The sequence below is a fragment of the Nicotiana tabacum genome, chromosome 19 (genome assembly GCF_000715075.1).
Source record: "Nicotiana tabacum cultivar K326 chromosome 19, ASM71507v2, whole genome shotgun sequence".
In the NCBI taxonomy this organism is placed as follows: Eukaryota; Viridiplantae; Streptophyta; class Magnoliopsida; order Solanales; family Solanaceae; genus Nicotiana; species Nicotiana tabacum.
The window spans coordinates 129,472,826-129,544,914 of NC_134098.1; the positions used below are offsets into that span (position 1 = coordinate 129,472,826).

A 72,089-nucleotide genomic window follows, 5' to 3' on the forward strand; every position below is an offset into this window, starting at 1 on the left:
TTTTCCTCCAAACATGGGATCCTCCTCTAAATTGCACCACAATTGGCATCTCCTTCTTACAGTATTTGTTCCACATGTAATTTGACCACAATGATTTACTGGTACTAAACCTCAACCATAATTTAGCAAACAATGATTTGGAAATATCAAATAAAGATTTTATCCCTATTCCTCCTTCCTCCTTGGGTAGACACATATTCAGCCACTTGCTCCAGTGTCTGCTTCTGCCTTCTTCCTTAGTTCTCCAAAGGAATCTTGAAAAAGTCTTATGTAAATGATCAAGAACATTATTATGAGGGTCCACTACTGATAGAATATGAGTAGGTAAACTCTGAAGCACACTAGTTATGAGAGTAGCTTTTCCTCCAAACGATAAAAATTTCCCTTTCCAAGAGTGAAGCTTTGCTTTCACCTTCTTAATTAGATAATTGTAGTAATCTTTCCTTCTCTTGGTATAGAAAATTGGGCACCCAAGGTAAATGAAAGGGAAATTACCTTTTGTAAAACCTGTCACAGTACCAACTAACTCCAATATGGTCTTTGATACCTTTTCGTGCATGTAGTAGGAGCTCTTTATTCTGTTAATCATCTGGCCAGATGTTTGTTCATATTGTGTTAATAATTCCAACACTTTTCCTAAAGAGTAATGATCAGATGATGTGAAAATTATAGTGTCATCAGCATAAGCCAAGTGGTTTAATGGATCTGTCCACTTTGGCATTCCAAATCCTATAAACCTCTTATCTTCAAACAATTTGTTCAGAGATCTGGATAGCACTTCTACAGATAGAATAAAAATTGAAGGAGATAATGGATCTCCTTGTTTTACTCCTCTGCTGGACCTGAAGAACCCTGATGCTTGACCATTGATTAGTACTGAATACCAGTTATTCGCCAATAAGTTCCATACCATATTGATAAAGTGCTCACAAAATTCCATTTTCCTCAACATATGCATTAAATATTTTCAAGACACCCTGTCGTATGCCTTAGCCATATCTAGCTTGATTGCCACATTAGCAGGCTTTCCCCTTAATCTGATGCCAGTCACAATTTTTTGAGTAAGGAAGATGTTTTCAAATATGCTCCTTCCTTTCACAAAACCAGACTGGTTGGGAGAGATTAGTGATGGTAGTATCTTCTCCAACTTGTCATGTAACACCTTTGATATGATCTTGTTGATGAAGTTGCTAAGACTTATTGGTCTTAGGTCAGAAAATGTCTGTACTTGTTGTATCTTAGGCAGTAGCACCAAGTTTGTATGTGTTATAGATTTAGGCAATGATGCCCCTGTATAGAATTACTGCAACATATTGTAGATGTCTGTTCCTATAGTATCCCAACATTGTTTATAGAACAATCCAGTGAAGCCATCTAGACTGCTTGCACTATCCCCACTCATTGCAAACACTGTACTCTTGATTTCCTCTATCGTTGGAAATCTGCACAGCTCTAAATTATGGTCAATACTTACCATAGTAGGGATATTGTTAAGCAACTCAAAGCTTGTAGTCTCCCTTTCTTGAGTGAACTGATGCTGGAAGAATTCCATTGCACCTTTAGCAACACCATCTTGTGTTTCGAGCCAAGCACCATCAGTATTTTGGATTCTTTTGAGCTGTAGCTTCTGTCTCTTTCCATTGACATGATTGTGAAAATAATTTGTGTTTCTGTCACCTTCAGCAAACCAATTCTTGCCTGAATTTTGTTTCTAATACTGTTCTTCAATGCTTAGATACCTTTTCAATTCTTCTTGAGCATGTTGTAGTACAATTCTGTTCTCTGTTATTGGCTCCTCTTCAAACAACATTTCTTTAATCCGAACAATATCTTCCCTAATAGCCAGTGGCTTGAAGATATCTCCAAATGTTATTTTGCTCCAATACGAAAGTGCTGGTTTAACTCTCTTCAGCTTCTGTTTGAACATTAGAAAAGGATCTCCAACAAAGTCTGCCACCCAATTCTGCTGTACCACCTCCTTGAAAGAATCATGTGTTGTCCAGAAATTTATAAACTTAAATGATTTAACAAAATGCATTGCATCTTCCCCACAAATCATCAATAAAGATGCGTGGTCAGATCCAGTCCTTATGAGGTGCTCCACCTCGATTGTGGGAAAGAGAGAGTTGAACTGTTGGTTGACAAAAATTCGATCCAGTCCCTTGAATATGCATTCTAAATTTGATCTACCATTCCACCATGTAAAAGGACTCCCTTTGTATCCAGTGTCAAATAAACCACATGAATTAACACATAATACGAAATCTTCATATTCTGGTGGATATACTGGCTGGCCTCCTATTTTCTCTTCTTCAGAAAGAATGACATTAAATTTCTCGCCGACCATCCAAGGTAACTCCATATCTGAAGCAAGGTAGTATAGATTATCCCACAGTTCTAATCTCTCCATTGATGAGCACTTTGCATATACAAACGTCATCATGATGTATTTACCAATATCTTGGTGAAATATTTTGATTGTTATTTGCTGCTCAGTATCAATCAATAACTTCCACTCTACCACAACATCAATAAATAACCATATCTTTCCATTAATATTTGAAATTACATTTTCCATGCCCAGCCTTCTCCTGTACTTCTGAATTAACCCTTGTTTTTGAAAAGGCTCCATAAGAGCTACAATGAAAAATCCATGTTGCTTTTGCATGTTGATGACTCTTTGAAAGGTCTGTTGTGTCTTAACAGACCTTATGTTCCATGTGGGTGTTTTGATCATCATCTAGTTGTTGAGGCTGCCCGCTTAGGCAAGATTCTTAATAGTGGTAGGCTATCATTAGCCTGTGTTTTCTTCGTGCCTTTCTTTCCATTTCTTGATGCGATTCTAGGTGACAAATCACCTTCCCTGGCAACAACTTTTAAATTTCCAATAGTAGATTCATCATCATTTTCATCTTTTAATTGTTGTTTTTCCACCAAGGCCTGATGAACCTCCATTGGGAGCTCTTTGTGGGTGATGATATCATGTAGTACCTGATTTGGAGATATTAAAGGGACATTGAGTTGTATCTGCATAGGGGATCCAGTTGGTGAAGCACAAGCAATCTGAGTAGCATTAGTAGTTGTTGAAGCCATCTTTACTATTACAAGTCTCATGTGATTATTCATCTTGTCATTTTCCTCAACACCTACTGCTTATGACCTCACTGTATCTGTTGAAATTTCTAAGTCAACATCAGCACCCTGGGTTGTATACTTAACTCTAATCAAATCTGTTGCAGCAGTAGATAGAATCTGTCGTGTATCATAGTTGTGGTACTGCTCTATCACTGTATTGGTCATTTGAGCTTCAATTGTTAGAGCTTTGTTTGGTGCTGAATTATACTCAATCTCCTGTACTTAAACCCTCCAGTTTTGTGTAGTATCTCTGGTGGATGTAGGTGATGCCTCAAAAGTCTGCGATGGAATGTCATGGCTTGAGTGGTTGAGAGTAACATTCATGACTTCTTTGTGTTCGCCAAAACTCCTTTGAACCCAGTCAATTGTGTTCTCCTTTATAGCTGAAATTTTTGTCCCAGATTCAGCAGTAGTATTGTTCATAGTATGATTGTCATTATATCTGAGCTGCTCTGACTGCTGATTCACAGAATTGACTATGGCATCCACCTTATTTTTGGTATGTATGTCTGTTTGTTCCCCTCTTTGCTGCATTTGATGTTGATTCTTATTATGGTGTTGTTGCTTTGCATTTGAACCACTAATCCCAAAGCATTTAACTTCTGTTGCTAGAACACTAGAAGGATATTGTTGTATGGTATTGGCATCAGCAGTCTCCTTCACAGCATGAGGTATACTCCCAGCATTTTGAATCCCAGATTTATCAACATTAGTTATCAACTGATTGTCCATCTATCCAGTATTAACTGCAGCATCTGTAGCTTCATAATTGGGGATAGGGTCATTCACAATTTCCAGTGCTACTGGAGTAACTGATTATAGCTTATTAGTTAATAACTTGTCTGGTTTGGTTCCTTGTGCCTGTAGTACTTGTTGAGAGTGATTTTTCAGATTCTGCTGCTTGCTTTTTTTATTAACAGCCTTGAAGGTTTTTTTCTTTTGAGTATTCCATTGATCTTTGGAATGGGTATCCCTAGTCATTGGCTGAACAATTGTTGTCTGTTTCATTTTTTGTTGTTGTTCAATATTGTGGTCTTGAACCCCCATTTTTTGCTTGGAAAATGGATTGTTGTTTTGGACTTGTAAACTTTGTTCCTGCTGCTGTTGTAGGGTAGTTGTATCTGTGTTCCCATTTGTATTTTGGTTCTTATGTTTTTTTGAGGATTCTGCAGAGGCTTTATGTTTTTGTTCCTCTTCTTTTTTCCTAGCAGAACGATAATATTCCTCATGTCCTAGGTGTCTACTGTATAAGCAATAAGTAGGAAGGTCTTCATACTCAACTTCCAACCACTGCCCATCTCCATTGACATCCTGCATATCATCAAACCCCAGCCATACATGATGAGGTCTATATTGAGATACATCTACCTGCATCTTCACTTTTGCAACACTTCCTCTGGTTTTTTGCATTGATGCAAGATCTAGGTGGAGTACCTTACCAATAGGAGATAACAAAATAGATAGGACCTCCCTGTAGTAGAAATGCCATGGTAGTTCTGGTATTACTATCCAAATAGGTACAATGGGAGTATCTTCGTTCGGGTTGAAGTTTGGAATCCAAGCTTGTAATTCCATTCTTTGTCCTTGAATGTACATGAAATTTTTTGTTCAGATGGTTGTGTGATCATACTCATTATCTAGGTCAATGTACACTGTCCTTGCATTGAAGTGGGTTATTTTAACTCCCCTCCCCCCCCCAGCTCAGTTTGAGCTATGAAGCTTCTCCTAATTTGTTCCATTCGAGGCATGATGTTTAGGAATTTCCCGACAATAGTATATTGGCATCTGGTGGCTAGAGTTACCATATAATCTTTCCTGGTAAAGATTACAGCTGGTTGGCCCTGTTTGGTAGTTATTCTTGGAGGTGTGAATTCTATTGGTGTTATCTCTGCAACATGCCTTGCCCTCAATTTTGTAGCTAAGGAATGTGTTATAGTAGGAGGTGGAGGGGCAGGGTAGTTGGCTTATTTATTTGGCTGGGCAGTAGGATCTCTAGAATAATAGGTGGGGTTGGGTGCTTGAAGATTGGAAAGAGCAGTTGTTGTGTTGGTATGAGTCTGGGCACTATGGATAATAGTTGTATGTTTTTTAACATTCTGTGGGTGTGTTGGTTTATCAGAATTGGTTGTTATATTTTTGTTGATTTGAGCAGGTGCATGATTGTATGTTTGAGTGTTCTGTTTTTCTAGATGATTGGCTTCTGATGCAGAGGAGTTATTGTTGACATTGTTCTGTTGGTGGTGTGTAGCCAGTGTTTGTTTGTGTGGAGCTGGTTGTTTATCAAAATTAGTGGATATTTTAGGACAGGTTAGCGATGTTGGTATTTGAGTGATATGGTTCTGTAATATAGGATTGTCATTGGCATGTGTAGCAGTAGGTGCACTCTTATTTGTTCCAGTTTGCTCACATATTGTGAGGACAGTGGTGTTAGTCTCATCTCCATGAGCTGAAAGGTGCGCAACAATTCTGTCTGAAGGTGCCAGCTGAAGAGTTTGATGGACTGCATCTAATTGATTAACAAGAGTTGGTTTAATTACTTATCCTCAGCAGTAGGTAACTGCTCAATTGATCTTTGGACATCAAGTATTGCTTTTACAGTATTGTCTATTAGCTGCACTGATGATGATAAGGACTTTGATGGATCACCATTATTCGCAATATGTGACTGTACATTTATTAGTTGTGGCGTTTCAGCATAATGTTGAGGATATTTTCCATCCAATTGGAGTGTAACTGGACTGGCAGTACTGATTGCGGCATTTAGTCGAACACCTTTGATGCTCGGATTTATAGAACTCGTTTTTTGATTTATTGTGGGGTGTTGGTCCACAAAATGTTGTTTTGATTGCTCAAAAGAGATCTTCACACCTGCAGAAACAATTTCACCTTGATTTTGTTTTAACTGGATATCTTTTTCGTGTTCGTGAGTCTGTGTGGGATTGTTAGCGAATTTGATACTTGCGGAGCTGTCAATTCTGACATTGAGATGTTCCACGAATTTGTTAGAATGTAGGATTTGATCTGGAGAAGACTCTCCACCGCTTGTACCTAGTCAAATCATGCCAGTACTGACTTGGTAAGTGTTTGAAGATTCCATGTGATTTTGAGCTATAGTAAACCCATCACGTTTTTGTAATTCTGCAGCTACTCGGTTGGAATTATGATTTGAAACCAACTGGGGTTTGTTCTCTTTGTATACGGGATAATGTGGTATAGGTCTGGGGGAATTTCACCGCCGGACAACGGCTCAGATGCCATGAAGGCTTGAAATGTGTACTATAGCTCTCAGTCGCTTCAAGGTTTAGCACGGGAGTCTGAAATCGAAATTAGGTAAGCCGATTACAATTTCATTTTGAGCCTTTGTTTTGTTTTTTGAAACATATAATTTAATACAAGTGTCAAAACCAAAAGTGGAAATAAATATAACAACCTCCCAAGACTGGTAATACTGAGTCATGAACTCTAACTGAATACATGGAATGATCTTGAGGACCGAATGTACAATATTGTTCGAATAAGAAATTAACTATACAATAAAAATGGAAAGACTCCAAGGGACTGCGACGACCAAGCAACTCTACCTTAAGTCCTTGCGATCACACACTAACTTTGTCCGAGTCCTATATCTCCAATACATAGCTCTGCACAAAAATGTGCAGAACTGTAGTATCAGTACACCACGGTCGGTACCTATTAAGTAGCAAGACTAACCTCAGTGGAATAGTGACGAAGTACAGTCAAGACACTTATTAGTCTAATAACCTGTGCAATATACTATACAAAGATAATAGAAAACAAATAGCAATGATAGCATCAATAATCAACTAGTGATGTAAACAGTAAGACAACAAGAACCCATAATTATTGCTCAGACAAATAACTGTCACGACCAGCATTCTCACCCGTCGTGATGGCACCTATCTGAATACTTGGCAAGCTGACATCATTAATAACCTATAATATCTTTTAAATGCGGAAAACATCATAATTAAGTTTAAGAGAAAATCCTACAATTACTAGGTAAAACATATTCCCGAAACCCGGTATCACTGAGTTCCTGAGCATCTATACATTACAAATCTGGAAAACACGATCTATAATAGTCTAAGACCAAATACAGTAAAAAGAGATAGGGAAAAAGAGACAAGGTCTACGAAACACGGCAGCTACCTCTGAATCGTCGGAAAATCAACCGGACGAAAGAATCAACATCCACTATCTCCGGGATCACCTGGATCTGCACACGAAGTGCAGGGTGTAGTATGAGTACAACCAACTCAGTAAGTAACAACAATAAATAAGAACTGAAAGTAGTGACGAACTTCACAGCTAAGTCCAAATATAGTAATTTTCAACATAAAAGGGTAGTCATGCTCTCAAATTCAACATTTAAAATTTCACAATAATTTCATATCAACTTTGACTGAAATAGAAGAAAAAGTCTTTTAAATGTTTTTCCAAAATAGTCATATATGACAGCTGAAATGCAGCAACAATGAAATCAATGCATCCTCTCAGAGTAACAGTCAATCAGTCCTCCCATTCACTCCAACCTCACAGTCACTATTTCCTCACATTCATTCATTCCTCATAGTCACTCATTCCTCACAATCACTCAGCACTCAGCACTCAGCACTCTCACTCACATTCGCACTTAATAGGTACATGCGCTCACTAGGAGTGTGTACAGACTCCGGAGGGGCTCCTTCAACCCAAGCGCTACATCAAAACAACCATGGAATATAACAATGAAACATGCTGCGGCATGAAGCCCGATCCTATAAATATCCTCACAATTAGGCCCTCGGCCTCACTCAGTAATAAACCTCTCCAGTCTCTCGCGCTCAAGATGTCATGAAAATCAGCCCCAAAATGATAATATGATGCGTCAATAAATAACAACAGAGACTGAGATATGATATGAAATGAATGAACATGACTCAGTGTGAAATTACAATTTGAACATATAATTCAACCACAGAAATGACCCCAGTGGGTACCAATAATAATTGCATATGTCTAAGCATGATTTTTAATACGAGTCTCAGTTCAAATTTCTCTAACACGTAGAGAATGTACGGATATCAACAAATTATTCAACTATACAGTTCCATGAAATTTGACCAAGTCACAATTCCTACGGTGCACGCCCACACACCCGTCACCTAGCATGTGCGTCACCTCAAACCGAATCACATAACACATAATCCAGGGTTTCATACCCTCAGGACCAAATTTAGAACTGTTACTTACCTCTAACCGTGTAATTCTTTATTCTGCTATGCCCTTACCATGAGAATTGGTCTCTGAAAGCCTCGTATCTAGCCACAATTAATTCGATTCAGTCAATACTAATTATTGTAATTAATTCCATAAGGAAATACAAATTTTTCCAATAAAAATCCGAAATTAACTCAAAAATCGACTGTGGGACCCACGTCTCGGAACCCAATAAAAGTTACAAAATATGAACGCCCATCCAACCACGAGTCCAACCATATAAATTTCATCAAATTCTGACAGCAACTCAACCCTCAAATCTTTAATTGAAGTCTTTGAAGATTTCTACCATTTTCAACTCAATCTTTACCCATTTGAACTCAACAATCTTTCCATAAACCTTATTGATACGTATAAATAATACTCTTACACCCAAGAATCATACTCTTAATCATCCATCTTTACCCCAAAAATCGAAAATGAAGAATTGGGGGAAGAAATTCTTACCTCTTTGAAGCCCTAGCAAGATAGAACAAGAATTGATGGACAAATGGCTTGGTCATCACTTTCTCTCTCTAAGATGCTCTCACCTCTCTCTAAAATATCAGATGAAACCCTTCAAAATGACCCCTAATAGTATTTTATATGAATGGGGTCGGGTTTACAAAACCAGAAAAATGAAGCCCCGGAACAGAATATGGGGTTGCATATCGGCCGCACAATTTGTGCCCAAATATTGAAGTTACCTGCCTGGGTTTGCGGTCACTATGCGGCCCGCGGACCTGTTGTGAGGTCGCATAATAAACCGCAGAACAATTTTGTGGTCGCATAGTCGACCACAGAATGGCATCCAAATCTACCCCTTTCCTGCCTCACTTTGCGGCCATTATGTGGTCCGCAAAGTGATTATGCGGTCGCGTAATGGACCGTAGAAATGCATTTCTCTGCCAATTAGTTTCCTTTACCCCTCAAATCAGTGTTCAACCCAAAATGTTCGAGCCACGGCATCACAAAATCTTAATTTCCTTAGCAAATATTCTCTGGGGACACATAAGTCAACATTCGGTCAACCTTTTCAACTTAAATTCTAAACCTTGGAACTAGGTATTCCAAATCATTCCAAAATCTCACCAGACAACCAATTACCCCCGACAAGTCACATAACAAATGTAAAGCATAAATTGAGTAATAAATGGGGGAACGGGGTTGTAATACTCAACACGGTCGGCCGGGTCTTTACATTCTCCCCCTCTTAAACAAACGTTCGTCCTCAAACAAGTTTAGAATTATACCTAGAGTCTCAAATAGGTGTGGATATTTGCTCTATATCTCCCGCTCAGTCTCCCAAGTAGCTTCTCCGACTGGCTGGGGTCTCCACTGCACTTTCACTGAAGCTATGTTCTTTGATCTCAACTTTCAAACCTGTCAGTCTAAAATGGCCACCGACTCTACATCATAAGTCAAATTACCATCCAACTGCACTGTACTGAAATCCAAAACATGAGACGGATTCCCGACATACTTCTGTAGCATAGATACATGAAACACTGGATGAATATTCGATAGACTAGGCGGCAATGCAAGTTCATATGCCACATCTCCAATCTTCTTAAGTATTTCAAAAGGCCCAATATACCAAAGGCTCAACTTTCCCTTCTTCCTGAATCTCAACACACCTTTCATGGGTGAAATTTTGAGCAGAACCTTCTCCCCAACCATGAAAGCGACATCACGGACCTTCCTGTTGGCATAACTCTTTTGTCTAGACTGTGCCGTGCGAAGCCGTTCCTGAATCACTTTAACCTTCTCTAATGCACCTTGAACCAAGTCAGAACCCAATAGCCTAGTCTCACCCGGCTCAAACCAACCCACCAGAGACCGGCACCATCTCCCATATAAAGCCTCATACGGAGCCATCTGAATACTCGACCGGTAGCTGTTATTGTAAGCAAACTCTGCGAGTGGCAGAAATTGATCCCAAGAAACCCCAAAATCGATGACACAAGCGCGTAGCATATCCTCCAATATTTGAATAGTGCGCTCGTACTGTCCGTCCGTTTGAGGGTAAAATGATGTACTCAACTGAACCTGTGTGCCCAATTCTTAGTGCGTTGCTCTCCAAAACTGTGATGTAAACTGCGTGTCCCGGTCCGAAATGATGGACACGGGCACCCCGTGTAGGCGAAGAATCTCTCGGACATAAATCTCAACCAACCACTCTGAAGAATAAGTAGTACCAACTGGAATGAAATGTGCGGACTTGGTCAACTGATCTACAATCACCCAAACAACATCAAACTTCCTCAAAGTCCATGGGAGCCTAACTACAAAGTCCACGGTAATACGCTCCCACTTTCACTTTGAAATTTCAAATCTCTAAAGAAATCCTCCCGGTCTCTGATGCTCGTATTTCACCTGTTGACAATTTAAACACCGAGCTACAAACCCAACTATATCTTTCTTCATTCGCATCCACTAATAGTGATGCCTCAAATCCTGATACATCTTTGCGGCACCTGGATGAATGGAGTACCGCGAACTGTGAGCTTCCTGGAGAATCAACTCACGCAAACCTTCTACATTAGGTACACATAGCCTGCCCTACATCCGTAATACACTGTCATCTCCAATAGTGACTTCCTTGGCATCATCGTGATGAACTGTGTCCTTAAGGACAAGCAGATGAGGGTCATCATACAGACGCTCTCTAATACGATCATAAAGAGAAGACTGAGAAACCACACAAGCCAAAACTCGATGCGGCTCGGAAACATCCAATCTAGCAAACTGGTTGGCCAAGGCCAGAACATCCAAGGCTAAAGGCATCTCTGCTAACGGTAAGTATGCTAAGCTGCCCAAACTCTCCGCATTATGACTCAAGGCATCATCCACCACATTGGCCTTTCTGGGATGATAGAAAATGGTGATATCATAATCCTTAAGCAACTTTAACCACCTTCGATGCCGCAAATTAATATCCTTCTATTTAAACAGATGTTGTAGACTCCGGTGATCGGTATAAACCTCACAATAGACACCGTACAAGTAATACTGCCAAATTTTCAAGGCATGAACAATAGATGCTAACTCAAGGTCATGGACTGGATAATTCTTCTCATGTACCTTTAACTTTCTGGGCGCATTGGCAATCAGCCTACCGTCTTGCATCAGTACTGTGCCGAGACCAACACGTGATGTGTCACAATACACAGTATAAGACCCTGAACATGTAGGCAACACCAATACTAGAACTGTAGTCAAAGCTGTCTTGAGCTTCTGAAAGCTTTCTTCATATTTATTCGACCACCTGAACAGAGCACCTTTCTGGGTCAATTTAGTCATAGGCGATGTAATAGACGAGAAACCCTCCATGAAACGACGATAATAACTAGCCAAGCCGAGAAAACTCTGAATCTCGGTTACTAAAGATGGTCTGGGTCAACTCTGAACTGCCTCTATCTTCTTTGGATCCGCCTTAATCCCTTCACTGGACACAATGTGTTCTAAGAATGCCACCGAACTAAGCCAGAACTCATACTTAGAGAATTTGGCATATAGTTTCTCCTCTCTAAGCCTCTGCAATACAATACCCAAGTGTTGTGCATGCTCCTCCTGGCTACGTGAGTACACCAGGATATCATCAATAAATACCACGATAAATGAATCAAGATATGGCTGGAATACGTTACTCATCAGGTGCATAAATGCTGATGGAGCATTGGTTAGCCCAAATGACATCACAAGAAATTCATAGTAACCATAACGAGTCCTGAATGTCGTCTTTTGAATATCCAAATCCCAAATTTTCAACTGGTGATACCCCGATCTCAAATCGATTTTGGAGAACACCCTCGCTCCCTAAAACTGGTCAAATAAGTCATCAACACCCTCGCTCCCTCGCTCCCTGTAATCGATGCACATCTGTATAGTACTATCTTTCTTTTTCACAAACAAAACCGGTGCACCCCAAGGTGACACACTAGGCCTAATAAACCCCTTTGCAAGGAGTTCCTGAAGTTGCTCTTTTAATTCTTTCAATTCAACTAGTGCCATACGATACGGAGGAATAGAAATGTGATGTGGTCCAAACACCAAGTCAATACCGAAATCAATATCCCTGTCGGGTGGCATACCCGGCATGTCTGCAAGAAATACATCCGGAAAGTCTCGCACTACCGGTACTGAATCAATAGTAGGGGTATTTGCATCAACATTTCTCACAAAGACCAAATATGACAAACACCCCTTCCCTACCATACGTTGGGCAACTTCAAATAAGAAATTACCCTACTAGGAACATAATCTAGAGACACTCTCCATTCGACCTTTGGCAACCCCGGCATTGCCAACATCACAGTTTTTGCGTGACAGTCCAGAATAGCATGACATGGAGACAACCAATCCATACCAAGGATTACATCAAAATCAACCATACTGAGCAATAAGAGATCAACTCTAATCTCTAGTTCCCCAATAGTTACCACACACGACCGATACACACGGTCCACGATAATAGTATCGCCTACCGGTGTAGATACACGAACAGGTGAAACTAAGGACTCACAGGGCATATCCAGATAATGAGTAAAGTATGATGACACATATGAATAAGTAGAATCAGGGTAAAATAATATAGAAGCCTCACTATGGCACACTAAGACAATACCTATGATCACTGCATCTAAAGCAACATCATCTGGGCTGGCAGGGAAAGCAAATAATTGGGCGTGACTACCACCTGATCGGCCTCCCCCCTCTTGGGCGGACCCTAACTGCCTGACCCCCCACCCCGAGCTGGCTGGGTAGGTGGCGTAGTAACTGGTGCTGAAGTCGAAGTCTGACTCCACTACTTCACTAGACCTCCCGGGCGACAAGGACACTGCCTCCACATATGCCCAAACTTCCCACACTCAAAGCAGCTCCCTGGTACTGGTGGTGGTGCTGACTGAATCGGGCCCCAAGAACAAGAATAACTGCTAGAAGCACCCGATGCAAATGAACCCTTGAACTGAAGGGGCACGGGATGAACTCTGGACTGGAAGGGCACCGAGAGATGGCTGATCCTGATGAGAACTGTATGGACCATGGCTGGATGATGCACTAGTGTGAGGATGACCCGTCTGAGCGTGTCTGTAAGGACGACCCTTTACCGTGGTAAAACTGACCCCCCGAAGTAACACCGATAAAATCACCTGGTCCACGAGGCCTCTTGGCCTCCCTCTCTCCGCGCTCTTGGCTACGGACCATCTCTATCTGCCGAGCAATGTCAACTACCTCATCAAAAGTAGCACCCGATACTCTCTCCCGAGTCATAAGTAACCACAGCTGATATGTGAGGCTATCAATGAACCTCCTAATCCTCTCCCTATCAGTGGGAACCAACCAAACTGTGTTACGAGCCAATTCAGAAAATCTCATCTCGTACTGCGTCACAGACATGCCATCCTGATGTAACTGCTCAAACTGTCTACGCAGCTCCTCCCTGCGTGACTGCAGCACAAATTTCTCCAAAAAGAGAACGGATAATTCCTTCCATGTAAGTGGAACTACACCGATCGGCCTACGCCTCTCATAAGCCTCCCAACATCTGAAGGCAGCCCGATCTCATAAATATCCTCACAATTAGACCCTCGACCTCACTCAGTCATCAACCTCTCCAGTCTCTCGGGCTCAAGATGTCATGCAAATCGGCCCCAAAATGATAGTATGATGCATCAATAAATAGAAACAGAGACTGAGATATGATATGAAATGAATCAACATAACTGAGTGTGAAATTACAATTTGAACATATAATTCAACCATAGAAATGACCCCACTGGGTACCAATAATAACAGCATATGTCTAAGCATGATTTTTAATACGAGTCTGAGCTCAATTTTTCTCTAACACGTAGAGAATGTATGGATATCAACAAATTATTCAACTATACAGTTCCATGGAATTTGACCAAGTCACAATTCCTATGGTGCACGCCCACACGCCCGTCACCTAGCATGCGCGTCACCTCAAAACCAATCACATAACACATAATCCAGGGTTTCATACCCTCAGGACCAAATTTAGAACTGTTACTTACCTCAAGCAATGTAATTCTTTATTCCGCTATGCCCTTGCCACGAGAATTGGTCTCCGAAAGCCTCGTATCTAGCCACAATTAATTCGATTCAATCAATACCAATTATTGTAATTAATTCCATAAGGAAATACAAATTTTTCCAATACAAATCCAAAATTAACTCAAACATCGCCCATCAGGCCCACATCTCGAAACCTGAAAAAGTTACAAAATATGAACGCTCATCCAATCACTAGTCCAACCATACAAATTTCACCAAATTTCGATATCAACTCGACCCTCAAATCTTCAATTAAAGTGTTTGAAGATTTCTACCATTTTCAACCCAATCTTTACCTATTTGAACTTAACAATCTTTCCATAAACCTTACTGATACGTATAAATAATACTTTTACACACAAGAATCATAATCTTAATCACCCATCTTTACCACAAAAATCAAAATTGAAGAATTGGGACAAACGGCTTGGTCTTCACTTTCTCTCTCTAAGATGCTCTCACCTCTCTCTAAAATATCAGATGAAACCCTTCAAAATGACCCCTAATAATGTTTTATAAGAATGGGGTCGGGTTTATAAAACCAGATAAATGAAGCCCCGAAACAGAATATGGGGTCGTATATGAGACCGCAGAATGTATATACGGTCCGCATATCGGCCTCACAATTTGTGCCCAAAACCTGAAGTTGCCTGCCTGGGTTTGCGGTCACTATGCGGCCCGCATACATGTTCTGCGATCGCATAATGAACCACAGAATAGTTCTGCGGTCTCATAGTCGACCGCAGAATAGCATCCAAAACTGCCCCTTTCCTGCCTCACTATGCGGCCATTATGCGGTCCGCAAAGTGATTCTGCGGTCGCGTAAGGGACCGCAGAAACGCATTTCTCTGCCAAAAAATTTCCTTTACCCCTCACAGCATTGTTCCACCCAAATAATCCGAGCCGCCGCACAACAAAATCTTAATTTTTGTAGCAAAAATTCTCTGGGGTCGTTACACATAAGTCAACATTTAATCAACCTTTTCAACTTAAATTCTAAACCTTGGAACTAGGTGTTCCAAATCATTCCAAAACCTCATCGGACCCAGACCAATTACCCCTGGCAAGTCACGTAATAAATGTAAAACATAAATTGAGTAGTAAATGGGGGAACGAGGTTGTAATACTCAAAAGGACCAGTCGGGTCGTTACAATAACGAAAACAAATACAACCAATAATCAAGTCCTTCAAAATATACATCTTTAGAGTATAATCCTTCCAATAAATATATTTCGAATATACTTTCTTCAAATAAATATCTTTCAAATATAATTTTTTTAAATTAATATCTTTCGAATATAATTATTTCAGATACTATTTTGAATAAAATTCTTCCAAATAAATATTTTGAATATAATTCTTTCAAATAAAAGTCACCATGTGACACCTCATTTTATAATCACAAAATACAGATCTCATGCTACTTTCATATCTTACGTAACACCGGTCTTAGCCCACTTTCATATTTCCACGGTACCTCGTACCCATATTTCTATCACAACCGCACGGACAACTCACGTGCCAATAATAAAATTATCATATTTTCCCCGGCACCTCGTGCCCACGTTTCATATCACATCTCCACGGACAATTCACGTGCCAAGAATATAAATCGCCCGGTAATAGCCACAAGCTCACAATTTCAACATGAATCAGACTATTATCAAATTTACCGAAATAATAAGACAAGTTGCAAAAGAGATAAAATAAACACAAGGAAAATCACAAGATCACATGAAAATCACCAACACAATAATCCCACATCATCACGTATCATCTCTCACAATAGCCACCCTTATCTCTCCTATAGCCACCTGTATCACTCCATAATAATAGCCACCCGTATCACTCCGCCCTGACAATATCAGTTGCCACTCTTATTGCTCTTATACCCACCCTTATCACTCTTATAACCGCCTTTATCACTTCACCCAGACAATATCCCAGCACACATAACAACAGTGAAATGCCACCCTTATACCCACATAATATCAACAGTGGAATGCCACCCTTATATCCTTATAATAATAACTCAAATTACACAACAATTTACACGGAATATTATCACGACAATATAACAAAATCAATTGATATCACAAATTGCCCAATGGCCACAACCAATTCCAAAGATATAACAAAATCAATTAATTTACATCAAATAGCTCAAGGCTCCACACAATGTATATAAAATCTCAAAACAACAACAGAGATGGAAAAATAACTCAGCATAGGACAACACCTTCTTTAATCCAAGTTTTTGATAAATATATTAACGCCTCTTTTTAAAATTATTTAATTAATTAATTACAGATGGAAAATCAATAATGAAATTAATTCCAAAAAATATCAAATCAACAAACACACGGAATTCACATAAAAATCCAAGTGACAGTAACACCAAATTATCATATAAAATACATATTCGACAAACAAGGAATGGGGCATGACAATTCAAGGATTTACTAAGTTCCAATAATTTTTCAATTTAATACCTAAGGGCGTCTAAGAATTTCAACCGATATAATTTGCACATATAAACCAAGTATGTACTCGTCACCTTGCGTACACGGCTTTAAATCACACAATTTACACATAAGACTCAATGCCTATGAGGTAATTTCTCCCACTCAAGGTTAGGCAAGATACTTACCTTTTGAAGTTATGTTGATATTCAAAAATAGCCTTCTTGCTTCAATTAACCTCCGGACAACTCAAATCTATCCAAATTAATTTATAACTTCATTAAAATTCAATGAAAACAATTCCAGATAATAAAATGTCAACTTAAAATTTTATTCTAAAAAGTCAATACGGGTCCCGCCTCTCGGAACCCGATAGAATTTTACAAAATCCGAACATCCATTCCGATACGAGTTCAACCATACCAATTTTATCAAATTCCAATAACAAATCGACCTCCAAATCCTCAATTTAAGGTATAGAAAATTTCTACTATTTTCAACTCAATTCACTAATTTCATGATAAAAACAACAATAGATTCATGTATTTTAACCAAAATCGAGTTAGGAATTCTTACCCCTAATGTTTTCCTTGAAAAACTCTCAAACAATCGCCTCACCCGAGTTTCCTTCATCCTAAAATGGAAGAATGAGACGAAGTTTCATTTTTGGACTTTATTCTGTTGCCCAGAGGTTTGTTCTTCGCGTTAGCGACCCTCCCCTCGCGTTCGCGATGAACAAATTTCTCAACTGCCATTTAAAACCTCTTCCCCGACAGCCTCTAGTAGAATGGTCATAACTTTTTGTACAAAGCTCCAAATGACAAATGGTTTAACTTTAGTAAAGGTATACATCAAGGATACAACTTTCATGTTTTGAGAATTTCCCAATTCTTTATCGATTGCGAGATATAAGCTTCCAAAATCAGCCCCGTGCAACAGAAATTTCTTCTTCGCAATTTCCAAACTCTTCCCGGACAGCGTGCAGTGTATCCATCATAACTTTTTGTACAAAACTCCAAATTCCAAATGGTTTGATTTTTTGAAAACTAAATACAAAGGGTTACAACTTTCGTTTTTAGATCATCCCCAAATTCCTTATGTATTGCAAGATATAAGCTTCTGAAGTCGGGTGACGAACAACAGGATTTCCTTCTTTGCGAACGTGAAGAACAAAATCCCATAAGCCATATCCTTCTTCGCGAACGCGAGACACCTTGCGAATGCGAAGAACAACACAGACATCAAAAAATCAGCATACAAAGTAGCCCAAAATGATCCGGCACATACCCGAAACACACCCAAGGCCCTCGCGACCCCAACCAAATATACCAACAAGTCCTAATACACGATACGAACTTAGTCGAGGCATCAAATGACATCAAACAACACCAAAACTATAAATCACACTCGAATCAAACTTATGAGTTTATGAAATTTTCAAATTCTATAACTTGTACCAAAACATATCAAATCAATCCGAAATGACCCCAAATTTTGTACACAAGTCATAAATGACGTAATGGAGTTGTTCCAATTTCCAGAATCGAAATCCGACCTCGTTATCAAAAATTCAACCTTTGGTTTAACTTTCCAAAAATTTTCTACTTTTCAACTTTCGCCAAAATGCGTCAAATTGTCCTTCGGACTTCCAAATCTAAATCTATATTCGGACGTACGCCGAAGTCATAAACCCCCATACGAAGCTATTGACATCATCAAAATTCCATTCCGGAGCCGTTTGCTGAAAAGTCAACTCTGCGGTAAACTATTTTTCATTTTAGCTTCTAAAATAAGAATTGTTCTTTCAATTTAATTCTGAATCTTTCGAAAAACCAAACTCGACCGCACACGTAAGTCATAAAATAAATTACGAAGTTGCTCGGGACTTTAAGTTGCTGAACGGAACATTAATTCTTACAACGCCAAGTCGGGTCGTTACATGTTGGGGTCACCAATACATATCTCCAACCTTCTTTGCAGACCCATATTTGCATTGTGGTGGAACAATTAAATCATATATCATATTCATATTTCTAGATGAAAATTATTTGGTTCATGACCCTAAGCCAATTGTGATAGGGAGAAGATAGCATAACTTGGCTAGATGCGTACAATTGTTGTTGTATAGTAGTATTAAATAATACATCACATACTAAACGTTTTGGGAGTTTTGTTATAACCAATGGTTTTAGCTATAATTGGAAGCATACTTTCTGCTAAACCAACTTTGATTTAAACCAGCATTATCAAGATAAATTATAATAATTTATATTCAGGAGCTGTGCTCTAATAATTTGAGCAAGCAACCTTGCAAAAACCAAACTGCAAGTTGATAACAAATGCACATGTGACCATAGAATGGATGCATCTATTAAAATCATATTATAGTAAACGGTCCACATGGCAGGTGACTAGGCCTATATATTTATCACCTTTTATTAGTTCCAGAAATTAAGGGATTCAATCTCAACCTTAATTGGTATATCATGAAAATACACAACACAAGAGAATTTTTGAAGAATCTTCTATTTCTTCAATATATGCCAAGTGAATTCTCAATTAATTTTTGCATCATAATTGAACCGTGATAGCCAACCGGTCATACCAACTAATATTTGTTTCTATAAACCTGTAGTTTACTTGTGGCTTGTGATTGCATCATCATGCTTATACTTGTGTAGTACAAATAGAAGAAAAGTCAGGTAACCTTTCATATTTACCCGGTATGATTATAGTAATATAAAGATATTCAATATTCTTTTCATTTATAGTCTCAATATGCCAACTACTTTGTCTAATACATTTGAAATTCAAAATGTTTATTTTGAGACTTACTACAATATCAATGTCATGAACAATTTCATTCATCCGGATAGTAACAAATTAGTTCTTCTGGAGCTCTCAATTGATCTTCTACTGTCACGACCCGAAACTCTCACCTTCGGACCGTGATGACGCCTAATATTTCACTTGCTAGGTAAGCCAATGTTAGAATAATATTAGCCAGTTTTAAATAATTTTTAAATTTATTAATAACAAAGAAACAAATGCGGAAGTAAGGTATGAAATATAGTGAATAATCCATAAAAATAATGGTGTCTAAATACCATCCCAGAATTGGTATCATAAGTGCACGACCTTCTAAAACAATACAAATAAAGGTCTGAATAAAATAAAGTTATCTGAAAGCAATTACACCACTAAAATAAGATAGACGGTGACTTCAGAACTGCGGACGATGTACAGTTATACCTCAAGTCTCCTCTGAGTAGCTGAAATCCGAGCAAGTCTATGGTACGCCGCTGGGACCAACTCCGAAATCTGCACAAGAAGTGCAGAGTGTAGTATCAGTACAACCGACCCCATGTATTGGTAAGTGATGAGCCTAACCTCGATGAAGTAGTGACAAGGCTAAGGCAGGTCACTTACATTAACATGTACGCAATATTAGTAACAACAACAATAATAGAAGTAAATCAAGTAACTCAAATTTTAATAGTTGAAGCCAACTCAGCAGTCATAACCAATTATTATTTCTACCAATTTCCGTTGCAGCGTGCAAACTGCTCCCACAATATATTCATTTTCAAACTTTTAATAAGTCTGTTGCGGCGTGCAACCCGATCCTCCAATATGAACTTTTAATAAGTCTATTGTGGCGTGCAACCCGATCCTCCAATATTGACTTCTTAATAAGTCTGTTGCGGTGAACAATCCAATCCTCCAATATTGACTTCTTAATAAGTCTGTTGCAGCGTGCAACCCGATCCTCCAATATTGATTCATTTCAATCAATTCTGTTGCGGCGTACAACCCGATCCTCCAATATATTCATTTACCAATTCTCATAGAAGAAATTGCCCCAATAAATGCAACAATTAATTTAAAATTTTAAGACAACAAGCATTGAATAATTATAATTTAATTATGAAACAAACAATGACAAATAGCAATTTATTATAGAAATCAGGGAGAAAATAGGCAGTTTAATGTTTAATATGTTAAACGTCAAGTAGCAATTAATGCACATAATTCAAATAAGCATGTAGCAATTATTACAGGAATTCAAAAATTAATATTTGACAAAGAATAGGAGAGAAATAGTTATTATAACAATTAATTCATGTATCAAAACAAATATAGGATTTTTAAATAATTATGCAAATAATTAATTTGACGACGTATAGACAGTCGTCACCTAGCTATACATCGTTCACATGCATTTCACATAACAAATAATTTAAGGGTTCTATTCTCTTAAGTCAAGGTAAACCACGTCACTTACCTCTCTTTGCAAATTCCAATCAATTACTCGACCACAACTTTTCCTTTTAAATTTATCTCCAAAAGCTTCAAATCTATTCACAAACAATTCGATATACTCAATACGAATCATAAGAATTAATTCCATATGAATTTACTAATATTCCGGATAAAATCCGAAATTCACTTTAAAAATTGATAGTGGGACTCACATCTCAAATCTCGGAAAAACTTATGAAATCCGAACACCCATTCCGAGATGAGTCCAACCATATAAAATTTATCAAATTCTGATGTCAAATGGACCTTCAAATCTTAAATTTTTATTTTTAGAAGATTTTGATAAAAATAAGATTTTTCTCCCAAAATTTCACAGATTCATGATATAAATGAGTATGGAGTCATGAAATATAATCAATATAGGATAAGTAATACTTACCTCTAATGTTTTCCCGTAAAAATCGCCCAAGAATCGCCTTACCCGAGCTCAAAAATGGAAAAGGGTTGAAAAGGGGACGAATCCCATTTTCCAGAACTTAAATTCTGTTTCTTGGATTTTTACCCTTCGCGAACGCGGTCGGTGCCTCTCGTTCGCGAAGCACAAATTTGGGTTGTCTAATTTTACCCTTCATGAATGCGAGGGCTATCTCGCGAACGTGAAGCTTGCATGGCTTGGCATTCGCGAACGCGAAGGCAAATTGTCTGGCCAGCCCCTTTCCCTTCGCGAACGCGAGGCTTCGATCGCGAACGCAAAGCTTTGCACCTCAACCCTTCGCGAACGCGTTTCCTCTGTCGCGAATGCGAAGCACAAACCGTGCCTGTCTAATTTACTCTTCGCGTTCACGAGAGTAACTTCGCGAACGCGAAGAAGAACACACCAGAAACCTAAAGTCTACAGAAAACCAGATTTCCTAAGTCCAAAATTATCCCGTAGCCCATCCGAAACTCACCCGAGCCTTAGAGGCTCCAAACCAAACATGCACATAAGTCCTAAAATATCATACGAACTTGCTCGCATGATCAAATCACCAAAATAATACCTAGAACTATGAATTGAACACCAAATCGAATGAAATTTTCAAGAAAACTTCAAAACTAATATTTTCACAACCGGACATCCGAATCACGTCAAATCAACTTCGATTCTTACCAAATTCGGCAGACAAGTCATAAATATTATAGTGGACCTATACCGGACTCTGAAACTAAAATACGGACCCGGTGTCAATAAATCCAACACCAGTAATTTCTTAAAAAGCATTAAGCTTTCAAGCTTTTAAGTTCTTATCAAAATTCCATATCTTGGGTTAGGGACCTCGAAATTTGATTCCGGGCATACTCCCAAGTCCCAAATCACGATACCGACCTTCCGAAACTGTCAAAATACTGATCCAAGTCCGCTTGCTCAAAATGTTGACCAAAGTCAACTCAGTTGAGTTTTTAAAGCTCTATCTCACATTTTAATCCATTTTTCACATAAAAACTTTTTGAAAAATTTTACGGACTGCGCATGCAAGTCGAGAAATGATAAATAGTGCTTTTGAGGTCTTAGAATATAAAATTAATTATTAAATTTAAAGATAACATTTAGGGTTATCACATCTACTGCAATATCTTTTGTTACACCATCCATATAGTGAATGTCTCTTTCACAGAGAAAATCATATCATAATAAATTTTCATGGTTAAAATCATCATAAGCAAAATTATTTATTGCTTTAATTTTACCTTTAATAACTTTTATAAGGCATGCCAAAATATTTTGGCGTATCACATGTACACGACCAATGACATAGTCATGTAACCACACAATAATATTTATTCTCTTTATTTCACTCAAATCTTCTTTAGAGGTGAGTTATGTGGTATTCATCCAATCATGCATTACATGTCTTTATTCATTACTTTTATCACATATTGCCACATTCACCTTTAGGAATCGGTCTGCATTCTCAATGCTTATCACAAGTCACATTCTCTTCAAGGAATGGATCATAATCAGCGGCGTGCTTTATTATTTTTCATACCAATTTGATGGTAAACATTGCCTTCACATTTTGAAGGACTATTTTGAGAACCCTTATTGTTCTCCTTTTATAATCATAGTGATGATTATTATTATTTTGATCTTTGGAACGCCCACGTTCATTGGTCAACCACTTGTCTTCATTTAGACTTATTATTTGCCGCTACCACATTCACTTCAAGAATAGAGCAAATCAAATGGGACAATCTTCATACCTTTTTATGAAAAATATATTATTTTTCTTTAATCATTATTATGTCATCAATATGCCATCAACTCTTACCCATATAAGGGCATGTTAGACCATAATGAGTTGGGGCTCAAACCCAACTCTTATAATCACGGTGCATCGGGACTCACACCCAACGCCTTACCCTCATGGTGCATTGGGACTTGAGTCCACCGTCTTATCCTTATATAACATTTATCACAAATTGTTTGATTCACTTCAGGGAATGTAACATAATTTTACATAGCCATAAATTCAAACTTAAGAAAGTTCAACATATTAAACACTATGATAAAAATAAGTGAATTAAAAATGATAAGGAATATTATCAAAGATAATTTTGGTATAGTAAATACTCATGTACTAATATACTATGTGTAAACTTATCAAAACATATTATTTAGATATAGTACTATATATCATTAAATACCATTTCATTAACCATAAATTAATCCAAAGTGTAATGAGATATATTCTATTCCATAAAATAAGAAAGCTTAATCATTGTTACTAGCATATTCTGTATTTTCACAAAATATGTCCCAATAGACTAGCTATATATAAACCTTGATGATATTACCTTATCTAAGTATTAGTTAATGCACACTACATCTAGTAGTAGATTAAATAAATAATTTTTAAATTATTGGTTCATACATATGAAAAATAGTAATGACTATTGTAATCAACACATAGCATTTCGTGCAAATAAAAAGCCATGAAAACCAAATGACACATGCATATGACTAGTAATTTTGAACATAACTAAAAAGAATTAAAAATATCCAGCAAGCTAAGTCATCTCACTATTCTTGCAAAAGTGAAACTGTTCATGTCTTAATTGGAAAGAAATTGACTTACTCTTTTAGGAAGGAGATAATACCTTATAGAAATAGATATCTCAATTGGTAAGAGTATCGTGTTGATAACGTATTATGAAATAAAAGCAATTTAGTAAAACATGAACAAGAAATAGAGATAGAGAGAAGGAAGGAAGAGATTTTCTTCTTCAATTGTGTGTATTTTCGTATCTATTATAAGGCCATTATATAGGCATGAAAAGTGAAGAAAATTATGTCATTGAATATGTCATTAAGCATTTTGAGATGAAGATCATGGCGGAAGATAATGGAGGAAGAGTAGACATCCACCATAATTTGATTTTTCTTATAACACATGTTTCATAATACTACTTTTTATTAGATATCCTTTCATGATTTGCGATCCTTTTTATTTTGATGTTTTTTGGAGTAGCAACTTTTTTAAAATTAATTAACATTAATGCAAAATAATTAAAATCTGGTGTATTTGTCTTTTCTAATATCATATTTTGTACTTCTAAAAAAATTAAATTTAGTAATATCGTAAAGTTAAAGGGAGGAGGTCTTCAAAATAAATCTAAAACAAAAACTTGCATGAAATTCAATCCACACAGAGCCGTAGTTTCTTTTGGGTTAAACAAAAAGAAGTTTTCAATAACGATCAGTTTTAGCCCTCACCAAAAGACCAAAAGTGCCAAGTTGCCGAATTATTTGTCATTGTTTTTAGTGGCGGCTAATCTATTTGTGGCAAGTTTCTTCATCATAGAAGTTGATTTATTATTAGCTCTTATGGAAGGTAAATAAATGTGTTGGAAACTAAATTTAAGGTAGGCCGCCACTGGAATAGGCGACATATACTCTTACTTTTGGCGCATAACTGGTTGCCACAAATGGTCACTGAAAACTCCTGCAGCGTTACCATAGAGAGTGAAGATTTATTCCTAGTCATATGTGATGCTGATTAGGGCGGTTCTAAACCGAATCGAAATCATTAATCGACCCGAATCGAACCGATGGCTTATCGACTTATTGATATCGGATTATCGGGATAATGGATGGTGAACGGATTGAGATTTTATAATTAACGGCTTAACGGTTTGAGGGCAGATTACTCAATTTTCTTATTGGGTAAACTATTAACCCGTTAAGAATTTTTATATTTATACTTTTACCCCTATGTATATAAAGTAGTATTGAAACCCCTAAATGGCTAAATTCCTAATTTCTATTTTCTAATTCTCAATTGTCTGTAGCTACCAGAGGCAGAGAAGTAGTTGTCTCGTCTCTCTCTTGAACTGAGACCTGAGAAGTCTAAAAATCAAAATCTCAATGATTAATACATGTATGTTTGTATGAGTAGTTTTGATGGTATTAAAAATTTGGTTAATACGTGTATAACAATATGAGTAGTTTTGAAGACTCTTCAATTAAAAAATACAATTTGGTTAGATCTTAGATGATATTAAAAATTTGGAATTGATTGAATGATTGTTCAAAAAATTTCTATTTGATTTAGCCGATAAGCCGCCCGATAATTGTTAATCTGATACCAATCCGCTTGTTGTCTTATTGGATGGCTAGCGGATTACTATATTTATAATCCGATAACCGTTAAGCCGAACCGTTAAGCGTAATTATCCCCGAAAAGCACCCCTAAATTGCTGATATCAACCTTCGTTGTACAACTACTACTACTTGATTTGCTATCAAGGACAGTCAACCTATGTTAACAATTACGTCAATAATCGCACTTTTTAATTAAATCCTTCTTTCTTTGAATCAATAAGCACAACAAAAATAAAGTACTTACTTAAATAACACTTGCTTACTGTATCTTTTTCAAAAATTTATACAAAAATGGCAAATAATTGAGTGCTAATCTATTGTTTTCAGAAACGCCTCATTTTTTTTAATCATAAGCATGCATGCTAATAATAACGTAGAGCAAAATATCACAAATTGGTACTATAAACTGGTGTATGAATCGGAGAACATAACCACAACAAATGATAAATATAAACTTTTGCTAAAACAAACAGTAAAAAAGTTCCTCCTTTAGTACATCAAATACAAAGATCAAGGAAAACCATTCCGTAGGACTAGATCCTGAATTTTATTTATGATTTCTTAAATTCCAAAAACAAGCATAAATAATATCATAGTATTATTTGGCTTTTACCAAAATTTAGTTGTTGTCCCACCAGAATTGTGATTGAAGATAATTGATCACTTTCTTATCAACTTGGAATGCTTTGGCGAGGACATCGTCATTAATTGGTGGATCTGAGCCAAAAACTGCATTAGCAATAGTGATAACTCCTGGATTTTGACTGCTGAGTCCAGCAAATGCAACAGCCGTCGTCTTTCCAATGTTAAACTGAAAATGAATGAGACCTATTGGAAAAACGAACACATCTCCAGGTTTTAGAATCTTTGTAAAGAGTTTGTTCTTCATATTTGGTCCGGGATTTGAAAGGACAAAACCGACATAGAGAGTACCCTCGAGTACAACAAGAATCTCAGCTGCTCTAGGGTGAGTATGAGGTGGGTTGAGACCATATGGTGCATAATCAATACGAACTAATGAAATGCCTAGAGTGTTAAGTCCAGGTAAGTTCCCGACGTTCACAGCAGTTACAGCTGATCCAACTTGATTTGAAGTATTTCCAGGTATGTTTAGGCCTGATTTGAAGAAGTCATCAGCATTGACAACCTTTGGATCCTTGCATATTTTTCCATTCACGAAAACTGCGTAAAAATCATTATTAGAAAGTGAAAATAACAACAAGTACAAGTGAAAAACAAATAATCAAATTCGTAGTTCGATAATTTACCAGCAGCCATAGAGTCGTTAACAGCAACACAAAAATCTTGTAAAGGACTAGGATCATATGCATGGCTTATTGAAGAGACAATAGCCAAAATGCCAATGGTTAATACAAACAACTTGAGAGCCATTGCAAATTAGAGAAAACTCTGTATATATATTGAAACACTTTGTTTATCTGCAAGAAATATGATTAGAGAGGTGTGCCTATTTATAGATGAAAATTTGTTTGAATCAGTATTCAAACTTCCCCTAAACAAAGTGTGGAATAGGCTTCTGCATTATCAAGTAAACAATGGTGAATTTTCAAACATTTGTGTCGTGATGTTCCGTCAACAACTATAACGACTAAATCTTAAATTTTCTTATAACGTACAAACAGTTAGCAACTACTACTATAAGAGACTATCATATTTTTCGTGGACTTAATTAAAGCAGTTAAATCCTCCAGATCATTATAGAAAAAGAAAGGAAACGATTAGGAAGGGAAGTTGAGATATGATAGAAACTTTCCAACTATAGAAATACTCAGATACGGAGATATCTAGAAGCTACACTTCCATATTAATTTCTATAGTAGTAGACGTAGAAACACTCACAAATTTGCTCAATACACAGGGGAAATTAGAAATTAAAACTTGCACATTGTATTAGTAGTAATAAGAAATTGGTTAATTAGTATGGTACATTTTGAACTGGTAAATAAATGTGAATTATTTGAACTGATAAAATGTTATTCCCATTCCTTACAGACTAGTAAAATGGTTCCGCCAACAAGTAACAATGACACCCCTCCCTTTTGCTCATACTACTCCCATTTCAATTAAGCATATGTAAACTATTGAAAGATTTAAAGCATAATAATACCTTCTCTTTTCTAAATTCTTACTTTGCAACTCTTGTAATAATACTGACCATTTCCATTAAGTCTAGGGAAAGTAAGATTTAGTCTCTGTAGTTGTTGACGAAGGGTTCACGATTTTGGTTTATTAGAAACTAATCATGGAAGACTTGGTAATTAAGAAGCCTAATTCATTATTTATTTTGGGGAGTTTTATTGGCCTTAAATGCCTATAATTAAAGTACTTATTTCATGATTTTCAATTGGGGTTTTCTAATTTCTTTGTTTGTAATTATTGTTCTTTATATACAGTTTTCGTTAATGAAAAAATTTACAAGGACCCAAAACTTGTCACGGCTGATGACTTCTTCAGACCAGGTTTAAACAAGCCTGGAAATACATCAAATAATCAAATTGGATCAGCTCAGTATAACTGCTGTAAACGTCAACAATTTAACTGGACTTAATACTCTAGACATTTCTTTAGCTCGTATTGATTTTGCACGACGGGGTCTTAATCCACCTCATACGCATCCTAGAGGAACTGAGGTTCTTGTTGTTCTTAAGGGAAGAACAAGCTCTTCAGCAAGATTTACACCGGAGATGTTAGGTCTTTTATATATATATATATATATATATATATATATATATATATATATATATATATATATCCATTTTTAAAAAGTTAAGACTAATGTCATTGCAGTGGCTGGTCTCAGTAGCCAAAATCCAGGAGTTATCACTATTGCAAATGTAGTATTTGGGTCAGATCGATCCACCAATTAACAATTATGTCCTCGCCAAAGCATTCCAAGTTCACCAAAAAGTTATTGATTATCTTCAACAGTGGCGGAGCCACATTCAATTAAGGGTGTCAATTGATATCGCTTCGCTGAAAATTTACGTTGTATTACTAGATAATTATTTTTGTTTTATGAATATTTACTATATGTTGATCTCGCTTGACTTTTCTGTGTATATAATTGTTTATATTTTGATACCCCTTTGTAAAAATCTGACCCCACCACTAATCTTCAAGCAAAATTTTGGTGGGACAACAACTAAATTAAAGAGAGTAAATCAACTAGCCATGTTTTCTTGAAACTTACAATTTGATGATATTCCTAATTACGTATATGCTATGATCAAGATATAGTATACGCAATAAGATTGAAAAAAATTGAAGATCAAGATACTGTACGCAAATATTTTAATTGGGCATGAGTCTTTTAATAAGGAACTGACACGTGGCCCTCTGTGAAAAATAACGGCAAATTTGTTTCATAATATAATTGTAGGGTTTGAAATGACCAAATAGTTTATATAACGAAGGATATGTTTAAACAATTTTCGACAGTAGAAGAATATATTTGACCATTTTCCATTTTTTCTAATATCATATTTTGTACTTCTTTTCTTAGTTAAATTTAGTAATATGTAAAGCTTAAGTGAGGTCTTCAAAATTATTCAAAAATAAAAAATTGCATGAAATTCAATCCAAACAGAGGGTTTTCAGTGACGATGATAGCGACTACTTTAGTCGCCACCAAAAGCAAGCACCAAGTTGCCGAATTATATGCTGCTGTTTTTAGTAAAGACTACATCAAATCTATTTGTGACACATTTATTTATTTTTGTGGCCAAAATATTTGTCACATAAGCTAATTTACTTTATTATTAGCTTTTGTGGCGATTAACCTCGCTATAAAAGTAAACTAATATGCCAAAAACTAAATTAAAGATAGTTGCCGCTGGAATTGGCAATATATAGACGAAATGGTCGCCACCAAAAGTGGCCACTGAAAACTCCTGCCTTGTTTCTTAGAACGTGATGTTGATATCAACCATCGTTGTACAACTGCTACTACTTGATTTGGTATACATTTTTATTTTCAAAGCAGTTAACCTATGCTGACAATTAAGTCAACAATTGTCCTTTTTAATTTTGTATGTGGTGGCTGGCTTGATTAATTCCTTTTTTCTTACTTTCTATCTTTGAATGAATAAACACAATAAACATAAAGGACTAAAATAACAATTGCTTGCTGTATCTTTTTCTAAATTATATATCAAATAATTGAGCGCTAATATGTTGTATTCAGAAACGCATCTGTTTACCCTTAAAATGGATAAGAATTGAATTTATACGCGGTTTTAAGGATAAATGAATTAATTCGACAATAGAGATCAATAACGTTAGATAAGTGACTTAAATATAAAATAAATAACCAAACCAGGTGTGATGTTGAGTTTGGGCTCGGACCTAAGCTTAGCGATTGTTCTGTCCTCGATTCGGGACCAAATATATATGAAGAACTATGAGAAAAATAAGAATTTTTGAATAACATAGAAGGAAAGAAAAAAGTTATTATTGTCTTGATATGCGTGTTCCTGTCTATTGAATAAAAAACTTTCTCTTTATAGTAGGGGAGTTTTACCCTTAGTACAATACTAAAAAAGGTAAGAATCCTCTTTGTATATCAATTAATATGCCACCGACATCGGGCGAGATCTGCACCGTGATATCTGGTTGGGTATAGATATCACGGCTCTTTGTTAGTTGTGTCTAACCGTTCCGTAGTGCTTTCTCAGGGCATGGGGCTTGTGCCGAGTTCGGGGGTGTTGTCTTATCGAACCCGGTGGCTAGCACTTCCCTTCGGGCCTTAGTACGAGGAGTTCACAGCTTTGATTTTGATCCCTTATAGTCATGTCTTTACTTTGTTTCTCCCATCAGAAAATCAGGGTACTCATTAGCCCTGATTTAACCCGTATACAGATAGTCCCCTCGTTTCCTAGAGAGTAGGTTTGCTGAAACGATGGGAAACGATAGATGAAACCCCGTTCCTTCCTTAGCACGTTATAACCGAGGTGGGGGATAAGACGAAACATCCAATCAGTCGTGTCGTTCTGACATCGGACGCGTGTCATCAAACGACTTGTTACCTCTGAATATGAAGTGTCGCTAATATTCTCCTATAAAAGCTTATACCCTTTCCTCTTTTCCCACTTTCCGATCCAAGCTTCCACCTTCGAATTCTCTAGTTGTTACCAACTCTTTCAAACTTTCATATCTTCATCTTTGAGCTTCAAATCTTCATAATTGTTCTTAGGTTCTTACCCGGATCTTCATCCTATCTTCAAATCTTCATACTCTACTCTCCAGCCTTCAAACTTGTTCCTTCAAACCTTCATACTTTTCCTTCAAATTTTCAAACTTTCTCATATAGTAATGGCTAAAACTTCCAAATCAGTTCCTCAACAGACTATTTCTTCATCTTCCCACCCGACCACGGATGCCGAGGTGGCTGCTTTCGAGGCAGTTTTTCCCGAAGTGGCCGCTCCTGATATGGCTGCTTCCAAGGCAGCTGCCCCCGAGGTTGCCCCTGATCCCCCCATGAAAAGCTTTATATTTGAAGGTTACTCAATCGCAGACGACTTCAAAGTCGAGAAGGACTTATCCAAATAGGATCGGGGAAAATGAGCATGTAGACACATATGCTCCATCACCAAAGATGTCCTTCCCGTAGTCCGAGAGGACTGTAAATGGGAAGGCAAGGACGTAGTAGTCCTCGAGCCCAAGGATGATATTACTATATACGTGGAGGGGTACTTGAGTGTTTACACTTACCCCTTCATGCTGGGCCCGGTAGACCCGGTAATTTTGGCCTTCTACAACAGATACGAGGTGTGCCTCGGGCAAATCTACACATCTCTTCTGAGGATCATGATCCTCCAATGTTATTTTGTGAGCCACACCGAATCCTCTCAATTCACCCTCGACCATCTACTCCATCTATATAGTTCCCAGTTTTTCTGAGGGGAAATAATCAAGCTCACTTGAAGGGCCAGCAAAGCCCCCTTTTCAAGTATCGACGAGGATCAGAACCGAGGCTGGCAGGGATATTTTGTTTGGGTGAAAATCTAGGATCTGATCCCTCCCAAGTTCCTGCCATTTCCCGAGAAATAGAATGCATATCGTAAGTGCAGCCTTTCTCTAAGGGTCAACTTTTCTTTATTTCGTTTCTCATCATTAGTATTTGTGGTAATGCAACTGTTGCCCGGGTTCCCAATGCAGTTCCCCGGCTCATGAAGTGGATCGAAGGCATCTATAAGCATCGAGTGCTCATGGCACAATTTTTCTAAGGGTCGATGGGAAGCCCGTTCTCATGGTTATGTTCTCCTCCGAATAGTTATTACTATGCTCATAACTTACATAACGCTGATCTCTCTTCTTTATTTCACAGGTTTGCCTAAGACCGCCGAACTTAGGCCGTTAGAAGGGATGAGGATGTGTCCTTATATGTTGATCCCTTCGCTATTGGGAAACCCGGGGCTACCGCAGGGGAAAAAAGAAGAGGAAAAGAAAGTCTTCGAGCTCCCCGGGTTCCGAGATGAAGCCAAAGAAGAGGGCGACTCATAAGTCCAAGAGAGCACCAACTTCCGGGTGCAGGATTCTGACTCGCTTCTCCAGCTCAGGGACGAGTCTGGAAAAGATGACATTTTTGTTGCCCATGAATCGACCCCTACCGTGGAAAAGGCTATGACCGGGGAGAAAAGCCATGAGGTTGATCCCCTTTTGGAGCGGTAGGCCGAAGTGGAGATGGAGGTTGTGACTCCTCAAGAAACGTCTCCTGCTTTGAAGGTGGTTATCGGTGTGATCGACATCGTTGAGACATCCTCCTACACTGATTCTATGCTCAAATAGGCCCAAGCGGGCAAAGAAAGATTAAGTGAAGGGGCACAAGGTGTAGAGGACCCCCTCCACTCCTTCGATGGCATGGATATGTCAACTCTAGAAGATTTCTCTGGGCTGGCCACCTGGATATACCGAAGAAGGACGTACCCTCGGGAGCTGGCGGGTCGAGCATGAGCCCACGATTTGTGAAGCAATTCCCTATGCCGAGTGTGAATCCCGAGCGCAAGAGGAAAGTTATTCTCATGGTCCTGGAGGATGTTTGGGTCCTATCCGCTACGGTTGGCATAGCCAGTTACCTCTGATGTCTGTTAACCGAGGAGGACCAGACAAAGATGAACGAGGTGGTCACATCGAGCCTATTTAATGAGGCACATCACACATTGAACTGAAGTTCTAATACCTTTGAACTCCCCTTATTAATTACTTAAAAAATTTCCTTTGGTGTTTTTTACTTAGTTTCCTTTATTTACAGGCTTCAGTGCTTCACCATGAGAGTGTTACAACCCAAATTCGCATACCATAGATCACGTCATAAGTTAGTCGACGTAAATCCAAGAAGAGATTATCTTTGATATGATAAGAAGTTAATCCTATTGGTCTTAAACGATACAAGGGTGTATAAGAGTGGTTAACAAATATTAGAAGTTAAACGAATCAAGGATGTTGTAACCCGTATTTTCGGGTAACACTAGAGGTGATTAACTGTCCCAAGAGGTCTTGTTTTAATGTATTTGAATCATATAATATCCGCATCATAAGTCTTGAAGTCAAGCGAGTTATGAAACAAAAGTCGATAAAAGTTGTCGCAACTTAGGTTTATAATTTTACTTAAACTTTAGGTCAAATGTTACTGCATTTTTCTCCCAATGTGCTTGGAATTATGGGGTGATCTACCTATTAAATTGAATATCTATGAGTCTAGTTTCCAACGCATTAAGCCCTTCATCGATACGATCTCGGAATAGAGAGATATTCGCGTTTTCGCGAGAGTGCGCCAAGCTGCTCTCTATGGGGCCCACAAAGGCGGTTTAAGACATATGGACATATATAAGATACCTCAACCCCGTTTTAAGTCATTATTTTTCAGTATATTCAGACCTTATAACCCTAAAATCAGTCTCTCAAGGTTCTCTCATGATCCAAGAACCAAACAAAGGGCAAACAACACAAATCAAATGTGAGGAATCCCGTGGCGCTAGTAAGTTTCTTGTTCTTCTTGTTGTTGCTGATTTTTGTGTTGTTCCAGCTCGTGTGGGAGGTTGTTTTAAGTGTTTTATGTCCTGTAAATACACCTTCAAGTTTTTAATATCAACCCTAGGTGATTTCAAGTCTTCTAAAGTAATTCTAGTGCCGAAAAACCCGAATTAATTGCTAGTTTTGCTTCCTTGTTCTTGTGGCAAAATTGAAGGGATATTTCGTGGAAAATTAAGGTCAAATTGGAGTTGTTCTTTCTGTTTAAAGGTAAGGAACCTCTTACTCTATATATATTTAAGATTATCCAAGTTGCAGCTAAGTCGTTGAAGCTAGAACTTGTGAAATATATATCGAAAGGCTTGGTAGTAATGTTGTTGGTTGGTGGACTGTTTTGGAGGCTCAATATGATTATTAATGATGTTGTTTGGGCTGTTTGGTGATTGTATTGACTTGTGGGAAGTCATATAAATAGGGGAGGTGCTGTCCGTTTCATCGTAAAATAGGTTGTGGTCGATACATAATAGTTACGACGCTTAAACGATAATGATAGTGTCATTTGTCTTATTGTAGACTAAGGAGTCGTGACATTTGCATAGCTTGAGGTTGGGAAGTATATACAAGGTATGTGAGGCTATCCCCTTCATTCTTTTGCACGACTCCGATTGTACATAATGTAATGAACGAGCTCCCAAAGATACTCTACTCTTAGAAGCTAGCAGTACTTACATTGCTGCCCTTCTTATGAAATGATTGATATTGATGTTACTTCTCTTATTCTTATATTATCAATGTTGTTGGTAGTTCCTTATTCTTATAAGATTCATGATGAAGAGTTAATCCTAATAACATGTACGAAGGATACCGACCTTACGTCACTCCGAAAGGTTCAAAATGTGATTCCAATGAGTCCAGCATGCATCATATATATGTATCTATTTTACTCTACCGAGCCGCGCTATAGTCGGCTGGGTATGGCACCTATTGTGCAACCACTGATCAGTTGGGTTTTACCGAGCTCCACGTGGCCGGGTACGATTCTACCGAGCCCTATGATGGCCGGGTACATTTTACCGAGCCTATTACGGCCGGGTACGATATGATGATGGTGATGCCCACAAAGGCGTATGTTTTAAAAGTTTATGTATATATATATATATGTATGTATCATGTATTTCATGTCAACCTCATAGGTACCTAGATGTCACAGGTTGTATATTCTCTATCCCTGTTTACATTACTGTTCTCACTTATGCTTTCCTGCCTTACATACTCAGTACTTTATTCGTACTGACGTCCTTTTTATTTGTGGACGCTGCATGTCGTGCTGCAGGTCCTGATAGACGGGTAGACGCAGCTCCCCCATCACAGTAGGCTATCCGGTTCAGCGGTTATTGGCGAGATCCCTTCTCCGGACTTGCCGTGGTCTTGGTATGCATTTTTGTTATAGACATTATGGGTATGTCGGGGCCCTGTTCCGGCAATGTTGTAGAATTTATGTTCTTTTAGAGGCTCATAGACAGGTGTCGACTTATGTATGGTTTAGAATGCCTTGTCGGCTGATTTTTGTTGTATAGTCTTTTATGGCATCATGGTAGCTCGTACCTTATATATAATTTCTTGACGGTCTTGTCGTCCCATGTTATGTATGTTCATGACATTATCTTTCATTGTTGGATGTTCATGATCCATGTCTACTATTTATATTGATCTTGTTGGCCCTTAAAGATAATAAGGAAGGTTAGATAAAATGTACGTTGGCGCTCGACAAGTATGGCCCGGGTGCTAGTCATGACCCTCCAGTTGGGTCGTGACAAACTTGGTATCAGAGCAAGTTTGTCCTAGGGGTTGTCTATGAGCCGTGTCTAGTAGAGTTTTGATTATGGATGTGTAGCGCGCCACATTTATAATCAGGAGGCTACGTGACATCTAGGGTTGTTACCTTCTTCCTGAATCTAGATCGTGCGTAGAGTTGAGTAGTAAGTGTTCATATCTAATATTCACCTTGTTTTCTTTCAGCGATGCCTTCGACTAGGAAGCAAGCGATTAGTAAACGGCTTGATACAGCTGTGGGAGAGGGTAACATTCAGGTGCCTCCAGCCAGAGCAGGCCAAAGTGAGGCTCAGAGTGAGATGCCGTCTCATACCTCTTTGTCTCCTCCCGAGGATATTAGGAGGCACCCAGTACATCCAGTTCCTCCGTCTGGCACTACAGACCATGATATGCGCAGTGCGGTGCAATTGTTGACTAGCTTGGTAGCTGCTCAGGCTCAGAGGCAGAATACTGGTGCTGCTGATAAACCGGTTAGTGCGAGAGTTCGTGATTTTATTAATCTAGACCCTCCAGTGTTTACCGGATCAGACCCCAAGGAGGACCCACAAATATTTATTGATCAGATTCATCGTACATTGCGGGTTATGCATGCTAGTGATACGGAGGCAGTAGAGTTGGCTTCTTATCGGTTACGGGATTTAGCGGTTTTCTGGTATGATAGTTGGGAGAGATCTAGGGGTCCGAACGCTCCTCCAGCCGTGTGGAAGGAATTTTCTGAGGCCTTTCTTCGTCACTACTTGCCAGTTGAGATACGACGAGCTAGAGCTGATAAGTTCTTGAACATTCGACAGGGTAATATGAGTGTACGAGAGTATAGTATACAGTTTGATTCTTTAGCAAGGTATGCTCCCCATATGGTGTCAGAGATGAGTGATAGGGTGCATCTGTTCGTGAACGGGTTGGGACCACATCTGATAAATGAGTGCACAACAGCCTCCTTGGTAGAGGGCATGGATATTTCCCGTATTCAGGCTTATGCCCAGACCCTAGAGGATCGTAAGCGCCAGCAAAGGGCAGATAGGGAGCAGGATAGGGGCCAGCATAAGAGGGCGAGATTTGCAGGGTATTCTGATGAGTTCAGAGGTAGTATCAGGCCCCAATCTTCGAGGAGTTCGGCGCCACCTGTAGCTAGTGCTCCTCCACAGTTTCAGAGGCCTCGGTATGATCGATTTACCTATTCTGGTTCAGGTCAGAGTTCGAGGGCATCAGGCTCACAATTTCATAGAGATACTAGTCAGACGAGACCCCCAACACCTCGTTGTGATCAGTGCGGCAAGGCCCACTTTGGACTGTGCCGTCGAGGTTTCGATACGTGCTATTCTTGCAGACAGCGTGGCCATATGATGCGGGATTGTCCTAACAGAGGAGGTGGTGGTATGGCTCAACCGACTGGATCTGTGTCTGGTTCTTCCTCATCAGTTCGACCTCCAGCACAAGGTTTTCAACAGTCGACAGGTCGTGGTAGAGGTAGAGGTTCAGTGCCGAGTTCGAGTGGTGCTCAAAATCGAACCTATGCTCTAGTAGGTCGACAAGATCTCGAGTCATCTCCGGATGTTGTTACAGGTATATTGTCTGTGTTTTCTTATGATGTATATGCGCTAATTGATCCAGGATCTACCTTATCATATGTTACACCCTTTGTGGCTAATAAGTTTGGCATTGAACCTGAATTGATAAGTAAACCACTTGCGGTATCGACTCCGATAGGAGATTCTATGATTGCTAGAAGGGTTTATAAAGGTTGCACTGTGATGATTTGTAGTCGTCAAACCTCGGCAAATTTATTTGAGTTAGAAATGGTTGATTTCGATGTGATAATGGGAATGGACTGGTTGGCCTCATGCTATGCAAATGTTGACTGTCGTACGAAGATGGTTAGGTTTCAGTTTCCAGGTGAACCCGCCATTGAATGGAAGGGGAACATTGCTATGCCGAAAGGTAGGTTTATTTCCTATCTTAAGGCAAGGAAGATGATCTCAAAAGGTTACATTTATCATCTTGTTTGCGTTAGGGATGCCGAGGCGAAGCCGCCTACTCTACAATTAATCCCCGTGGTCAATGAATTTCCAGATGTTTTCCCAGATAAACTCCTAGGCCTTCCTCCTGAAAGGGAGATTGAGTTTAGCATTGATGCATTGCCTGACACTCAACCGATCTCTATCCCTCCATATAGGATGGCCCCGGCAGAGTTGCGAGAGTTGAAAGCACAGTTGAAGGACTTGCTGGATAAGGGTTTCATTAGGCCTAGCACTTCACCTTGGGGTGCGCCAGTCTTGTTCGTGCGGAAGAAAGATGGGTCGTTAAGGATGTGTATCGATTATCGACAGTTGAATAAGTTTACAATAAAGAACAAGTATCCACTTCCAAGAATTGATGACCTGTTTGACCAACTCCAGGGTGCCAAGTATTTCTCCAAGATTGACTTGCGTTCAGGGTATCATCAGGTGAGGGTTAAGGAGAAGGATATTCCAAAGACGGACTTCCGGACAAGATATGGGCATTTTGAGTTCTTGGTGATGTCGTTCGGGCTAACAAACGCCCCAGCAGCTTTTATGGATCTCATGAATAGTGTATTCAGGCCCTATCTTGATGTGTTCATGATCGTATTCATTGATGACATTCTGGTGTATTCTCGTTCGGAGGCGGAACATGCGGGCCACTTGCGGATAGTATTACAGACCCTTCAGGATCATAAGTTATATGCTAAGCTCTCTAAATGTGAATTCTGGCTGAACTCAGTAGCATTCCTTGGCCATGTGATATCTGATGAGGGTATTAGTGTCGACACTCAGAAGATCGATGCAGTGAAGAATTGGCCGAGACCGACAACACCGTCAGAAGTCCGCAGCTTCCTGGGGCTAGCAGGATATTATAGGCGGTTTGTAGAAGGGTTTTCCTCTATATCAGCACCATTGACTAAGTTAACACAGAAAGCTACCAAGTTCCAGTGGTCTGATGCTTGTGAACATAGTTTTCAGGAGCTAAAGAATCGATTGACATCCGCGCCAGTGCTCACTCTCCCAGAAGGAACAGAAGGTTATGTGGTATATTGTGATGCCTCAGGTATAGGTTTGGGGTGCATATTGATGCAACGTGGGAAGGTGATTGCTTATGCATCAAGACAATTGAAGAAGCATGAAAAGAATTACCCGACTCATGATTTGGAATTGGCTGCAGTAATATATGCTTTGAAGATATGGAGGCACTACTTATACGGCGTCCATGTTGACATCTACACAGATCACAAGAGTTTACAATACATCTTCAAGCAGAAGGAGTTGAATTTGAGGCAGCGTAGGTGGCTTGAATTACTGAAAGACTATGACGTCGAGATATTGTACCATCCCGGTAAAGCCAATGTTGTGGCAGACGCTCTCAGCCATAAGTCAATGGGAAGCTTAATACATATTGAGGCAGGTAGACAAGGGTTGACCAAAGAGCTTCACCAGCTGGCCAATATGAGAATCAGATTGTTGGACTCTGATGACGGAGGTGTTACTGTACAGAATACAGCAGAATCATCTTTGGTAGCCGAGGTAAAAGCACGGAAATATGAAGATCCTACCTTAGTAAGATTGAGAGAGGGAATTCAGCAGTGTAAGATTACAGCTTTCAAGATCGGAGGAGATGGGACACTGAGATACCAGGGCCGATTATGTGTACCTAGTGTGGCAGGGTTGCGAGAGAAGATTATGATTGAGATTCACCAGTCCCGATATTCTATCCATCCTGGCTCGACAAAGATGTATCATGACGTTAAGGAGCAGTATTGGTGGGATAACATGAAGAAGTCTATTGCAGAATTTGTAGCCCAGTGTCCTAATTGTCAACAAGTAAAGATCGAGCATCAGAAACCTAGTGGATTGATTCAGAATATAGAGATTCCGACCTGGAAATGGGAGGTGATTAATATGGACTTCATTATTGGATTACCTCGCTCTTATCATAAGTTTGACTCCATCTGGGTGATAGTTGATCGACTTACAAAATCTGCCCATTTTCTACCAGTTAAGACAACTTACACGGCTGAAGATTATGCGAAGTTATATATCAAGGATTGTTAGGCTTCATGGTGTGCCGGTATCTATTATATCAGACCGAGGAGCTCAATTTACGGCTAACTTTTGGAGGTCTTTTCAGAAGGGTTTAGGTACACAAGTAAATCTCAGCACTGCATTCCATCCGCAGACTGACGGACAGGCTGAACATACCATCCAGACACTTGAAGATATACTACGAGCATGTGTTCTAGATTTCAAGGGGAATTGGGATGACCATCTGGCACTTATAGAATTTGCCTACAATAATAGCTACCATTCCAGTATTAAAATGGCCCCGTATGAGGCACTATACGGGAGGAGATGTAGATCACCAGTTGGATGGTTCGAAGTCGGTGAGACAGAATTATATGGACCAGATTTGATTCACCAAGCCATTGAGAAGGTGAAAGTGATACAAGAGCGACTGAGGACGGCACAAAGCAGGCAAAAGTCTTATTCCGATGTCCGGCGTCGTGATCTGGAATTTGAGGTTGGTGATTGGGTTTTCCTGAAGATCTTGCCGATGAAGGGTGTTATGCGTTTTGGGAACAAGGGTAAGTTGAGTCCGCGGTATATTGGGCCGTACAAAATTCTTCGACGAATTGGACATGTTGCTTACGAGTTAGAATTGCCATCTGAATTGGAATTTGTCCACCCGGTATTCCATGTATCTATGTTGAGAAAATGTATTGGAGACCCTTCTCGGGTCGTCCCTATCAAAGATGTACAAGTTACAAAGGATATATCATATGATGAAGTGCCAGTGGCTATATTAGATCGACAAGTCCGCAAGCTGAGAACAAAGGATGTAGCTTCCGTGAAAGTATTATGGAGGAACAAAAATATAGAAGAAATGACATGGGAAGCAGAAGACGAGATGAAGTCTAAATAGCCTTACCTATTCCAGAGTGAAGATAACGAGGATGCCGGGGGAAAGAAGGACGCATTATAAGGTGAAACGGCTATATGAGGTAAGCAATAGCTTGTGAATACTCTTTTTTTTAATACAAAATGGTGATATGAAGATAATGTACATATCCATAATGCTTTGTATAGTCTTGTAAGGCCATAGGTTGGGTTTAACTGCTTGCAAGTTTGGCTAGTGTCCATTTTATGGGGGAAACTCAGCCAGAAATCTCCGTCGGAATCCACGATGAGTTAGACACCCCATAAACCCTTACATTCGAGGACGAATGTTCCTAAGGGGGAGAGGGTGTTACAACCCAAATTCGCATACCATAGATCACGTCGTAAGTTAGTCGACGTAAATCCAAGAAGAGATTATCTTTGAGATGATAAGAAGTTAATCCTATTGGTCTTAAACGATACAAGGGTGTATAAGAGTGGTTAACAAATATTAGAAGTTAAACGAATCAAGGATGTTGTAACCCGTATTTTCGGGTAACACTAGAGGTTATTAACTCTTCCAAGAGGTCTTGATTTAATGTATTTGAATCATATAATATCCGCATCATAAGTCTTGAAGTCAAGCGAGTTATGAAACAAAAGTCGATAAAAGTTGTCGCAACTTAGGTTTATAATTTTACTTAAACTTTAGGTCAAATGTTACTGCATTTTTCTCCCAATGTGCTTGGAATTATGGGGTTATCTACCTATCAAATTGAAGATCTATGAGTCTAGTTTCCAACGCATTAAACCGTTCGTCGATACGATCTCAGAATAGAGAGATATTCGCGTTTTTGCGAGAGTGCGCCAAGCTGCTCTCTATGGGGCCCACAAAGGCGGTTTAAGACATATGGACATATATAAGATACCTCAACCCCGTTTTAAGTTATTATTTTTCAGTATATTTAAACCTTATAACCCTAAAATCAGTCTCTCAAGGTTCTCTCATGATCCAAGAACCAAACAAAGGGCAAACAACACAAATCAAATGTCAGGAATCCCGTGGCGCTAGTAAGTTTCTTGTTCTTCTTGTTGTTGCTGATTTTTGTGTTGTTCCAGCTCGTGTGGGAGGTTTTTTTAAGTGTTTTATGTCCTGTAAATACACCTTCAAGTTTTTAATATCAACCCTAGGTGATTTCAAGTCTTCTAAAGTAATTCTAGTGCCGAAAAACCCGAATTAATTGCTAGTTTTGCTTCCTTGTTCTTGTGGCAGAATTGAAGGGATATTTCGTGGGAAATTAAGGTCAAATTGGAGTTGTTCTTTCTGTTTAAAGGTAAGGAACCTCTTACTCTATATATATTTAAGATTATCCAAGTTGCAGCTAAGTCGTTGAAGCTAGAACTTGTGAAATATATATCGAAAGGCTTGGTAGTAATGTTGTTGGTTGGTGGACTGTTTTGGAGGCTCAATATGATTATTAATGATGTTGTTTGGGCTGTTTGGTGATTGTATTGACTTGTGGGAAGTCATATAAATAGGGGAGGTGCTGTCCGTTTCATCGTAAAATAGGTTGTGGTCGATACATAATAGTTACGACGCTTAAACGATAATGATAGTGTCATTTGTCTTATTGTAAACTAAGGAGTCGTGACATTTGCATAGCTTGAGGTTGGGAAGTATATACAAGGTATGTGAGGCTATCCCCTTCATTCTTTTGTACGACTCCAATTGTACATAATGTAATGAATGAGCTCCCAAAGATACTCTACTCTTAGAAGCTAGTAGTACTTACATTGCTGCCCTTCTTATGAAACGATTGATATTGATGTTACTTCTCTTATTCTTATATTATCAATGTTGTTGGTAGTTCCTTATTCTTATAAGATTCATGATGAAGAGTTAATCCTAATAACATGTACGAAGGATACCGACCTTACGTCACTCCGAAAGGTTCAAAATATGATTCCAATGAGTCCAGCATGCATCATATATATGTATCTATTTTACTCTACCGAGCCGCGCTATAGTCGGCCGGGTATGGCACCTATTGTGCAACCACTGATCAGTTGGGTTTTACCGAGCTCCACGTGGCCGGGTACGATTCTACCGAGCCCTATGATGGCCGGGTACGTTTTACCGAGCCTATTACGGCCGGGTACGATATGATGATGGTGATGCCCACAAAGGCGTATGTTTTAAAAGTTTATGTATATATATGTATGTATCATGTATTTCATGTCAGTAGCCCTCAGAGGTACCCAGATGTCACAGGTTGTATATTCTCTATCCCTGTTTACATTACTGTTCTCACTTATGCTTTCCTGCCTTACATACTCAGTACTTTATTCGTACTGACGTCCTTTTTATTTGTGGACGCTGCATGTCGTGCTGCAGGTCCTGATAGACGGGTAGACGCAGCTCCCCCATCACAGTAGGCTATCCGGTTCAGCGGTTATTGGCGAGATCCCTTCTCCGGACTTGCCGTGGTCTTGGTATGCATTTTTGTTATAGACATTATGGGTATGTCGGGGCCCTGTTCCGGCAATGTTGTAGAATTTATGTTCTTTTAGAGGCTCATAGACAGGTGTCGACTTATGTATGGTTTAGAATGCCTTGTCGGCTGATATTTGTTGTATAGTCTTTCATGGCATCATGGTAGCTCGTACCTTATATATAATTTCTTGACGGTCTTGTCGTCCTATGTTATGTATGTTCATGACATTATCTTTCATTGTTGGATGTTCATGATCCATGTCTACTATTTATATTGATCTTGTTGGCCCTTAAAGATAATAAGGAAGGTTAGATAAAATGTACGTTGGTGCTCGACAAGTATGGCCCGGGTGCTAGTCATGACCCTCCAGTTGGGTCATGACAGAGAGTTTCCTCTAGTATCGCTTGAAAACAAGCCAGCTCGAGTTCGAGCTCAAGGAGTAGGCCCGAAAAAAGGACATCTACAAGCTCCTTAGTGAGAAACAAGATGGGGCCATCAAGGACCTTCAGGACGAGATGGACATGGCTTAGAGGAAATCCTCGACCCTGATATGGGAGCATGCCGACCTGGTCGAAAAGGTAAAGGTCTTTGAAGTTAAAAATAAGGAGCTAGTCGTGGCGTCTAACGATAAAATCTAACAGGTCCAGCAGAAGATCGACCAGATCGACCAACTCCGAGTTGAGTTGAATGAGGTCCAAGCCATGGCTGATTGGTGGAAAAGCAAAATGGACTTGCTAGCTTGGGAGAAGGAAACCGCCCAGGCAAAGCTGGAATCGGTAGAGTTCCAATTTTGAGTGGCGAAGGAGAAAGCTGACAAGTGGTCCTAGTTAAATTACGATCTCCGAGCAACTCTGAGCTCGGCTGTCGCAAAGCGGGACGCCCTCAGTAGAGAATACGAGGCAATGAAGTCCAAGTTGGATACAAACTCTACCGATGCCGAAGATATGATTGCCTAATACAAGGCCGATGTTGAGGCTGCCGAGACCCACCTAAAGATGAAGGCTGAATATATGAGACGGTTGTCCTGAAGGGAGACCCTCAAAGAGATTCACACCCGAGGTTTCGACCTGTCGGCCGAGATCGAGGAAGCAATAAATCTTGAGGCCGAGGCGAAGAAACTTTACGAGCCTCAAGGTGCTGAAGGCTCCGAGAATTCTGAGGGATCCGAAGGCTCTGACGGTTCTGGCGACGAGTCTGGCCCTGGTGAACACCACGCATGAATGCCTTAGTGCTTTTTTAGTTTTGTCTTGTGCATATTTTTTGTTTATTTTAAGGCCGTTTTTGTTGGGCCTTTATAAATACATTCAGGAATATATATATATATATATATATATATATATATATATATATATATATATATATATATATATATATATATATATATATATATATATATAAACTTCCCTTTTTGGCAGTTTCAACTCTCTATTTTTTTTAGCATCTTTTCATAATTTCTACTCTTGCAAATATTTCTAATGCCTTAGCATAGAATCAAATGTAGTAATAAGTCATTTGTTTTTTAGAGGTCCGAACAGAGCCTGACTTCGATGCAATTTTGCTTGCTCGAGGCTTTGAAAACTCGGTATGACCGGAAGTTTTTTCAAGATACTTAAATGATTTTAGATGATGTTTTTGCTGAGGGTAATCTTTTAGAAAGTTTTGAATTTTTATAAAGGACTTACTTTTGATTACGAGCTTCCGACGTCTCCGGGCCATTTTTTGGGTGGCCATAGCCTTTTATTTTTGGGCATCGTCCAATAGGTTTGGTGCTCCCGGGATTTAATAGCCTGGTTTATTCAAAGGTTTTTCGGACGATAGTCCTCGAGTATGGGTAACCCTTGGGCTCTTAAGATCTGGAATTTAAGAGGCAAAAATCTTTAATAGTAAGGTGGAAACTTTCTTTCATTTATGTGTGTAAAGTACATGATCGAAAGCGTGTAAAAGCTTGTATCATGGCTAAAGTGAACTATGTGGGAACGATTCACTCGACCGTTTGGATCTTACAATGAATCCTAACCACCGAGCCTTAGCTATTCAAGTACAAAGTTTCCTTCTTTCCTTACCAAGTACCTTAACCCGCGCTTGAGAGGGATCAGATATTGTTGATGCAAAATGAACGCCCATTGACTCCGGTTGAGATCGACCTTCGATTCTAACGATTTACTGTTGCCTCATTAAAAACCTTGCAAAAAATAAGATCAACCTTCGATTCTAACGATTTACTATTGCCTCATTAAAAACCTTACGAAAAATCCATGTTGGGAAAAGATTGTTCAAGGGAAAAAGAGTACAGCGCGTGCTTTCAAACCTAATAGTCACATTCTCCTTTGGCCATTGCCTGTAAGTGTTAGTCCGATCCATAATATTATTAAACAATAATTGAGTTCGTACCTTAGCAGTAGTACCGTTTTAAGTATGTGATGTTCACGTTGTTCAGTAGTTTCACACCATTTCCTACTTCGAGCTCGTATGAGCCTTTGACAGTAATTCCGACGATTCGATATGGTCCTTCCCAATTTGGTCCCAGTTTTCCCTCATTCGGGTTCCAGGTGTGCAATATTACTTTTCTTAACACTAAGTCCCTGATCCTAGGTGTCGGAGGTTGGATCTACGGTTGTATTATCTTTCTATCCGTTGTTTCTGGGCGGCCAACCAGACTAGGGCGGCCTCGCGCCTTTTATCTAATAGTTCCAGTCTCGTGTCCATGGCCTTACCGTTCGACTCGTCGGTCACATATTGGAACCTGAGGCTCGGTTCTCCCACTCTGGCTAATATTAATGCTTCGGTACTGTAGTGTATGATATGCCATGGTATTAGACTTCGAGGTTGTACGATATGCCCATAGGACTTCAGGCAAGATTTCTTTCCATTTCTCTTTGGCATCGGTCAACCTATCTTTTTAGGTTTTGAAGTATGGTCTTGTTTGTTGATTCTGCCTATCCGGTCCCACTAGGGTGATAGAGTGCTGATAGGATCTTTTTATTCTTGTGATCTTCCAAATTTTTTGTACCTTACTGCCGATGAATTTCTTACCATTATCACACGCGATCTCAGCCGGTATCCCGAATAGGCATATTATGTGATCCCAAATGAATTCAATGACTTCTTTTTCTCGAACTTTCTCGAACTCTTGAGCTTCAACCCATTTAGAAAAATAATGGGTCATAAATAGTATGAATTGAGCCTAACCAGGGGCCCATGGTAGTGGACCGACGATGTCCATTCCCCATTTCATGAACGGCTGTGGGGACAAGATCAAATGGAGTAGCTCTCCTGGTTGATGGATAATCAGTGCATGTCTATGGCAGCTGTCGCATCTTCGTACAATGTCCTTCGTGTCTTTCTCCATGTCGATACAGTAGTAGCGGCCTTGATTAATTTTTGAACCAAAGATTCTGCCCCCGAATGGTTCCCGCAAGTGCCTTTGTGAACTTCTCTCAAGGCATATTGAGTATCCCTCGGTATCCCCCGGCCCCAAGCATATGGTTAGTAGGCCGTCGAATGTCCTTCTGAACAGAGTACCTTCGGACAAGCTAAACCTGGCAGCCTTCGTACGCAGATCTCTAGATTCTTTAGGATCCGAGGGAAATTTCCCAGTCTTCAAGTAATTTATGTACTTGTTCTTCCAATCCTAGGTTAAACTTGTCGAGTTTATTTTGGCATGGCCTTTTTCTACCACCGATTTCATGAGTTGCACGACTGTTTCTGAACTGAATTAATCATCATCAACGTATGACCCCAAGTTAGCCAGAGCATTGGCCTCTCTATTTTGATCTCGGGGTACGTGCTGCAGGGTCTATTCCTTAAATTGATGCAGTGTTACGTGCAACTTGTCTAAATACCTTCACATTTGTTCCTCTTTTACTTAGAACGTCTCATTGACTTTATTCACCATAAGGAGGGAATCATACTTAGCTTCGACCACCTCGGCCCCAAGGCTTTTAGCCAATTTGAGACCTGCAATCATGGCCTCATACTCGCCTCGTTGTTAGTCAATTTAATAATTCTAATAGACTGCCTAACTATGTTGCCCGTGGGTGGCTTCAACACGATGCCGATACCGGACCACTTTACGTTCGAATCACCATCCGTAAAGAGGGTCCAAACTCCCCAAGTAATCCACAAGGTTAATAATAATTCCCTTTCGACTTCGGATATTAAGGCCCGCATAAAATCGACCGCGAAGTCTGCCAAAATTTGTGATTTAATGGTGGTTCGTGGTCGATACTCGATATCGTACCCGCTAATTTCGATGTCACAATTGGCCAGCCGGCCCGAGAGCTCGGGTTTGTGCATGATGTTCCTCAGTGGGTAAGAGGTTACGACACATATGGGGTGGCATCGAAAGTATGGTTTTAACTTTCTGGAAGCACAAAGCAAAGCGAGCACCAATTTTTCCAACTGAGGATACCTTGTTTCAGCCTCACCTAGAGTTCTAATAACATAGTGAATAGGAAAATGCGTACCTTACTCTTCCCGGACTAAGACTCCACTTACCGCCACCTCGGATACCGCCAAGTAAAGGTACAACTGCTCATCCGCCTTCGGGGTATGGAGCAGAGGTGGACTCGAAAAGTACCGTTTGAGTTCTACCAAAGCTTGTTGGCACTCTGGGGTCCAAGAAAAGTTATTTTTATTCTTCAATAGTGAGAAGAACCAATGCCTTTTGTTTGAGGACCTCGATATGAACCGGCCCAGGATGGCTATACTCCCGGTTAGCCTCTGAACGACCTTGACACTATCTACCACGGTGATGTCTTTTATAGCTTTGATTTTATTAGGATTGATCTCGATCCCTCGGTTGGACGCCATGAACCCGAGGAATTTTCCGGATCCGACACCGAATGCTCATTTTTCACTTGGGTTCAGTTGTATATTGTATCTCTTCAATATGTCAAAGGTTTCTTGCAACTGTTTCAAATTGTCCTCCGTTCGCAGGGACTTAACTAACATGTCATCAATATAAACCTCCATTGATTTTCCTATTTGTTCTTGGAATATCCGGTTTACTAGGCGTTGGTAAGTGGCTCTAACATTTTTTTAACCTGAATGGCATTACATTATAACAATAGGTGCCAAATTTAGTGATAAAAAAAGTCTTTTCTTGATCGCCCGGGTCCATGCGGATTTGGTTGTACCTGGAATAGGCATCGAGAAAGTTGAGTATCTCGTGCCCGGCCGTCGCATCGATCATGCGATCGATGTTAGGTGAAGGTAAAGAGTCCTTAGGGCCTGCCTTGTTCAAGTCTTTATAATCTATGCACATTCTTAATTTATTTCTTTTTTAGGCACTACCACTACGTTAGCTAACCAGTACGGGTATTTAACTTCCTGAACGAAACCTATTTTTAGGAGTTTAGATACCTCGTCCTTGATGAATGCATGCTTGACTACGGACTGAGGCCTCAAAATTTGTTTAACCGGGTAGAACTTCGGATCTAAACTCAACTTATGAGTGGTTATCTCCGGCGGAATTCCTGTCATATCAAGATGGGACCAGGCAAAACAAGATATGTTAGTTTTAAGGAAACTAATGAGTTCTTTCATGAGCTCGGAGGTTAACTCAGTGCCCAGGCATACCTTTCGATCCGGTAGGTGTTCGGTTAATATGACTTGCTCCAGCTCTTCGACCATTGGTTTGGTGGCATTGGTATCATCAAGAGCTATGAATGAACTCGGAATTCCGTAATCATCCTCCTCGTCAATTCCTCATTCCTATGGTCCAACCAGGACCAGTATCGGTGGTTGCTATTTGACTTCGGCCTTTCTTCTCGGCTATGTGCTCCTTAATGTCGGGACGTCAGGCACCAGGAGTACTTCCTCGACTGCGAACATCTCTTTTGCATCCGGCTGCTCTCCGTATACCATCTTGATTTCTCTCGGAGTAGGGAACTTTAACGCCTGGTGTAATGTCGAAGGCACTGCCCTCATGTTGTGAACCCATGGTCTTCCGAATAAAGTGTTATATCTCATGTCCCTTCGATCACATAGAACTTTGTTTCCTGGATGGTCCCCGCGGTGTTCACGGGTAGGGTTATCTCCTCTTTAGTAGTTTCACATGCCATATTAAATTCGTTCAACACCCGGACTACTGGAAATACTTGATCTTGTAACCCTTACTACTCTACGATCCTCGATCTGATGATGTTGGCCGAGCTACCTGGATCAATCAACACATGTTTAACTCGAGATTTATTGATAAGTATAAAAATTATCAGTGCATCATTATGAGGTTGTACGATGCGCTCTGCATCCTTGTCGCTAAACAAAATGGTTCACTCTGGGATATAATCTCGGGTGCGTTTCTCCCTTATGATCGAAACTTTAGTGTGTTTTATCATCGGCCCTTGAGGGATATCGACCCATCCAATAATCATGTTGATGACGTATTGAGGTTCCTCTTATTCAGTCTGTTTGTTGGCGTCCCCGTTTCTGAAGTGGTTTTTGGCTCAATCACTTAGAAATTCTCGTAGGTGTCCGTTATTAAATAACCGGGAAACTTCTTCTCTCAATTGCCGGCAATCTTCGGTCATGTGACCTTGAGTTCCATGATACTTACACATCAAGTTGGGATCTCTCCGGGTAGGATCAGACTCCAGTGGTCGAGGCCACATGGTCTCTTTGATGCTCCCAATGGCTGATATGATGCTGGCAGCATCGATGTTGAAGTTATATTTCGATAAACTTGGTGCCTCACTGGCCCTGAATGGTTTATCGAAATCGTTTCTTCTCATCATACGCTGGCTACTTTGGCCTCGATCGCTCCTCCTTTCTTTCCTCGTTGGGTGTCGCCCAGATCCGTTACCCCTTTGATCTCCGCTATATGGTTGATATCAGCCTCAGATCTATCTCGGTTCATGATAGAGGAATCTCTTAGACCTGTCTTCGGTCCGAATGGGATAAACGAACCCAGAAGGTCCCCCGAGTTGATCGTCCTCGACTTTGATTTTTGACTGGTACCTGTTGTGGATGTCGGCCCAAGTTACTGCCGGGTACTACCAAGTTTTGTTTTGGCTGCTGCGAAGCCAAGGAGCTTCGGGGTTAAGTGTCATGCCCCGAACTCAGGGAGCGTGACCGGCGCTCAACCGAGATAACCCGGCCGAGCAAGCCTATTAGATTTCCTTCTACCCAAACGCATCCATGAATAAAGAGGAGATGCACTGCATTAATCAAACATTGAAATGATTTTATTAACAACTCCCATTTCATTTCCATTAACATCTTCATTCATAATTTCAAAAATATTACAAGTTTATAGATATAATGAAAAATATGTTTTCCAAATACCAATAGTTTTAGTTCAATTCCCAACATCGACTACCACCCACAACCTGTCTACGGAGCCTCTAAGTATAATAGAAGAGTAATATGGAAATGCGAGCAACAAGACCCCGGCTATACCTCAAAATACAGTAAATGAGAAACAAAAGATACATGACCCCAAAATGAAGTGGGGCTCACCAAATCAGCTAAAAAGAGTGTACGGTTATCACTGATCAATGCCGCCTGTTGTAGGATCACCTGCACCATTAATGATGCAGCGCCCCCGGCAAAAGAGACGTTCGTACTGTCGAATAGCACTAGTATGCATAGTTAAAAGTACTCTTTTAAAATAAAATGCCCATATAAGAAAAGGTAACACATAGAACAGCAGGTCACAATCAACAATATCCAAATGTCCAGTTAAAACATAATTATTTTTTAAAATACGCACTTCATATACAATTTTGGTTGGGAGATCATTAGCACCAATATACTACCATCTTTGTTAGCACGGAGTCTGATCACGCCCGATCGGCTAGGCCATCTCCCCACGAACAATGTGGTTTGACATGTGGTGCAAAATAAAGTTGTTACCAAGAGTAGTACCACCATAGGCATAATATGGCGTCTGATCTCCACCCGATCATCTAGGCTGCCTTCCCACATATGCCGTCTGGGTTGACTTTTCTAATCCACAATTGTTACCTGTTTCATCCCAATTAAGGGGAATAATATCACAATTTCCCAAAGGTTCCAATTTCATCCCAAATAAGGGGAATAATCATCGTCCACCCCTACACCGACACGTGTAGTTTCAGGTGTGGGCCTTATGACCCACCCTTCCTCGGTTTTGCTAATGATGCTCCCAAAAATATTTTTGATTTAATTTGCGCATAAAGGTAACATAAATACAATTGTACTCACCTCAACATATTTCACATTGTATAAATTCTTATTAGTATTTCCAGTCACTCACAACAACAATATTTCCTAGGCTCATTTGGCCATTCACAAGATTCTTTATTCCTGGTACGATGACCGTATTTCATATTCCACACTTTTACCTTTTTCAATTTCAAAGATTACCATCAAATATCAACATATAGAAAATTTTAGAAATCATATACTTCAAATCCATTTGTAATGGGAACTTTAAAAACAAATGGTTTCTTCCCAAAGAATGGGGCATACCAACTAGCAATAGAAACACACATCAAAATAAAAAACAATCAATACACCATTTATTCTTGCAATACTCTTCCCCAGAAATGACAATGTACAATTTCAACACACGAGTATGTAAGAACTCGAATCACACACAATATATTTATAAAGCAAAGCATTAGTTAAAGCAGCCACTTATGTTCATGAATTGAGTACAAAAGCTATTAGGCAATTCTATTTTCGAAGTCATTTTTAAACAATTGAGTAGAGGCTCATTTCATATTCTTTATCGCATCCTCTCAAATCATTTGCACTACTAGCCACAATCATAACTTAAATTCTTGGTAAGTTGGCCACATTCTATATCCCCAATTAACTTATTTCATTTCCAACCATCTTTATAGATTATCAACAATAAGACATTACCAAATCAAGACTTTAGGTACACATATGAGCAATTAAGAGTCTTAAGAATATTGAGATTTTCTCACACAATTTGGCATACTATCTTTCATTGAAACACGACTCAAAGTCATAACATTTTAATACGCAACCCATACTTTGAAACTTACGGGAACATTATGGAATTCGATTCTAAGAGAGAAAGTTTAGCTAACATACCTGAAATTTGCCCCTTAATGAAACTACAATTATATACTACACTAAGCAACTTCAATCTATAATAACAACATCCAATGGGACAAATATTAGTAACAAATTCCATAATTTAGGCCATTTAGACATTTTATCAAACACCTAGTAGGCATGAATCTCTACACTTCTTAACCATAGAATTAGTTCACCCAAATACTAACATTTACCAACAATTTATCCCACCATCATTATTAAACAATTCATAACTTCCATTATCACATACATGACCATCCATCCACACCTAACCAACATAATTCCATCAAATAATCACCTTTCATTCTCTATAATGGTTATTATTTAAATTGGGAACTTATGGCTTCCAATCACCATACTATAAGTTTTAATACTTAATTCATACTCATATTCCCATAATATATCCTTACATGTAAGTATAAGGGTGTAGGATTATCTTTTGGAAGAAATCTTGCAAAACCCTTCTTTTAGTTCTTGAAGAAATTTCTTGAAGATCTAGGTATTTTATATGTAGATCTCATCAATACTAGTATAGAAATGATAGAATTTAACACCAAGATAATGGGGATTTCTTACTTTGAAGAAGAGGCGAGTTGGTGGTATTGAGAGAGTGGAGAAGATCTTCCAAATCCGTCCAAGTGAAATGGGGAAAATGAACCCCCAAGGTGAGTACTTAAGGGAAAATCTTCAGGTGGGGGTAGCGTGCAGTGCCAAATGCCTATAATTCACTGGTTTTCAAAGTTGCTAAGAGGACTGGCGTGCCACAATCCGCGCGTTGCACTATCCCTAGCACGCTCCCAGTTATTTTATTTTCCATTTCTTTCTTATCCACTCACCCTCAATTGATACCTTGCTATGATATAGACCCGAATTGACTTTCAAACCTTCATATAAGTATGAAACCATGTTTACATAATAACATCCTTTCTATTTAATGTATCCAATATGTTACACACAAATTCTTCCCATTCACAAAACTCCTTAATATGATCCAACACACCTTAAACATATATTCTCATTTCAAAATGACGTGGTTCTACCCCGTAAGTCTCCTTTAATACTCGAATACGTTATTCCCAAATATCGCTGGTGAAATTTTTAAATCTTAAATCATTAGGAAAGTTTTACGGGGCCTTACATTCTACCCCGCTTAGGATCATTCATCCTCTAATGAGGGTCAAGATCCACCATTAGCATCCAATGTGACCCAACTATTACTTTACACACCAGCAGCTCCAAGTTTTGACTAACTCCTTAAATTTTTCAAAATTTCGCCAGAGTCTCCCCTGTAATTAGGCCTATCCATCTTCCAGAGAATCCCAAAACCAGTCCTAATCATACGTCCGCAATTCAACAAGCATTACAATATACATAAATAACATTAATCTCAACATTACAGGCATCGCATTATCAAGAGTGATATCTGGTCATGAGCTGCACATATTTAAATCATAACACACATAAAGTGCCTTTCGATCCACAATCATTTGACTATACAATCAAGTGAGAACATTTTCTTTCCTTAACATTTTCGGCCTTCGAGGTGGCCTCCTCAACTCACAGACTTCACCATAACACAGGACGGGGGCAATCTCAACTTCCGAACTTATCTAACAAGGATAAAAATTAAGTACCTCTCACAGGCCAATTATCTAATAACTTCACTTTCTCTAGCTTTCACCGGAACGATAGACAAAGGATTTCTAACTACCTTCTTGGACATAGACACATGAAACATCGGGTACATAGAGGACAATGATGGGGAATTATCATACTCATAGTTAAGCGTATTTCCTTTAAGATTTCATAAGGCCTAATGGGACTACACATACTTTACCTTCCTTAACAATTCACCCAATATATTCATAGAGAACATCTTGAGAATAACCCGTTCACTTTCTATAACTCTAAATCCCTATGCCGAACACCCAGACAAAACCTTTAGCGACCTCCAATAATCACTCTAAGATGTGCGAGCTTGAATATGACGATAAAACTTCCTATCCAATATATTTGATCACTGGATAATGCTCCTTCTTTGATATGTTTGAACCTACAACTCTCGATATATTTGCTACAAACAAGAACAACGAGGTTCGATATTTCACTAGAATTATTCAAGAATCCATCAACATGCCGAGAAGGGTGTTGCAGGAAGTTATGTTCTAAGAGACACGAAGGTTACTACCAATAGTGCTGGCATGATTAATCATTTTGATGACATCATCAATTTGACAAATGAGGCATAGAGTTGCCAAGTACACATTGATAACGTGGAAACATGTACATGATCCGGAGATGTAAAAGAAGCAAGTCCTTTTAGACAAGTGACATATGGGAGGCATGATCGGGGGGATAGTCATTAGCATCAGTTATTCTTGGAAGACTATGAGTTATGAAAAGGTCAACAACAATTGTTTCATTCCATATGTACCTTGTTCGGCAATAGTAGGCCTCAAAGAGAAATAGCCAAGTACGTGACACCAGTCGCCTCTTGGAATGTTGGGAAAATCAGTTTAACTCGAAATGAGAATATTTTGGCACCCCGAATGTGACATGGGTTTCAAAATGCATGAAATTGCATCACACTCTTAACATTAACTGACACAAGGAATCTACGTCACAAGCCCATAGGGATGAAAAAGAAGTTGAACACTGGTGAGGTTATTATCATTCTCACAACTTAACCTTTTCCAATATATATGAGGACTAGTGATATGACAAATCTGTCTTTCAATTCAATATGCTCATGATATGTGTTAGAATCTGAAACATTCACGAGTGAAACCACATAGCTAGGATATCCTAATATTGGGGTGAAATCATGTATTGGTTAGAGAGAATTAACACTTTGCTTTGAGCTAGATATGTTTCTACCATAACAACTCTCAAGCTGTAATACCAGGCCACTTCATGGGCAACTACAATACTAGGAACAAAGTGAGTTACTCACTGAGGCATGATCTATGTGGATATGAAAGTCATAATGAGATGGGCGAACAAAAAGATCTTCATGTGACAAATTTGTGAAAATGTCAAATTTCCCAAAAACTTTATGCGGACAAGTGACCCCTTTCAATTGACAGGTACATATATGATAGGTGTTGAGGTATGCTCTCATGTTACTAGACAGGGAAAATGATTTATGATAATATTCACCAAGGAGTAAAGTGATTGTTTCAACCATATGAGCCACATATACCGAAGAGAGAAAGGGTGGCTCAAGAAGGATCTCAACACAAGGCTGCTTTATAATAGATTTGATACCGCATAGGTAAACTTTATGATGATGCATGCATAAGCATAAGTGAGCAGATGTTATCCATTCGAATCAAAAGGTTCTATGAGAAATTCATCAGCTATAGTCCCTTGTGGAGAATTTAGGGAAGCAAGTGGGAAGTATTAGCCTAGGGTTATAACTCAATTCAAGGAAATAATTATAGAGCTCGATCTCTCAAGAGGTTGTAAATACAAGGAATTGTGATAAGGAGGCTTCATAATTGATAGGTCTCGTTCAAAGAGTAGATACAGAGAATGACTCATAAAGTTGTTCTGGTTCTATCTCAACATCCATAGAAACATAAGGAGTGACATATAATAAAGTGGAACCGGGATCAATAAGAGCATACACATACTAAGATTGGACAATCAATATACCTGTAACCACATCTGGAGAAGCCTCAAACTTTTGACGCCTCCTCATAGCATAAAACATGATGGGCCCTCCCGAGCTCTGAATAGCATCCCTAGCTGCTCCACGCCCTACGTGAAGTATAGTGCCTCTAGCTGGGGGAGGCGTTATGGATGTAGTAGCTATGGAACTGGATGGTTCTGTCTCTCCCCCGCCCATGCACTAGCGAGACGAATGACAATCTCTCTGAATGTGACCCCTCATACCACACTTGTAACATACATAGGTACCATAATGACATACTCCTGGATGACATCTCCCACACTTCACACAACGGGGATAAGGTCCACTAAACTGACTCATCTTACTGACCAGATAATTACCCTTTTTGCATACATTATAAGCATCCCCCTTATCCTTCCTCCAATCTTCCAATGCGGGAGTAACTAACCCCATATCGATTTGTTGTGTGGGTCTTTGGAGTTTCCTAAAATCTGTCACCCCTAACATGCTGCTGAGCATACTCACCATACGATGCCAAATGTTCCTTCTCGCACATTGGGGTAGACCGGGATGCGTGTACCCAACCTAGGGCATTTGTTCTTCTTGTGTCCCCTCTTTCCAAAGCCGTAACATATTTCAAGAGTCATCCAACATCTCCCCAAGTGCCGCTTCTTGCAAACCAAACAATCCGGCTTATTAGTACCAACAACCCTTTTTTGTTTCTCAGATACACTCACCATATTATCCGGCGGTTCGGTGACATTGGTAGGAACAATGATACTTCGCCTAGCAACAAATTCTTCCAATCCCTCCATGGCTCGACGCATTCTCCCAATGAACTCTTGTGTAATCTCCCCCAGATTCAATGGAGCGGTCATTCCCTCCTCGATACTTCGAACTCGTGGATTACTCATCTGGAAAATGAGGCATGGCGAGGAAATTAGCTTCCTATCTTGAGCTCTATTGCACGATATGGAGTATCGAAGAAGTGTGGAATTCCTAAATGCCCAAGTAGCCTCCTCATTATAGATGTGGTCGACAACACACCGATAAGAAAGACTCTACTAGACAAGGCTCCGAGACATCCTAGGACACTTTAAAATCTTAGGCTCTGATACCAAGTTTGTCACGCCCCGAACTCAGGGAGCGTGACCGGCGCTCAACCGAGATAACCCGGCCAAGCAAGCCTGTTTGATTTCCATCTACCCAAACTCATCCATGAATAAAGAGGAGATGCACTCCATTAATCAAATATTGAAAGAATTTTATTAACAACTCCCATTTCATTTCCATTAACAACTTCATCCATAATTTCCAAAATATTACAAGTTTATAGGTATAATGAAAACCATGTTTGCCAAATACCAACATTTCTAGTTCAATTCCCAACATCACTACCACGCACAACCTGTCTACGGAGCCTCTAAGTACAATAGAAGAGTAATATGAAAATGTCGGCAACAAGGCCCCATCTATACCTCAAAATACAGCACATGAGAAACAAAAGATAAATGAAGTGGGGCTCACCAAATCAGCTGAAAAGAGTGTACTGCTATCACTTATCAATGCCGCCTGTTGTAGGACCACATGCATCCATTAATGATGCAGCGGCCCGGCAAAAGGGATGTTAGTGCTATCGAATAGCACTAGTATGTATAGCTAAAAGTCCTCTTTCAAAATAGAATTCCCATATAAGAAAAGGTAACACATAGAAACAGCAAGTCACAATCAACAATATCCAAATATCCAGTTAAAACATAATAATTTTTCAAAGTATGAACTTCATATACAATTTTGGTTGGGAGATTATTAGCACCGATATACCACCGTCTTTGTTAGCACGGAGTCCGATCACACCCTATCGGCTAGGCCAACTCTCCACGAACAATGTGGTTTGACATGTGCTGCAAAAAAAAGTTGTTACCAAGAGTAGTACCACCATATGCGCAATATGGCATCTGATCTCCACCCGATCAGCTAGGCCGCCTTCCCACATATACTGTGTGGGTTGACATTTCCAATCCACAATTGTTACCAGTTTCATCCCAATTAACAAGAATAATATCACAATTTCCCAAAGGTTCCAATTTTATTCCAAATAAGGGGAATAATATCAATCCACCCCTACACCGGCACGTGTAGTTTCAGGTGTAGGCCTTATGACCCACCCTTCCTCAGTTTTGCTAGTGATGCACCCAAAAATATTTTTGATTTGATTTGCGCATAAAAATAACAGAAATACAATTGTACTCACCTCAACATATTTCACATTGTATAAATTCTTATTAGTATTTCCAGTCACTTACAACAATAATATTTCCTTGGCTCATTTCGTCATTCACAAGATTCTTTATTCCTGGCACGATGGTCGTATTTCATATTCCACACTTTCACCTTTTTCAATTTCAAAGATCACCATCAAATATCAATATATAGAAAATTTCAGAAATCATATACTTCAAATCCATTTGTAATGGGAACTTTAAACACAAATGGTGTTTTTCCAAAGAATGGGGCATACCAACCAGCAATAGAAACACACATCAAAATCAAAAACATTCAATACACCATTTATTCTTGCAATAATATTCCCCAAAAATGACAATGTACAATTTCAACACACGAGTATGTAAGAACTCGAATCACACTGGGTATATTTATAAAGCTAAGCATTAGTTAAAGCAGCCACTTATGGGCATGATTGAGTACAAAAGCTTTTAGGCAATTCTATTTTCGAAGTCATTTTTAAACAATAGAGTCGAGGCTCATTTCATATTCTTTATCGTATCCTCTCAAATAATTTGCACTACTAGCCACAATCATAACTTAAATTCTTGGCACGTTAGCCACCCTCTATATCCCCAATTCATTTATTTCACTTCCAACCATCTTTATAGATTATCAACAATAAGACATTTTCAAATCAAGACTTTAGGTATACATATGAGCAATTAAGAGTCTTAAGAATATTGATATTTTCTCACATAATTTGACATACTATCTTTCATTGAAACACGACTCAAAGCCATAATATTTTAACACGCAACCCATACTTTGAAACTTACAAAAATATTATGGAATTCGATTCTAAGAGAGAAAGTTTAGCCAACATACTTGAAATTCACCCTTTAATGATACTACAATGATCCACTACACTAAGAAACTTCAATCTATAATAACAACATCCAATGAGACCAATATTAGTAATAAATTCCATAATTTAGGCCATTTAGGCATTTTATCAAATACCTAGTAGGCATGAATCTCTATACCTCTTAACCATAAAATTAGTTCATCCAACTACTATCATTTACCAACAATTTATCCCATCATCATTCTTAAATAATTCATAACTTCCAAAATCACATACATGACCATCCATCCACACCCAACCAATAAAATGCCATCAAATAATCACCTTTCAATTTCTATAATGGTTATTTTTTAAATTAGGAACTTATGGCTTCCAATCACCATACTATAAGTTTCAATACTTAATTCATACTCCATATTCCCATAATATATCCTTACATGTAAGTATAAGGGTGTAGGATTACCTTTTGGAAGAAATTTTGCAAAACCCTCATTTGAGTTCTTGAAGAAATTTCTTGAAGATCTAAGTATTTTATGTGTAGATCTCATCAATACTAGTGTAGAAATGATGGAGTTTAACACCAAGATAATGGGAATTGCTTACCTTAAATAAGAGGGGAGTTGATGGTCTTGAGAGAGTGGAGAAGAGCTCCCAAATCCATCCAAGTGAAATGGGGAAAATGAACCCCCAAGGTGAGTACTTAAGGGAAAATCTTCTAGTGGGGGTAGCATGCCAGTGCCAGCGCCAAATGCCTATACTTCACTTGTTTTAAAAGTTGCTAAGAGGGCTGGCGTGCCCCAAACCACGCGTTGCACTATCCCTAGCATGCTCCCAGTTATTTTCTTTTTCATTTCTTTCTTATCCATTCACCCACAATTGATGCCTTGCTATGATATAGACCCGAATTAACTTTCAAACCTTCATATAAGTATGAAACCCTGTTTACATAATAACATCCTTTCTATTTAATGTATCCAACATGTTACACACAAATTCTTCCCATTCACAAAACTCCTTAATATGATCCAACACACCTTAAACATATATTCACATTTCAAAATGACGTGGTTCTATCCTATAGGTTTCCTTTAATACTCGAATACGTTATTCCCAAATACCGCTGGTGAAATTTTTAAATCTTAAATCATTAGGAAATATTTACGGGGCCTTACATTAAGTCCTTGGGGTGAACGCCTGAATGGCCCAATCATCCACAACTGGTGGCAAATCCATCCACTCAATTTGAAACCTTGATACGAACTCGCTGAGCATTTTATTCTTTGTTTTACCTTGAAAAGGTTCGATTTTCTGGTCTCGACCTTGATGTCCCCCGCATGTGCTTTAACAAAATCATCTGCAAGCATACCAAATGAATCAATAAAATTTGGGGGTAAGTTGTGATAACATATCATTGCTCCTTTCGACAGAGTTTCTCCGAACTTCTTTAGCAAAACCAACACAATTTCGTCGTCTTCAAAGTTGTTCCCCTTGATGGAACATATGTAAGAGGTCACGTGCTCATTTGGATCCATGGTTCCATTATAGTTCGGAATATTGGGCATACGAAACTTCTTCGGGATCAGCTTTGGTGCCGCGCTTAGAGGTAAAGGCTATTAGACAAATGTTTTGGAGTACATGCCATTTAATATCGGGGGCGCTCCTGGGATTTGATCGAACCGGGAGTTATATGTCACTACCTTCTTGTCGTTTTTCTCAATTTTCTTTTCACCTGAATCCACCTGTTTGTTTAGTGCTTCAAGCATTTTCTTTACTTCGGGGTTGACACCGGTCTCTGTTTCACCCGCCCTTTAGGTGATCTGCTCATTTTCTTCGGGTGTTTTCCCGAGATGGTTCAGGTTCGACTGTGCTGGGGCTGCGGCTTTGATTTTTCAGTTGTGCTATCGTTGTCTATTAGGCCTGTAACATTTTGAAGATCACCCGTAGACTGACCCCGTCGCCTTCGCCTTCGGGTGCTCCTCGAGTCGTTGATCGGGCTCCTTCATGAACGATGTTCTTAGGATCGGTAGGCAGGTTGGCATCGATAGCCACATGAGAGTTAGCATCGACTGAGTTTGCAACTGGGATTCCGTTGGGATCAGCAGGGGGCCCCTCACTGCTAGGCACCATATTGTTGTTTCGCCATGATGGCCAGACTCAAAATCATCGTTCAAGTGTGCAGACTATGAGTTTGACATTTTTAAGTTGTCCTGAAATTGAAACCTTAAAGAGCAAGCATAAAATAGAGTGTGTTATCGAAATTTGTATCAAACCACCATTATTATCCTTAGCCCCACGGTGGGCGTCAAACTGTTTATCCTTAAAACGGATAAAAATTAAATTTATATGCGGTTTTAACGATATGTGGATTAATTCGACACAAGAGATCAATAACGTTAGATAAGTGACTTAAATATAAAATAAATAACCAAACCAGTTATGATGTTGAGTCCGGGCTCGGACATAAGCTTAGCAATTGTTCTACACTCGATTCGGGACCAAATATATATATGAAGAACTATGAGCAAAATAAGAATTTTTGAATAACTTAGAATGAGAGAAAACAAGTTGATATTGCTTTGATATACGTGTTACAGTGTCTATTGAATAAGAAACTTATCATTTATATAGTAGGTGAGTTTTACCCTTAGTACAATACTAAAAAGGTAAGAATCCTCTTTTTATATCAATTAATATGCCACCGACATCGGGCGAGATCCGCGTCGTGATATCCGGTGCGGATATCACGGCTCTTGGTTAATCGTGTGCAACCGTTCCGTAGTGCTTTCTGAGGCCATGAGGCTCGTACCGGATTCGGGGGGTGTTGTCTTATCGGGCCCGGTGGCGAGCATTTAGTTCGGGCCTTAGTACGAGAAGTTTCCAGCTTCAATTCCGATCCCATGTAGTCATATCCTTGCTTTATTTCACCCACCGGAAAATCAGGGTATGCATTAGCCTCGGTTTTACCCGTATACAGCCTCACTTTTTTTTAATCATAAGCATGCCAATAATAGTGTAGAGCAAAATAAATTGGTGTATGTGTTAGAGAACATAACCGCAACAAACGATAAATATAACTTTTAATAAAACAAACCGTAAAAAATTCCTCCTTTAGTACATCCACTACAAAGATCAAATGAAAACCAGTCCAAAGGACTAGATCGTGAATTTTATTTATGATTTCTTAAATTCAAAAAACAAGCAGAAACATCATAGTATTATTTGTCCTTGTACTAAATTTAGTTGTTGTCCCACCAGAATTGAGATTGGAGATAATCGATCACTTTCTTATCAACTTGGAATGCTTTGGCGAGGACATCAGCATTAATTGGTGGATCTGAGCCAAAAACTGCATTAGCAATAGTGATAACTCCTGGATTTTGGCTGCTGAGTCCAGCAAATGCAACAGCCGTAGTCTTTCCAATGTTAAACTGAAAATGAATGAGACCTATTGGAAAAACAAACACATCTCCAGGTTTTAGGATCTTTGTAAAGAGTTTGTTCTTCATATTTGGTCCGGGATTTGAAAGGACAAAACCGACATAGAGAGTACCCTCGAGTACAACAAGAACCTCAGTTGCTCTAGGGTGAGTATGAGGTGGGTTGAGACCATATGGTGCATAATCAATACGAACTAGTGAAATGCCCAGAGTATTAAGTCCAGGTAAGTTGCCGACGTTCACAGCAGTTACAGCTGATCCGACTTGATTTGAAGTATTTCCAGGTATGTTTAGGCCTGATTTGAAGAAGTCATCAGCATTGACAACCTTCGGATCCTTGCATATTTTTCCATTCACGAAAACTGCGTAAAATCATTATTAGTAAGTGAAAATAACAACAAATATAAGTGAAAAACAAACAATCAAATTCTGCAAATTTACCAGCAGCCATAGAGTCGTTAACAGCAACACAAAAATCTTGTAAAGGACTAGGATCAGATGCATGGCTTATTGAAGAGACAACAGCCAAAATGGCAATGGTTAATACCAAGGACTTGAGAGCCATTGCAAATTAGAAACAACTCCGTATTTATTGAAACAATTTGTTTATCTGTGAGAAATATGATTAGAGAGGTGTGCCTATTTATAGATGAAAAGTTGTTTGAATCAGTCTTCAAACTTCCCCTAAACAAAGTGTGAAATAGGCTTCTGCATTCCCAAGTAAACAATGTTGAATTTTTAAACATTTGTGTCGTGATGTTCCGTCAACAACTATAACGACTAAATCCTAAATTTTCTTAGAATGTACAAACAGTTAGCAACTACTATCAAAGGCTTAATCATATTTTTCGATGGCTTAATTAATTAAAAGTTAAATCCTCCAGACTATTTTGGGATTAATGGTCATGACAGTGATGAAGATAAAAAGAAAAAGAAATTAAAACAATAATAGGAAGAGCAGTTGAGATATGATACAAACTTTCTAACTATAGAAATAGAAACTTTCTAACTATAGAAATAGTAAGAATTGAATCGCCACAAGATGTAGATGTTATAATTAAACAATGAGTTTATGATCAACTTTTACACTATCAGGTCACCTACTTGTTATAGCAGGTAATTTGTTTTATTTTCAATATTATAAATCTCATATTTTAAGGAGTCTAACCTATAGATATGCTTTAGTAACCGGATTGATTATTGAATTTTTAAAATAAAGTTTGTTAAATTGATGATACAAAAGTTTGTGTAGCAATATTACTCTTTCCTCGCACCTGTGTTCATCCGTTATTTTGTTTCTTATTTTGTCTCCACTTCAATCAAGAACCCGTTGAGAATTATGGGAAGTTTAGGGTAAAAATATACATACACTCAGTGTTTACACTAAGCCATATTAACTTGTGACTTTCAGAATCATACACTTTTATTAAAGTTAAAAGATAATTAATAAAGAGTTAAATTCCTTTTCAATGTTATTTGGAGAAGAAAAATGTTTATTACTAGTATATTTTAAAAGTGTCGGTTTCAGTGAATAGTACTAACTCCTGTAAAGAAATTCATCAATACTCAGATACGGAGATATCTAGAAGCTACACTTCCATATATATTAATTTCTATAATAGTAGACGTAGAAACACTCGCAAATTTGCTCAATACAAAAGGGAAATTAGAAATTAAAACTTGCACATTGTATTAGTAGTAATAAGAAATTGGTTAATTAGTATGGTGAAATTTGAACTGGCAAATAAATGTGAATTATTTGAACTGATAAAATGTTATTCCCATTACTTACAGACTAGTAAAATGGTTCCGACAACAAGTAACAATGACACCCCTCCCTTTTGCTTATACTACTCCCATTTCAATTAAGCATATATATGTAAACTATTGAAAGATTTGAAGCAGTATAATATATACCTTCTCTTTTCTAAATTCTTACTTTGCTACTCTTGTAATAATACTGACCATTTCCATTAAGTCTAGGGAAAGTAAGATTTAGTCTCTGTAGTTGTTGAACAAGGGTTCACGATTTTGGTTTATTATAAATAATCATGGAAGACTTGGTAATTAAGAAGCTTAATATAATTCATTATTTATTTTGGGGAGTTTTATTGGCCTTAAATGCCTATAATTAAACTACTGATTTCATGGTTTTCAAAATTTATGTGGTGTTCTCTTTTATTCTACTTACTAATTTTTCCAACGCACGTGTATGTCTAATTATGTAATACGTGAATTTGTAAAATAATAGTATCAATATTGTTAAAACAGACTTTTGAGTAACAATTACACATGAAAGATTAAAAGTACATATTTATGTGACTGATCAAGATGGTTCGTAGTATAGTGACTTCTATGTCGAAGTCAGGATGATTAAATATTGTCTGAATCTACAAAAATGAACAATTAAAGTTTAATTAAATACATGTGATTTTTTTACTTATTTTGATTTTATGCGGTACAAATATGTAATGAAGCGTACTTTATCTAATACTTCCTTACAGATGATATCCCTATTATATGTTCCTTCCATTCTTTTCAGTTGCTTTGTTATGATAAGGCTTTTGTTGTCCATATTGATATTCCTCTTAAAACTGCAACACTATCTTTAAAAGGAGAAAACTGAATTCTTGGCTTAAACCATGCTTGGTAGCAGACTAAGATTCACAAAAGTCAAGTATTGCTTTATTATCTCTCATTTCTTTCAGGAGTTTAACCATTATTTCTAATAAAATTATCCCCGTAAAGTAATAGTTATATGATCATACATATGTTTTTAAACTAAAAATTGCATATATTGCATGAACTTGTGTACATTAAATGAATTTTTTTCTATCGAAAACTTGTGTTATTTTAATTTATCTTTCATTTGTAACTACAGTCAAACCACTCTATAACAATCCCGTTTGTTCCGAATATTTTTGGATACTATAATAAAGTGCTATTATAGAGAACATATATTATAACATAATATGAAAATTAGTTCCGGATAAGTTTGGCTTTTATAGTGAAGTGTTGTTATAAAGAGATCTGATTGTATTATTTCTCTTTATTTGCTTCATCCTTGTCAAATAATCAGTTTTACAGTTACTAACATGCAACCTACATCTGAAAATCATGCGATTAAAATTAAAAGAAAAGTTTCCAAGAAGCTGTAGATTCATATTAACTGGTCAACGTTGTTGCTAAGCAAACACAATCAACCAATCATGCCTAAAACACACTGTGAATTGACCAAAGTGCTTAAGTAAATATATGTTAGGCAAAAAGACCATGTAGCCACTTAAACTTGGATCGGTTTGTCATCCCTGTATATAAACTTTTATTTTTTTCATTTGAACACCTCAACTGAATACTAATAAACACATCCGACTGAACGTGTTTTTCACTCATTGTGGCATGACTGACACGTCATATACTAAGCCTTTTATTCTTTGACATGTGTAATCTGTGGGTCCTACTTGTAAAAAACTATTTTACCAGATTTTTATTTTCATACTCTTTAAAAAAATCATTTTTTTGTCTTCTTCATGGTCAAAGCTTCTGCCAATCTACCCCCATTCAACCATATTCAATACTTAGCCATCATTAATCTTTTTTTTCCATTCTCTTCATCTTAAAAATGGTCCTCTCAAAAGACTTCCTAAATCAGTTAAATTAGCCATTGCCTCAACGAGTCACCATTGAAAGACCGAAAGAATTTATTTGTCGTGGACAATCCCTCAAACAAGAAAATATTAAAGATGATATTCATTTTAATTTTTTGCAATGAAGCTTTTAATGAAGAAAAATGGCTGTCTATTTTGACTAAGGATGATGTATTTTGGGGAATGAGTTAAAAAAGACTTTTGAAGTCATGTATAAGAATGTAGGACATATTTTTTGGTTAACAAAAGAAGGGTAATTAAAGGGGGTGGGTGGTCAGATTAAAAATAGAAAAAATTATGGGTAAATATTAAAATTTTCAAAAATTTAAAAACCCACACCCATTCAAATTATTTTAAATAAATTTTCATTTCCCTCTTCTTTTTCTTTTCTACTTTTTCTTATTCTCCTTGTTTCTTCTTTCTTCTTTCTCTTCCTCCTTCTCTTCTTCCTTACTTTCTTCTTTCTTTTCAATCTACTGTCACGATCCGAAATTTTCCACCGACGGGACCGTGATGGCGCCTAAAATTTTACTTGCTAGGAAAGTCAACGTTAGAGAATCATTAAACCCTTTCCTCATTTTCATTAAGTAAATAACAATAATTAACTAAAATAAAATATAATAAGAGCGGAATATCATAAAAACTGTATTAATTACTACCACCCGGATCTGGAGTCACAATTCACGAGCATTATAGAATTTTCTACAAGTAATAGTCTGAAAGAAATATAACTGTCTGAATGGAAGAAAATAATAGGACATAAAAAGATATACGGGGACTTCAAGGCCTGTGAACGTCGACAGATCTACCTTGAGTCTCCGGACAACGGACCAATAGCAAATCTCGATCAACCTGAGCCTGTATCAAAAAATCTGCACAGAAAGTGAGAGTGCAGCATCAGTACAACCGACCCCATATACTGGTAAGTGTCGAGCCTAACCTCGACGAAGTAGTGACGAGGCTAAGGCAAGGCACCTACAATCAACCTGTACAATTTAACAGTGTATACGCAAATAATAGGAATGAAGAACTAAACAGAAAATGTCGGGAGGGAAAAATATACTGAGGGGAATACAAGATAAAGAACTACAACAGAATGATCACCGGAGCAGTCAATATACCATGAATCAACAGGAATAGTGAATACAGTAAAGAAAAATGCACGGCATCACCCTTCGTGCTTTTACTCTCAATCTCACCATAAAATTAATAGAAACGACACGGCATCACCCTTCGTGCTTTTACTCTCATATCATGGCACGACATCACCCTTCGTGCATTAACACTCACAATATGGCACGGCATCACCCTTCGTGCATTAACTCTCACAATATGGCACGGCATCACCCTTCGTGCATTAACACTCACAATATGGCACGGCAGCACCCTTCGCGCATTAACTCTCACAATATGGCACGGCACAACCCTTCGTGCATTAACACTCACAATATGGCACGACATCACTCTTCGTGCATTAACACTCTCCCTTGCCATAATGCATTGCATAAATAACAACAGGGAGATAGAATAACAAATACAAACCTTACTTCAATATTTGGTTCCATATTATCAATCTCAACTTGGAATAAAAACTCAATTATCACCAGAAAATTTCCGTAAACATGATAAGAACGATAATTTGAACAACACTAGTATAACACGTAGCAATTTGACATAGAAAAAGACAATATACGAAAAACAGAGAAAACATGGAAAAATAGGTAAGTTGGCGGTGCATAGGTACTCGTCACCTCACATATACGCCACTCACATGAATTTCACTTAGTAAATAATCTAAGGTTCCTAATTCCCTCAAGTCAGGGTTAAACACAATACTTACCTCACTCCGAAGGCCACTTAATTCTATATCACCGCTTTTCTGTTGGAATTCATCTCCAAACCACTCGTATCTATTCAAAAATGACTCAATAATATCAAATATTGCTAAAGGAATCAATTATATTGCGTAAATTAAATTTTCCAATTTTTTCCCACCAAAAGTCGAAAAATTGACCCCGGGCCCGCTTGGTCAAAACTCGAGGTTCGGACCAAAATATTTTTACCCATTCACCCCCGAGCCCGAATATGTAATTAGTTTTGGAATCCGACCTCAAATTGAGGTCTAAATCCCCAAATTTCCGAAATCCCTATTTTCTACCCTAACTCCTAATTCTACCATGAAAACTCTAGAATTGTGGTTAATAATTCAAGGAATGTAATGGGTAATTGAAGGAAAATGGCTTAGAATCACTTACCAACACTTTGGGGAAGAAAATGGCTCTTGAAAATCGCCTCTACCCGTTTGGTTCTTGAAAAATGTTGAAGAAATAGCTTAAACCCGTGTGTGATTCTGTTTTATGTGTTCGCGAAGGGTACTGGCTGTCAAGCCTTCGCGTTCACGATACCCAACTCGCGTTCGTGATGGTTACACCCAACTGGCCTTCGCGTTCGCGAGACATTGCTCGCGTTCGAGATGGTTACGCCCGACTGGCCTTCGCGTTCGCGAGACGTTGCTCACGTTCGCGATGAAGGAACGACCAACCCTCCCCCAAGTCCCTAAGTGTTTCGCGTTCGCGTTGAGCCGGTCGCGTTCACGAAGAGTAAATCCCCCCATCACTTCTCGTTCGCGAAGAAGAAGTTTCAGCCCCATCAGATTACGCTTCGCGTTCGCGAGAGGACCTTCGCGAACGCAAAGAAGGATATGACAGACACCAGAATCTGCAGAAGACCAGATTTTTCCCAAGTCCAAAACATCCCGTGGCCTATCCGAAACTCACCCGAGCCCTCGGGGCTCCAAACCAAACATGCACACAAGTCCAAAAATATCATACGAACTTGCTCGAGCGATCAAATCGCCAAAATAACACCTAGAACTCTTAATTTAGCACCAAATCAAATGAAATTCTCAAGAACACTTTAAAATTCATAACTTCTCAACTGGACGTCCGAATCACGTCAAATCAACTCCGTTTCTCACCAAATTTCACGGACAAGTCTTATATATCATAAGCAAATTATACCGGGCTCCGGAACCAAAATACTGACCCGATACTAACAACGCCAAATATCAATCAATTCTTAAAAACAAATAATTTTCAAACTTTTAATTTTCATCAAAAATTCATATCTTGAGCTAGGGACCTCCGAATTCGATTTCGGGCATACACCTAGGTCCCATAATTCGATACGGACCTACCGAGACCGTCAAAGTATGGATTTGGGCCTGTTTACCAAAAATATTGATCGAAGTCAACTAAAATTAACTTTTAAGGCAAAAATTCTTATTTCTATTAGTTTTCAACATAAAAGCTTTCCGGAAACCTACCCAGGTTGCGCACGCAAATCGAGGAGGGTAAAAATGAGATTTTTAAGGCTTAAGAGTGCAAATTCGAGTTCTAAAATATAAGATGACCTTCTGGGTTATCACAGTCTCCACCTCTAAAATAACCGTTCGTCCTCGAACGGACATAGAAAAATACCTGGGCTGGTGAAAAGGTGGGGATATCTACTCCGCATATCGGACTCGGACTCCCATGTAGCTGCTTCAATAGGCTGACCTCTCTACTACACTCGAACTGAAGGGTAACTCTTTGACCTCAACTGACGAACCTGCTGGTCTAGAATTGACAGCGGCTCCTCCTCGTAAGTCAAATCCTTGTCCAACTGGACAGAGCTGAAATCTAACATGTGGGACGGGTCACCATGATATTTTCGGAGCATGGACACATGGAATACCGGATGAACTGACGATAACCCTGGAGGCAACGCAAGTCGATAAGCTACCTCCCTCACTCTCTCGAGGATCTCAAATGGCCCGATATACCTAGGGCTCAAGTTGCCCTTCTTCCCAAATCTCATAACACCCTTCATGGGCGATACCCGAAGAAATATTCTTTCTCCAACCACGAATGCAATATCACAAACTTTAAGATCAACATAACTCTTTTTCCTTGACTGAGCTGTACGAAGTCGATCCTGTACAATCTTGACCTTGTCCAAGGCCTCCTGAACTAATTTTGTACCCAATAATCGAGCCTCCCCCGGCTCGAACCACCCAACTAGCGACCTACATCATCTACCATATAATGCCTCATAGGGAGCCATCTGAATGCTCGACTGGTAGCTGTTATTGTAAGCAAACTCCGCTAACGGCAAAAACTGATCCCAAGAACCTCTAAAGTCAATAACACAGGCGCGGAGCATATCCTCCAAGATCTGAATAGTATGCTCGGATTGCCCGTCCGTCTAAGGATGAAATATTGTGCTCAACTCAACCCGCGTACCCAACTCACGCTGAACTGCCTTCCATAAGTGCGAGGTAAACTACGCACCTCGATCAGAAATGATAGACACGGGCACACTGTGAAGACGGGCGATCTCACGAATATAAATCTCTGCCAACCGCTCCGAGAAATAGGTAACTACCACAGGAATGAAATGCGCTGACTTAGTCATCCTATCCACAATGACCCAAACTGCATCAAACTTCCTCTAAGTCCGTGGGAGTCCAACAACAAAGTCCATAGTGATACACTCCCACTTCCACTCAGGAATATCTAACCTCTGAAGTAAACCATCGGGTCTCTAATGCTCACACTTTACCTGCTAGCAATTTAGGCACCGAGCTACATAGGCAACTATGTCCTTCTTCATTTGCCTCCACCAATAATGCTACCTCAAGTCCTGATACATCTTGGCGGTGCCCGGATGAATAGAATACCGGAAACTGTGGGACTCCTCAAGGATCAACTCACGAAGTCCATCCACATTAGGCACACAAATACGACCCTGCATCCTCAAAACTCTGTCATCTCCAATAGTAACCTGCTTGGCACCACCGTGCCGCACTGTGTCTCTAAGAACAAGTAAATGAGGATCATCATCCTGCCGATCTCTGATGCGCTCAAACAAAGAAGACCGAGCAACTGTACAAGCTAGAACATGGTTGGGCTCAGAAACATCTAACCTCACAAACTGGTTGGCCAAGGCCTGAACATCCAATGCAATCGGTCTCTCACCAACTGGAATATATGCAAGGCTACCCATACTGACTGACTTTCTACTCAAAGCATCGGCCACCACATTGGCCTTCTCGGGATGATACAATATGGTGATATCATAGTCTTTCAATAGCTCCAGCCACCTCCTTTGCCTCAAATTGAGTTCCTTCTGCTTGAACAAATACTGCAAGCTCTGATGATCAGTGAATACCTCACATAGCACGCCGTAAAGATAGTGCCTCCAAATCTTCAGTGCGTAAACAATGGCTGCCAGCTCTAGATCATGAACAGGGTAATTTTTCTCGTGAACCTTCAGCTACCATGAAGCATATGCAATAACCTTGCCACCCTGCATCAATACCGCAATCAGACCAATACAAGATGCATCATAATATACTGTATAAGATCCTGAACCTGTGGGTAACACCAATACCGGTGTCGTAGTCAAAGCTGTCTTGAGATTCTAAAAGCTCGCTTCACACTCGTCTGACCACCTGAACGGGACACCCTTCTGGGTCAATCTGGTCAACGAGGCTGCTATGGATGATAACCCCTCCATAAATCGACGGTAATAGCCTGCCAAACCAAGGAAACTACGGATCTTTGTAGCTGATGTGGGTCTAGGCTAATTTTGGACTGCCTCAATCTTCTTGGGATCCGCCTGAATACCCTCTACTGATACAACGTGACCCAAGAAAGCAACTGAACTCAACCAAAACTCGCATTTTGAGAACTTAGCATATAATTGGTTGTCTTTCAGAGTCTGAAGAACGATCCGAAGGTGCTGTTCATACTCCTCTCGACTGTGGGAGTAGATCAAGATATCATCAATAAACACAACCACAAAGGAATCCAAATAGGGTTTAAACACCCAGTTCATCAAATCCATGAATGTTACTGGGGTATTTGTCAGCCCAAATGACATCAATAGAAATTCATAATGCCTATACCGAGTCTAAAAAGCTGTCTTAGGAACATCGGATGCCCTAATCCTCAACTGATGGTAGCCAGATCTTAAATCAATCTTTGAAAACACCTTGGCACCCTGAAGTTGATCAAATAAATCATCAATCCTCGGCAATGGATATTTGTTCTTGGTGGTGACTTTGTTCAACTTCCGATAATCTATACACATCCTCATCGATCCATTTTTCTTCTTCATAAACAACATAGGTGC

General features: G+C 38.9%; 2 protein-coding genes and 1 pseudogene across 2 annotated transcripts; 1 reads left to right on the plus strand and 2 right to left on the minus strand.

Moving 5' to 3' along the window:
* Window positions 1-26,271: 26,271 nt before the first annotated feature.
* LOC107817513 (germin-like protein subfamily 1 member 20) lies at window positions 26,272-27,303 on the minus strand. The gene is made up of 2 exons (XM_016643362.2): window positions 27,112-27,303; window positions 26,272-27,025 (listed from the first exon to the last, which is right to left on the minus strand). Exons 1-2 carry the CDS (start codon window positions 27,233-27,235, stop codon window positions 26,463-26,465), a joined length of 687 nt encoding a protein of 228 aa, XP_016498848.2. The 5' UTR covers window positions 27,236-27,303; the 3' UTR covers window positions 26,272-26,462.
* Window positions 27,304-28,106: 803 nt separating this feature from the next.
* Window positions 28,107-29,047, plus strand: LOC142173720 (putative germin-like protein 2-1; annotated as a pseudogene).
* Window positions 29,048-61,888: 32,841 nt separating this feature from the next.
* Window positions 61,889-62,886, minus strand: LOC107831484 (germin-like protein subfamily 1 member 14). Its single transcript, XM_016659253.2, has 2 exons — window positions 62,707-62,886; window positions 61,889-62,627 (listed from the first exon to the last, which is right to left on the minus strand). Exons 1-2 carry the CDS (start codon window positions 62,828-62,830, stop codon window positions 62,065-62,067), a joined length of 687 nt encoding a protein of 228 aa, XP_016514739.1. The 5' UTR covers window positions 62,831-62,886; the 3' UTR covers window positions 61,889-62,064.
* Window positions 62,887-72,089: the final 9,203 nt, after the last annotated feature.

Bases quoted from the DNA above. Each gene is read 5' to 3' on its own strand.
- LOC107817513 (XM_016643362.2), bottom strand. From the start codon at position 27,235: ATGGCTCTCAAGTTGTTTGTATTAACCATTGGCATTTTGGCTATTGTC. The intron at 27,026-27,111 runs GTAAATTATCGA...ATTTTTACGCAG, and splicing joins TAACGACTCTATGGCTGCTG to TTTTCGTGAATGGAAAAATA.
- LOC107831484 (XM_016659253.2), bottom strand. From the start codon at position 62,830: ATGGCTCTCAAGTCCTTGGTATTAACCATTGCCATTTTGGCTGTTGTC. The intron at 62,628-62,706 runs GTAAATTTGCAG...GATTTTACGCAG, and splicing joins TAACGACTCTATGGCTGCTG to TTTTCGTGAATGGAAAAATA.